This window comes from Rattus norvegicus, chromosome 2, assembly GCF_036323735.1.
Source record: "Rattus norvegicus strain BN/NHsdMcwi chromosome 2, GRCr8, whole genome shotgun sequence".
Taxonomy (NCBI): Eukaryota; Metazoa; Chordata; class Mammalia; order Rodentia; family Muridae; genus Rattus; species Rattus norvegicus.
In genome coordinates, this window is record NC_086020.1 from 32212492 (window position 1) to 32284580 (window position 72089).

The window sequence follows — 72089 nt, forward strand, 5'->3', positions numbered from 1 at the left end:
TAATAGAGTGACGATTTCTATTGCTGGGAAGAGACACTACAACCATGACACATTTTATTGATTCTTTGTAAAGTTCACAGTGTGCACCCCAATCCCACTTACCTTCCCATCCCTCCATATCCACCCTCTACTCTTGCAACCTCCCCACCAAAGAAAACAGACAGGCAGGCAGACAGACAGGCAGGCAGACAGATAGGTAGACAGTGTCACCATGGGAGTGGCACTATGTCGTGGTGCGTCACATAGTATACCTTTTTGGACTATGGCGACTCTTTTTTTTTTTTAAGATTTATTCATTTATTATATATAAGTACACGGTAGCTGTCTTCAGACACACCAGAAGAGGGCATCGGATCTCTTTACAGATGGTCGTGAGCCACCATGTGGTTGCTGGGAATTGAACTCAGGACCTCTGGAAGAGCAGTCAGGTGCTCTTAACCTCTGAGCCCTCTCTCCAGCCCCTATGGCAACTCTTATAAGGAAAATGTTTAATTGGGGCTGGCCTACAGTTTCAGAGGTTCAGTCCATTATCAGCATGGCAGGAAACATGGTGTCACTCAGGCAGTCATGGTGCTGGAGAAGGAGCTGAGAGTTCTACAGCTTAATTCACAGGCAGCAGAAGAAGACTTGAGCCACACTTGGGTGTAGCTTGAGCATGAGACCTCAAAGCCTGAAGCCACAGTAACACACTTCCTCCAACCAGGTCTCACCTCCTAATAGCACCGCTCCCCGTGGTCAAGCATTCAAACACCTTCGTCTATGGGGGCCATTCCTATTCAAGCCATCACATAGGGGTTTCGCGATTTCCTTCAAAGTCTTGCCCAACGGCCTGAAGTCACCCCTTGGTGTTCACCTTACTGTCCCTTCCCAATGGCACCCAGAGACCAAGCCTTTTAATAGATGAGCCTTTGAGAGACATCTACTCCATAGCAGAGATGTAGGGAATGCTTTGTTGCTATTGGATGGAACTCACACTCAAGGGCCTTGGCTTTCGAAGCTCAAGGTGGCATTGGCTTTTGTATGTGAAGCCAAAGCTAGAGCCTGTGGGTAAATTCTTGATGGGCTTTTTCAAAAGTACATTTCTATTCAGTCAGACATGACTGGAGTTAGCAGAAGCTTCACCTGACCTTGTCCTTTGTTCTCGCTTTCATGGTAACTGCAGCTCTTGCCCCTCACTGGCAACATCAGTGAAAGAGGAGAGCAAAGATCAAGGGAGATCGGTTTCTCTGTGTCATTCTTCTGGGGCCCCACTGATGATGAGAAAGCCTGGGCTTCTGATTGGCCTGAGTCTCGAGTCTCAGTATCTTTATTTGTAAGCAATCATCCTTCTCTTCACTCAACCTGCACATACCTGCGGAAATGACGTCATTGGAACAACACAGTAAAAAGGTGACACACATTTTGCCCGTGTCACCTGTTTTGCAAAGTGTCATAAACTGTCTGCCACCTCATTTCCTGTCTCAGTTTTAGCCTTTATTTTTGCAGGCTGAGACCTTGCTCCTACTGTCTCCTAATGGAGAATGTTCAAAATGGTCTATTTCAGGAGTCAATTCCGAGACCTAAATCAGAGGAGCTGAATCCTCATTCCAATGTTATAAAGCAGCCAAGGGAAAACTGCTCCCCAAACCATCTTTAGTACAAAGACCCAGCACATCTTAAGGACTATTGACTCAAGTTGTCTAGAAAACTATGGCCGGTGGCAGCTACCTTAGAGAGAAAGGCTCTTGACCTTGGAGCTATGGTTAACATTTGTTTGGGGACAAGGGGAAATAACCACACCATTCATAATTTAAATATGCCCAACTCATGCTAAGCCTGTGGATAATCACCCCCACAGCCTGATATTTGTAACTAGCCTGTAAAATTTGGCTACTGCTCTATGGCTAAGTTTGTGAATGGTTATGGATTTCATCCTGTAACAAAAATGTTGGCCATGACTGTAAATCCCTGGGAGCTTCTGCAAGAGGCTGGCTTCTCTTTTAGCTTCCGGACTGCAGAGAGGCAGATGCCAATGGCTGAGGAGTTCTGTTCTGGGCAGGGCACCAGCATAGACCTCCCTGTTCCGCTGTCTCAAACTGGATCTTCTCCCTGCTGCTTTTCACTGTGTCTCCTCAATTCTCACCGAACACCTTGATTTAAACAGCAGCAGCAACAGCAGCAGCAGCAGCAGCAGCAGCAGCAGCAGCAGCAGCAGCAGCAGCAGCAGCAGCAGCAAAACCTCCCACAAAAACTCGGTCATGAGTAAAGTTATGATCGCTTTGAATTCCAGAACCCTTGATGGATGTAGTTGTTGGGATAAGGAACGTTCTCTTCTTGGAACAAATCTCCTGCCCTTCTTAGGGAGACGGACTCAAAGCAGCGCTGTGATGCTTCAGGGTGAGGCCTGCTGATGAAGAGATGGGCTTCAGAGAAATTTAGAGATGCCACTTAGAAGTCATTATCTGAAGTCTTGGACCGAGTGTTACCTACTGATTCACTAATCTGACTTCCTTAGGATAGAGTTCAGGTGATAGTCTATTTTTTTTTCCAGACCAGGCTAGCCTCGAACTCACAGAGATCTGCCCGCCTCTGTCAACCAAGTGCTAGGCTTAAGGGTGCCACATCACCATCTGGTCAGGATGATACTCTTGACCTATAGTTACCAGATCTTTTTTGTGTGCCTTACTATAGCAATGTTAACTAGCGTCACTGAAATTCGTGACAGCGTAATTTTATACAATCTGTCGATATATTAAAATAAACCCTAAAAATCAGAGAAGAAAATCCAAGAGAAATAATCAAGTATATTGTAAAAAAAATAAACTCGTGAGACATTTTGTTTTTGTCTTAAAAGATTTATTTTATGTTTATGAGTGTTTGCCTGCATGTATGTATGGGTACCAAGCCCGGTGTGAGAGAGCAAGAAGACAGTGTTGGATCCCCTGGAGTTGAAGGTACAGAAGGTTCCTAGTTGACATTTCGTTGCTGGGAAACAAACCAAGACCTCTGTAGGAGCACTAATTGCTCTGAGCCATTTCTTCAGTCACTTCTTGAAATGTTATTAAAATAAAAACGCCTAAAATGTTTTTGTTTGAAATTTTTTTTAACCTTTAGATGAAGATGGTTGTGTCTGGAACTGGAGAATTCGTTGATAAGAGTAGAAACAACTCAAAACAAAACAGAAGAGGGGTGGCTAGCTTCCCAAAGTTGGTGACCTTCCCCAAGAACCATGCGTCACTTTGAAACCGGATGCCGGTCCCTGAGCCTTCCAAGTTAACTGCCTTTGCTTTATATAATCAACTTGCTGATTATGGAGCTAATAATAAGTATAATTGAAAATCACTGTGGGAATGCTTTGAAGTTTGCTGGTAAATAACGTCTTGTAGAAGAATGGGAGAGCGGGGTAGCCCCTGGGGTACTTTTCAAACAGTGCTTTAAGGGCTCAGCATCCTCAGTTATGCATTTAGGTTTGCCTCAAGAAGTTCCTAGTGTTTATAAAACATAATTACCAACTCTAATTCCCATCCCTCATGAATGTCAACCAAGTAGTCATTGTTGCAACTCCTCAGTATTTCAGAGGTACTGAGTGAAGCCATTTTTTATTTCTTAAATTCATACATGACAGGGGTTGGGGATTCAGCTCAGTGGTAGAGCACTTGCCTAGCAAGCGCAAGGCCCTGGGTTCAGTCCCCAGCTCCGAAAAAAAAAAAAAAAGAAAAAAAATTTATACATGATCAGATCAAAGTACTCCAATTAGTCAGTCGCTGTTGATCCACTTTACTCCTGACTTTTGAGACTTCAGGACAGAGGGTTTTAGCAGAAGCTGCCTCGCACTGCACAAATCTGTGGGCTAATAGTCTCTGGAAATGGTGCAGAGCCACAACAGTTTCCTGGTTTGGATTAGGAGACAGAATGTTCTATCTCTGCTTGTCTCTATTATTTGCATTGTGAATGGGATTCTGTTTTTTTCTCTCTCACCTAGATGCAGTGATCAGGTAAGAGAAATCGGAGCCTGTTCCATCAAAGCCCTATTACCTACACTATGACCAGAATACAAATGCTTTTATTAAAAAAAACCCATATATATATATATGTATGTATGTATGTATGTATGTATGTATGTATGTATCTATACACACACATACCCTACTTAAAAACAAACAGAGTCTGGGATAACTTACAGATGAGAACCTGAGATTGAGTCAAGACACGAGGTACATAGAAGATGGAGTCACTGTTGCTGCTCCTCACAGAGCAGCTGGCTGCACAGCGCCCCATCCAGCGCCTCCTTTACACTCACCTAAGAAACTAAGTTTTCAATCTGCTTAAACAGAGTCAGGGAGGAGAGGATGATATGCAAAGCCACCAACGTGTTCATGGTTTCCAGGAGATTGCTAACTGAGACAAGAGGCCTCACAACCCATTGGTGGGCGGGGCGGAACCCTCACAGCCCATCAGTGGGCGGGGCACAGCCCATCGGTGGGCGGGGCAGAACAGCGGAAGTGAGCAAAATGCCAGTCTCCCTGAGCTGAGAGAAGCACTTCCTGAAGTATTCCTCCTTTATTTTCTTTTCTTCTCCTAAAAAATGGGCTGACGATAGCATGGACTGAATCTGAAAAGATGATCAAACTCTCTGGAGAGGTTCTTGTTTGTTTTCAGAGAGATAGACTCCTACCCATAAAAATGATCAAACAATAAGAAAAACAACAACAACAACAACAAGAACAAAAAGCTCAGGGCTGATTTGGACTGTTTGGCGTAGACTGAAAGCTGCTCTTTCATTGTTGACTTATTGTTTCAATCAAGTCCTCTTTCAAGCCTCAGATATTTTCTATAGACAAAGGCTTAAAAAAATCAGTTTGTACATTGAGCGCTAATTTCTCTCCCATGTGGTTGTCCTAAAAATATTTGAAACAGCTGCTAGGATGCCCTTAAGTATTTCTCTCCAGGCTGGACAAGCACAATTTTTCGTCGATATGGATGGAGGAACTCTTCTCTTAGGTCAGTGAGGAAGATGCACTCTAATGGAAGACAGTGGGGGTGGAACCAGGGCTCCCACTGGCACCCGACATGGGGGTTGTCTGGCAAAATTCGTCACTACATGTCTTCAGCCTCCCATGGCTGTTTAAGGACAGCTGAAGTCCCTATCAGTTATTTTGGGAGACCACATCAGATCACTGGCTCATTCGGAACTTGGAATCTATGAAAACCGCAAGTTTTTTCACACATGCTCCTGCTAAGCCACCGTGTGTGTACATCTATATATAGTTATTATCTGTTGAGAGCTTATTATGGGCACGGCAATGTGCTAAATACTCCGCATCTTTTGCATCTCATTTAGTTGCCACGTCAACCCAGCGAACCAGGCGTTGTCTTTAGCAGAGTCTGCCGACATGCTGGGGACGGAACCTGTAGAGACTTAGGCGAAGATGTCTGAGTCCACAGCAGGTGGTTTTGAGTGTCCGGGAATTGTGTGTATGTGTTGGTGCTGTCCTTTTGTCGCTGGCCTATCCTGCATACAGGATGTTGGGCATGCAGAGGGCCCAGCATCAGAGAGCAGGACGATTGACTGTAAACTGGGCCACGCTCATCCTTTTAGCCGGCCAAGTTCTTTCGGGAATCCTCATTCCGTTCACAAAGGATTTCGTCTAACACCATCGCTGTCCCCTTCAAATCATTACAGTGGAACCAGGCCCAGAGCAGAGCCCCTAATCCACACCAGAGAGCCTGCAGCAAGCAGTACCATGGATTACCACTGGTCACCACTTTGGTAGTTTCGAACCCTGCTACTGGGACTCAACTTTCATTCCCTTCCCCTGCCCCCTCTCCACCACCCCATTCATCATAGAAGTATCTTGCTAAAGATCATGCGTAGAATTTCTAATGCATGATTCTTATCAGTATGCCATTATTGGCAGAGAGCAATATTGGTCAGCTTGGCAGACTTGTTCATAGAACATGTGTTGGGTTTAGATGGCAATTTCCTATATTAAGGTGGAGAGGGCCAGCTGTAGCTCTCTATTCAGATATCGGTTCAGGACTCATCAAGGTCCCCAGTGGTTAGCTCACGGCATTGACTTTTCCTCTGTGAACATCCATGACCTGCTTAGTTTTTTTCTGTAGCTTTTCTACTTTTCAGAATTGACGAGAGACCAGGCATGGTGGTTGGGGCTTCCATGGGCAGGTTATTTTTGCATTTTGGAAGTTTGACTTTTTCCTTTCTTGGCAAGAAGATTTGAACATATTGGGCATATATTACCATATTTGTTGAAACTTGTCTGGGTAAAGTAACAAAAAGATTGAGAGACTGAGAGTGGAGTGGATCTGTAATACTCCATTTGATGATTTGTATTTTATTCTATTTGCTTTTTAAATTGAAATTATTGAGGAAGCTTTGCTCTGTAAGCTGGTTGTGTAGTTACATCACTGGTCATAGACCTTGCTTCTCAGTTTTGATTGGCCTGGGGAGTGGTGCTCTGTGGTGTGCAAGCGCACTTATGATGGGGAGTTTGTTTGTTTGTTTGTTTTGCAATGTTGGGGATTCAGCCCACAGTCTCATGAATGCTAGACACTCTACCATTAGCTAAAAACCCACGGTGGTGATAGAATTTTTATTTTTAAGAAATGCTATGGTAATATGAGATGTATTCCTAGCATTTTCTGGAAACAGCACATTAGGAGGTAAATATCATACATTAGTGTTAGTGAATACACACAGAGAGAATAAGAGATTTGCTTCCATTTTTTTTTTCCTGTGACAAATTCTCAGGGCATAATAGTTTCGTTCTTTTTTTTTTTTTTTTTTTACTTCTTTACATTGTTTAACTGGAATTTGAGGCAGTAATAGAAAAAAGTACTATTTAAATAAAAGGAATCTGTATCTGAAGGTGGTTTTCTTTCTTGGTTTTCCTAAGAGGTCCCTAGTGGGAGGAGACTTCTACGTCATCTTGACATTGCACAGAGCTGGGGTACCTGGCCTCTTGATGGCTTTCCTTTTGTCTCAGATTGTTCTTGGTTTACCTCTGAAGCGACGTCTTTGGAATGTTGTCTGTGACTATTCTGTTGGGCGCCATAGTTGCTACTTACGACTAGGATTTATGGTCCGCTCTTCTGATTTTGTAACATGCCAGGACTATCAAGCCACCCCCTTTGCAATGGCTCATCTCCCATAGGGTAGGATACAGACCCTTGCACTTTTGGAGATTCTCCATTCTGTACCCTGGACTACTGGTTTGCTCCAGCCTTCGCTTCAAGGTCACCTTGTCCCACTATCATGGCTTTCATGGCCAGCTCCCAATCCAATGTTCATCCAGTGAAGGGACCAATCAAACCTCTTGAGTGACCGTGCATGTTAATCTCTACTCCAAGAACCCAGTATAGAACTGCTGTGCTGTGAACCTTCCTATCAAAACTTACTCTGTGATGTATTAGCATGGTGGGAACTTAATTCAGCCATGTCATTTGGAGGTAAGATTTTTGTGAAGCAGTTAAAGGTAAATAAGACATTAAGTGTGGCTCCAGTCTGGTGGCTTTATCCAAAGAGAAGAGACCTGAAAGACTTTGCTCAATCTCTCTTCACATGTGACACCCCAAATCACCTGGGACCCTGTAGACTTCCCATCAGCAATAAGCACCCCAACAGAAGCGGTGTCCCAATTTCCTAGCCTTCAAAACCGTGAACTGACTCAACCTTTCTTTATAAGTTACTAGGTCTCTGGTGCTCAGTCATAGCAATAGAAAACAGACTAAGGCAGGAGCTAAGGGAGAGTATCCTGCCTTTGATATGTTTAATATGTCCACTCTTGCAAACCAGGAACAAGAGGCAGGAGTGAGTCTTTTCCAGAGGCCCTCTGCCTACCTCACTCCCATCGGTTTCCTTGTTGGGCTGTTCAAGGTAGGAAAAATCAGGCATTCCCTTGGTTTTCCTGATGGCATGGCTCAGTATATTTACTCTATATAAAATCCTCCTTGCTCTGTGAACCCAGCCCACAGACTCCCCATGCCAACAGACTTCGGGGAAGACAGAAAAATTTGAATAACTGGCCTCACTTTCACAGTTATTCCTCTGTTGCTTATTGTTGTGAGGTGCATATATGTTTGCACAAATGTAGTGATATAGATAAACATGGTCACAAGAAGAAAGGATTGTGTGTGTGTGTGTGTGTGTGTGTGTGTATAATTTTCACTTTCTCATTTTTGGAAACTTACCTTCATTCACTTGAGGCAGACAGGCAGAATTACTGTTAGACAGAGAAACAGAAAATTCTCTTCCCCCATCCCCTTTGTTTCCTGGAGCCTGAACCCAGGGACTTGTGCACCCCAAACAGGGACTCTATCGCTCTGTTAAGTCCTCAGCACCAGCATGTACTTTTCTTGGGATAATAACACACGTACTTTGCTCTTCTAACATTTCTGATGAGTGACTCTTGGGAAACCTACTTGGATTCTGAAGGTTCGCTCTGTCAGTGCTAATGATGAGCATTACATTAGAGAGGAAACAGCTGTGATATAAGACGGGCGAATGGACGTGGACTTAGGTGGAATTCTTAGCCTTTCGTACTCACTTGCTGGATCAGCTCCTGCCAGGTGTTCAGCCACTGCCTGCCCCTTTCCCTGCATCTGATGGGAGACGAAGGCTGCTTCCGAGGCTTACACTAGCAGAGCAAGCAGATATCAGGAAAGGAAGTAGCCACAAGTTGCCTAAGCCTTGCTTCTATTACTTTTGACCTCTTTTGCATAATACTCTGCCAGGTGACTCTAAAAATATCAAGCCTTAGCCAATGTTCCAGAAGCTTGTGACTGTAATCCAACTCCTGGATCAAGCAGAGAAAGGGAAAATATTCCTTTCGCTATACCGTTTCCCTATCGTTGACACAGTGGATGAGCAAGGCCAAGGTGGGGGAGAGAAACTCCTACACGATAAGATTTAAGTTCTCTACACAAAATATTGAAAAGATGTGCTCATATGTCTTACACTTTTTTTTTTAAAGTTGGAAACTATTAGCGTCTGTCTGTGTATGCTTCTTGTAAAGTGCTTGCCCAAATCTCTTGTCACTCTTTAACTAGATAATAACATAATTATCACATTTTATTATGTTTTTTTATTACCGATGAGTAATAGTTACTTTTATGTTTTGTGTATGATTTTTTGTGTATATAATGTATGTGTGTCTGCTTATACACACACACACACACACACACACACACACACACACACACACCCCTTTAGCCTCCTCCCTTTTCTCTCTCTCTCCCTCCTTCCCTAATTAGTCCTCCTAACCCCCACGGCTTCCTTTTGGAAACTGACCCATTATTTAATCTGATTTTGAACACTTTTTTTGTCATTGTTTTTTCAAATATTTTTCTGACCCAGCAACATCTCTCAGTCCGGGGCAGATCCATTTCTGCAGCTGTTCACACTCTTCCTGGGCCTTTCGCCTGTGGAACCTGACCCGACTCTGCGCGGCCATTAATAACTCTTTAGGACTTTCTTTCACTTAGCCACACTTTCCTGCTTCAACTGCTTCTCTGTAGACCCATAGGAAAGTCTGATTTGTCTAAGGATCAGGGTTTTGGTTGTTTGTTTGCTTGTTTTACCTTCTTCTCTCGTCTATTCTTTTTTAAAACTTGGCTTTTCTTTCTACTACTACTACTACAGGAATCGGTCTTCTGTCTCCACCTAAACTAGAAAAAGAACTCATACAAATCTGCACCTTTACCTGAAGAGGTTTAGTTTATTGTAGGAGGGAGCAACTACAATGGTATGTGTCAAACAGCCACCATGCTGATGTTCCACCTCACATGACTCCAGCTTGTGTCAAGTGAGCTAAAAACTAGATAGGACAGATACTAAGATATGAAGCAGTCCATGAGAGATAAGGTTACACACACACGCACACACACACATACACACACACACACTCAGTGAGGTGCTCTTAGGGTTGCTATTGTTGTCCTGAAACACTGTAACCACACTCCTAGCCATAGTCTATCACTAAGGGAGTCAGGACAGGAACCGAAGCCAGGAACCTGGAGACAGGTGCTGAAGTAGAGGCCACGTTTATTGGTCTGCTCCTTCTGGCTTGCTCAGCTTGCTTTCTTTCTTTTTTTTTTTTTTTTTTTTTTTCGGAGCTGGGGACCGAACTCAGGGCCTTGCGCTTGCTAGGCAAGTGCTCTACCACTGAGCTAAATCCCCAACGCTCAGCTTGCTTTCTTATAGAACCCAGGACCACCAGACCAAGAGTGGTATTAAGGACAGTGAGCAGAACCTTCCCACATCAATCACCAGTTTTAAAAATGCCCTGCAGGCTTGTCTACAGCCTGGTCTTATGGAGACATTCTATCAATTGAGGTTTTCTCTCTCAGATGACTCCAGCTTGTGTCAAGTGAGCTAAAAACTAGATAGGACAGATACTAAGATATGAAGCAGTCCATGAGAGATAAGGTTACACACACACGCACACACACACATACACACACACACACACACACACACACACACACACACACCCTGATGGTACTGAAGATGCAGTTTGCATGACTAGTATAAGGAAAATGTAGAAATGATTGTGATTTAGGCCTGAGATGGTAGTAGTGTGTTCTGATGAGGAAATGCCGTATGAGGTAAAGAGTAAATGGTGTCTGTTGAGATGGATAGTTAGAAATGATGTTATAGGCACAGCTCCCATTCAGCGTGGTAGAGACAGCCTTGGGCCACTGTCATTTCCTTGGACCACACGGTTACCTAAGGGTAATGTGTTTTTCCTCAGTACCTGTGGGAGATTGAGTCTAGCGCTCTGCATAGATGACCCCTGAGGATCCTCAGCTCCCCCGTGTGAAGTGGGGCAGTGCTGGTAGATAACCAGTGCATGTTCTCCCGATACTGTGAAAGACTTCTAGAATGTTTATAATCTCCAATACAGTGTAGTATGTAGGATACAAATAATATTATACTGGGAATTAGTAGGGAATGATAGCAAGAAAAAAATCAGATGCGTTCAGTATACATCTGATTTTTTTTTTAAATAGTTTTACTCCATAGTTGCCTGGATCCCCATTGGAGCTCATGAACACACTGAACAGTTGTTTATCATAGAGCTTGGGATTACACACTGGGCACTTCTCAAAGCTTTCAGAGTGTATTAGCTCCCCTCATTTTTTTAACGTCTCCGGTGGAATTTTTTTATTATTATTATTTAATATTAAGGCAGATGGGACAAAGAACCACGGAGCCATTTCTCTAGGGTCACTCATAAAGGGGAAATCCCCAAGACTTGATCCCAGTCCCCGAGAACTAGTGCTGGGAACCATCTCGTGCTTTTGTGCTCTGGACCGTCTCGTGATCTCTTTAGGATGTGCCCTTAAATCTATGACCTCATTGGCCGCATTGCCACCCTCAGCTCCTTAGATACCCTTCCTAGTGAATATCAAAGAAGCTGTGCACGTGAAGCTGTAGCTCTAATAGAAGAAAACGTGGGGGCGAGGCACACCAGGACGTGGACCTGACCGTGGTTTTAAAGACACGATCTTCAAAAAGGAGGCAGCAAGGGGTTGGGGATTTAGCTCAGTGGTAGAGCGCTTGCCTAGGAAGCGCAAGGCCCTGGGTTCGGTCCCCAGCTCTGAAAAAAAGAAAAAGGAAAAAAAAAAGCAGGCAGCAAAACGGAAAAGGGTAAATAAAATTGTGGTAAACTAAAAAGCTGCACACAGTGCAACCAAGGGACTCAGTGGACAGAAAACTTTAAAGATTTATTTATTTATTATATATGAGTACACTATAGCTGTCTTCAGAACACCAGAAGAGGGCATCGGATCTCTTTACAGATGGTTGTGAGCCACCATGTGGTTGCTGGGAATTGAACTCAGGACCTCTGGAAGAGCAGTCGGTGCTCTTAACCGCTGAGCCATCTCTCCAGCCCGACAGAAAACTTTAAGTGAGAGAACTCATACATGCAACAGGAGGTTAATATTCAGAGTATAAAAAGAAATTCAACAACTCAACAGCCAGAAAAAAAATTAGCCTGGCTAAAAAACGGGTAAACGAACTTGTATTAGTTACTTTCCGCTGAGCCGTGACCAAATGCCTGTCAAGAGAAGGTTAAAGAAGGCGGAGTTTATATTGGTTCGTGGCTTGAGAGGACAGCCAATCATCATGGAGAGGATAGCCAGTCATGGAGGAGAGACTGGAGGCAGCTGGTCACACTGCATCCCCAGTCAGGAAGCAGAGAGGAATGGACTCTGGTGTTCAGAGCTTTCTCCTTTTTTTATGAAGTCTCTAACCCACAGCACGTGTGGAGATGTGGTTGTCAGTTTGACTACGTCTGGAATCCACTAAAGCTCAAGCAGGAGAATGCTATGAGGGCTTTCTTGGTTGGATCGGTTGAGGTGGGGCAGACAGACCTCAGACTTGGGCCCCACCTTCTGCTGGTAGCCACATTAAAGGCCATAGAAGAAGGAGAGCTTTTCCTCCTGCCTGCTTACCTCCACTCTTGGCTCGTGAGCTCATCCACCCTATTGCTGAGGTGTTCCCTTGCTGTTACAACCTACTTCTCCGGGATTCCGATGTAGACTGGAGAGCCACCCTCTACGGGATATATATCATATATTCATTCTTTCGGTTCCCTTCTTGTTAGACTTTCCCATCCCAATTATCCCAATCTAGAAACTCAATCCCACACTTGCTCAGAGGTTTGTCTCTTAGGTGTTTCTAGATTCTGTCAGACTGGCAGTTGGAATCACTCATCACAAACGCAAACAAACGCTTTCCAAAACAAGACATGCAAATGGATGTCAGCTACATGAAAGAGAACAACAGCTCTGATCTTCGTGGCAGTGAAGATTAACCATAGCAAGCCAGCCCTTCATTCCTGTGAGAATGGTAGTTACCACAAGATGGATGACAGGGAGAAAGGAAAACACTTGGACACTGTTGGTGGGAAAAGGAATTAGCACACTTGTTATGGGAGTCAGTGTGGGGATTTCCTTAATAAACTAAAATAGACCTGTCTTATGATCCAGCAATTTCACTACTAGGTGTCTTTCAAAAGGTAGTGAAGCATGGATAAGGAGGTACACAGACACACAATACAATGCTACTCACCCTTTAAAAATAAGGGAACCCTAACATTTATGTGCACATGAACAAACTCAGAGACCATGATAGGAAGTGAAATAAACCTGGCAGTGGAAACCACTGGATCTCACTTACATGTGGAATCCAATTAAGGCTGACTTTTTAGAACAGAAGGTAGATCGGTAATTACCGGTTACTAGGGGCTGGTTGAGGAGAAGACAGCCAAGTGAGACAGAGCTATTGTCCCACGTGATAACAGTGATAATAACAATGTGCTGTGGTCTTGAAAAATCACTAAGGAAGGCCTTTGAATGCCCTCCTGATTGCTAAGTCTTTGTGGGCATTTCATATCCTATCAGCTCCGTGTAGCCATTCCGCAGTGTAGACATACTACAGAATATCACATTATATATGATAAATGTACACATTTGTAAAATATATAATTTTACCTGCCCATTAAATAATTTTTTTAAGAAGTGCAATTCTTCGTAATAAAGGATTTGTGCTCAGACTTGAATGTTCATACTCATAATTGGATTGTTGTAAAGAATCTTAGGGGCTGGAGAGAGAGCTCATCGGTTAAAACCAGTCACTGCTCTTCTGAGGATCTGAAGTTCAGGTCCAAACATTCATGTTGGGCAACTCACAACCATGTGTAACTTTAGCTCAAGGCACGCGCGCGCGCGCGTACACACACACACACACACACACACACACACACACACACACAATTAAAGTAATAGAAATAAATGATTTTAATAAATTTTTCTTATTTATTTATTTATTTATTTATTTATTTATTTATTTATTTATTTATTTATTTATTTATTTTTGAGTCAGGGTTTTTCCGTGTAACAGTCCCCTGTCTGAAACTTGCCGTGCAGATCAGTCTAGCCTAGAACTCAGAGATCACTTGCCTTTGCCTCCGGAATTCAGAGGTTAAAGGTATATATCCCACCACACCGGGCTTCTTTTTCTTCCCCTTCTCCTTCTTTCTTCTTTTTACAAATGAGTTCTTAAAGCGGGCATTTTAAAAAAAAGATGGAGACTCCGTCTTGACATGTAAATGAACATTCTGAGCAGTGACTTGGCCACTGCACGGTAGCGTGCTCAGTGAAAGTCACGTGCAGGAGTCAGCTGTCCCGACGAGTCACGTGACTGTCTGCCGAAGTCAGCTGTCCGGACGACTCACGTGGCTGTCTAAAGCACAGGTGAGGAACACCTGCTGTCTGCTCCAGGTGCTGCTCTGCAGTCTTCCCGCTTCTGGGTTGCACAGCATGGCGCCTCCTCCCCTGGGAGGAAGTTTGAATGTTACCTACTTTCTTGGGGGCCACATAGGGGCTGCAGGGACCCCTCTTTCCCCACTTTGCCTCTGCTCTGTGGAGAGACTCTTGAAAATAATTTATTACCTCTCAAGATGTGAGCTCCCTTGAGGGAGGTGTGAGATAGCTCGAGGGGAAAGGCAGGCCCAAACAGGCAGGCTCTTCTCCAAGTTTGTAGGGATGATCCACATTCCTAGATAGGGTGGGTGTGGGGGTGGGACACAGGAGATACCACAGACCCAGGGTGTCCCAGGAGAATACAGTTCTATCCCATCTCTTTGGGGGGGGGGGCATTGTAGTTTGGTTCAAAAGACAGTATTGTGTGTGTAACTCAAAGTCAATACAGTCAACATGAGACATGAGCTGTGTGGCTGATTTGTAGTTAGCTTTGTCCGCACCTCAGAAATTGAGTCTCTCAGAGTATTCTTGTGAGCCAGCGCTAGTGAACTCTCTCAGATTTCCTTGCTTAAATGATTAACGAACTCGTCCTTTGATCACTTACAGCACATCAGTGTGAGAATCTGAAAGCGAAGGCCGTTTTATTTTGTGGGAATGTGCAGGCAGGACTTGGACGGAAGAATGTTGGACTCTCCTGAGCTCCTTGGAGGCCTTTGTAGACAAAACACTAGCAGAGTGTCTGACAGCGTCCCTGACAGAAACTCCCTGACAGAAACTCTCTGACAGAAACTCTCTGCCTGGGTCCAGGCTGCATCTTTAACCACCTTTGAGTCTGTCTGGGGTCAGGGGTCACGTCACCGACCTGACAAAGAATTCGGTTTACGTCTTGGATGAATGGTGGAAGATCAATGCTGCAGTCTTGAGCAGACTTGAACTTGTTTCTCTCTATTTTAACTTCCTTGTTTAGTAAAAAAGACCTGAAAGTTTATTGACTTAAAACTGACCAAGCCCATGAAGTTAGGTACAATTAATTTGGTGAGCTAATGACCAATGTACGATGCTTTACCATGAAGACTTACTTACAGCCTGCACAGCTCAAACCCTTGGGCTCAGACACTTCTCATTAGTGAAGTGTCCGTGTCAGCTATATATTGGGGTTAGTGGTTTTTCACGGTTCTGGGAACTGAACTAGAAAAGAGAGTATTTTGTTCTAATGACTTTGAAGAAGACTCAATGGGTTGCATCACAGAAAAGATTTTCTTTTGCTGTGGATACTTTTTTTTTTGGTTGTTGTTACAAAAGAACTATTTCAGGCTTAAATGTATCCGCTGGCCATTTAGTCTACTGAGACGCACCACATATTTAATGTTCTGCCTTATTGCATGCTGAAAGAAATGAGTGCATAACAAAATGCTTTGAAAAAATGCTTAATTTCTCAACTGTTGATTTAATGTGTTACGGTTCAATAAGGTGATGAATTGCTCGGGTCTGCTATGCCTGGAAACCGTAAAAATTATCCACACTGGTATGTTGCATCTGTGAATATTAAGTTTGTCAACGTAATTTATGACTAGGCAGGTAATATACTGGTAATTTGCATACTAATTGCTGTGGTGGAAGCCAGATGACTTTAATTCAGTAAGTTAGTCTGCCTAAGCAGAAGCCAGCGATTGCCTCTCTGTGCTGGGGAGAAACAGGCTTGTTTAGGATTAGAGAAAATGGTGGCCGTCTGGAAGCCCACAGAACTGCCAGGGCCCCCTGCTGGTAGCCAGGCGACATGGTGACACAGAGGACACCTTGCTGAAGAACGGCACGTGAGAGATTGCCCTTTCTGGCTGAGACCAGCAGATTTCCCAGCCAACTAAAATTCGGAAAACAGAAGACTGAAGTCAATGAAGTTCACTTCGAGCAAGCACAACACTTGTCTGTGTGCTCAGTATCAGAAATCTGAAGACAGGAAACGAGCTGATTTCTGCCTGCTGTAAAGAGAGCTATCAATACAAGTCTTTCGAAACCAGATATATTCTCTCTCTCTCTCTCTCTCTCTCTCTCTCTCTCTCTCTCTCTCTCCCTCTCCCTCTCCCTCTCCCTCTCCCTCTCTCTCTCTCTCTCTCTCTCTCTCTCTCTCTCTCTCTCTCTCGTGCAAATGGAAGAAAAGCTAATCTCTGAGGGCTGAAATTTCAGAGGAATGAAAGCTTCCCTTACTGTGTAGGACATGTGCAGGGTAAACCTGTATTCTTCAGGGGAGTGAGTTTTTTTTTTTTAAGGGCATCTATCCTTTGAGCAGTAACCCCACTTCAAGGAACGCATGTCACAGAGAGGGAAGTGTACCCTATGATACCACACGTTCACTTCTATTCGACCACATTCCATGTATAAAAACATGGTCATTTCAAATGACTTAACCAAACACGAGGCTGTTAATTGTAACATTTTGAGAAGAAGATAGTTTGTAAAGGCGGAGGTGCAGCAGGGGGCGGGGCTGACTAAGTAAACACACGTGTGTAGTGCAGAAAGCTTAAAAAATATCCTAGGCGTAGAGACGATGCACAATTTTCGTGTAGAGGATCATGCCAGGCATTGGGAGTGGTGTGGGCTGGGCCAGTCTATGAGTCAGCACTTGGGAGTCTGAAGCAGGAGGATTGCCATGAGTTTGTGGTCAGCTTTGGCTACAAAGCGAGAGGCTATCTTAAAAATAAATATAAACATGGGTGATGAAATAAACAGATCACATTGTATAGCCGTGCATAAATGCTATTTTTGTTCTGTCTAGAAGGCGACTATAGGAAAAGTGGGGAAGATTATATTCTAATGTTTAACCGTGTCTACCTTTTTAGGCGGTGGCTCTGTCAGCTCTAGGAGAGGGGGTTTTGGTTGACTTTCCGTGTCAGAATTTGACATGACGCACCCACCCCGAAGACTATGATAATATAGCACAAAAGCATTGGGAAATTTATCTTATTAAAAAGAATACTTGAGGTTTGGGGTTGAAGTTCAATGGTAGAGAACTGTCTAGTGCGTGCAAATCCTGGGTTCCACTCCCAGAGAATAAATAAATGCATAAATTGTACAATGAGTACTTTGTGGACTAAACTGTTAACCGTTACTTTTTTTTGGCATACCAAGCTTTAACATTTGAGACATGTTTTTATAACGTAGGATTCACTCAGGCTTGGTGTGGTGTCCCAGTCGGAGTTTCTCTTGCTGTGATGAAACCCCATGACCAAAAGCAACTTGGGGAGGAGAGGGTTTCTTCAGTTTGAGCTCCCACAGCACTGTTCCTCGTTAAGGAAGTCAAGACAGGAACTCAAGCAGGGCGGGAACCTGGAGGCAGGAGGGCGGTGGAGAGTGTTGCTTACTGGCTTGTTCCTTCTGGCTTTCTGTAGAACCCAGGATCACCAGCCCATGCGTGACACCATTCCTATAAGGACTGGGCCCACACCCTAGGTCACTACTTAGGAAAATGCCCTAGAGCCAGGTGTTTATTTCCCATTTGGGTTTCTTCTCTTAGATGACTGTAGCTTGTATCAAGTTGGCATAAAATTAGCCAGTACAAACCCGGTGGTAAAAACTAACATAAACCTTGAGGGAATTAGCTATAGGTCAGTGCTTCTCAGCCTTCCTAATGTTGCAACCCTTTAACACAGTTCCTCTTGTGGTGACCCCAGCCATAAAATCATTTTTGTTGCTATTTCATAACTGTGATTTTACTGCTTTTATGAATTGTAATTAAATATTTTTGAGATAGAGGTTCGTCAAAGGGGTAGCAACACACAGATTGAGAACCATTGCTATAGGTGAATCAGAGGCGTATATCATGCCAGCTACTTATTATGATCATGGTATTAATCAATTCAGAATAGAACCCATGAGGGCTTGAGGAAAACGCAGCGGGTGGTGGCTGGGGATATGACTCTTCCATAAAGTGCTTGCCTAGCATGTGGGGGCCTGAGCTCAAACCCCAGCACTAAAAACAAAACAAACAAAAATTTAACAACAAAACCCACATCTGATTGTGTCAGTTTAAAATATTTAAGTTCCTTCCACCTTGGTCAATTTCAGATTAGCAATGTTTTGAGAAAAATGTTCTGATTACTTGGGAGGGTGGGGTGCACACAGCACAGTGGTGGGAGGGTGGGGTGCACAGTAGTGGGAGGGTGGGGTGCACAGTGGTGGGAGGGTGGGGCGCACACGGTACAGTGCTGAGTCTGTTGAACCAGGTCTCCGCCACCCACATTAGGAGGGACATCTTCATCACTCCACAGAATTCCTGGCATGGACCTTTCTAGGGAATTCAGTCTTTCCCTGCCCTAGACTCCCACAACTTCTACTGTTAATTGGTTTTTAAACTTGAGCTCAATGAAACCATAGTGGAGCTACTCATTTGTTTGTAGATTTTCTTCGACTTGGTCTTTCTGAATTTTGTCCAGCTTGGTTGCAAAAGATATCATTTAAATACCCCCTCCCAACACACACACACACACACACACACACACACACACACACACGCACGCACGCACGCACTCACGCACACGCACACGTACACGTACACGCACACACCCCAAAATAACATTTTGGAGCTGGGAAGATCGCTCGGTCAATCAAGTGCTTGAGTGACAAGCATAACTATCAGAGTTTGATCCCTGGAACCCAGGTGAAAACACTGGATGTGGTCGTCACATAACTGTCATCCCTGGGGAGATGGAGACCAGTAGGTCCTTGGGATTTTCTGACCAGCAAACCTAACTACTCAGGTAAATCTTAATAGAGATCCTGTCTCAAAAGGCAAATGGCTCCTTGGGAGTCACACACGTGGTTGACCTCTGACCTTTATAGGTGTACGTAACCTTCATACACATGCATCCATATAAACAGGTACAAAGCATTGTTTTCCTAAAATAAATGTTCTGTGTCTTTGGGTTGACCTTTGGTCTGTTATTAGAACAGAGGATGCACTTTTAAGCCCACCTTCTGTCTTTATTTCTGCTTGTTGATCTGCATATAAGGTTGCCATACCGGCACAAGTGGGGGGGGGTAAGAGAAGGCAGATTCTATTGCCCTCAATACTTCCCAGGTTCATGTCTCACATCATCAGAATGAGAATTGAGCGTGAAATAAATCTATCTTCAGAATCTGCGCTTGTCTTCATCGTGCTTGCGTGCGTGCGTGTGAGTGAGCGTGTGTGTTGCATGGATATTGGAAATCCCTGAACATAGTTACATCAAAGCCTGGCCACAGATATGGAGTGTGCATCTGCTAGTCTCAAACTGAAAAAGCCTGGCTCTGCACTGCCAGCACTAAGTGCTTTCCGTGGTAACGACCCCCCCCCCCCCAAGGGTAGCATTAGATAGGAGAGCAGGGATGCAGCCCTGTGATAAGCCAGCAGAGCCCCAGGCTGACTACAGGAGCTCCAGATACACCGAAGGCCACATCCCAGGGGCACTGTTCACTGCTGCTTACTGTAACTGTGAATCACTCCAACACTCGACATTTTAGGGTATTTTTAGTCATTTCCTTAAGGTTCTCCAAAACAGTTATTTCCAACTGCCTTAGAACTGCTATTGTTTAAAAACAAAACAAAACAAAACAAACAAACAAACAAACAAAAAAACCCCAAAAAACCTGGAGGGCAGCAGTGGCATGTGGAATCAGTGAGCACCTCTAATTATCCGTTCCTATCAGGCCTTCGTCTCCTCTTCTGATTGGTACTTAAGTGTCTTTAGGGGCTAGGTACGAAATGGGAATAGGCTTCGGGAAAGAACTACTGAGCATTTAAGTTGGTTTGTTAAATTTTTTAAATTATTATTATTATTATTATTATTATTATTATTATTATTATTATTATTGAGGCAGGGTCTTGCTATGTAGCCCAGCTTGGCCTTCAGCTCTCCACCTCTGTGCTTAACTTCCGGTTTGCCTGGTATTACAGGCACTCACCACCATGCCCAGGAGGTCGGTTGTTAGTGTGAGCATAGCTAAGTTTGGGGCTGATATGAATTACTGCAGGTTCTGCATATGCTTCTCCTGCAGAGCCAGGCTGTAGTCTGCAATTCCTGGATTTGAGAACTGATCTTAAGGCTGCCCTAGGTACCACAGAGAGCAGGCATGAGTTTCTGCTCTCAAGTCTTCCAGCCTTGGCCTCTCTGCTCTGTCTCCCTGCTCTGGGATGAAAGTTGTCTGAGCCAGGGCAGGAGCCTGAGCTAGGCCACCATTCACTGCTGCAGTGCGCAGAGATTCAGGTAGGGAGGGCCAAGTACCCTGTGGCGGTTTGAATGAAAATGGTCCCCAGAGGTCCCCAGGGAGTGGCATGATTTGGGGATGTGGCCTCGTTAGAGTGGTTTTAGTGGTTTTAGTTGGAGGAGGTGGGTCACTAAGGGGTTTGAGGTCTTATAAACTCAAGCCAGGCCTAATGGCTCATTGCCTCTTCCGGCTGCCCGTCGATTTGGATGTAGAATTCTCAACTCCTTCTCCAGCACCATGTCTGCCTGCATGCCGGCATGCTTCCCACCACGACGATAATGGCGTAAACCTCTGAACAGTAAGCCAGCCCCAGTTCCTTTCTAAGAGTTGCCTTCGTCACGGTGTCTCCTCAGAGCAATAGAAACCTTAACGGGGGACACACAGCATCACTGCATCTGGCTGAGGGCATCAGCGTGCCTCCCCCTAGGTGGTTTTCTGGTCCATGTGGTGAGCCTTGGAAGGACCATTTCTGGTAATGAAGGCTACCTTTGGTTTCACGAGGAGTCTGTTGAATCTTCTGTCACCTGTGACGTGTGTCCGTCTAGGAAGCTCCCCCCATCAGCATCCGTTTTTCACCCAGGGCCATCCATGCATGGAGATGCTCCTCTTGACCGTCATTGGCTCTCCTCATACCTTGTTCCTTTAGGTAGCTCTACGTAGCCTTTGCTCATCCTGTCCCACCCTGATATCATCTGGGGGTTCTCACCAGGCAACGCTCTGAAGGGAAGATGGGGGTGGGGGTGGGGGTGGGGGGCGCTCGGCTGGGACTTGGATAGCAGGTGGGTGATTCCTGCTCTTCCGAGGGAAGTCCTTTTCCACCCCGGCACCTGTAATCCACTTTTCTAAGTTCTGGGCAGTGCCTTCTCTCTGTGTGGCCAAGGCAGTTCTGCTTTACCCCAGGGCTGAGTGAGTTGTGGGGGAGTGGCCCCTTGCATTGCAGGGTGTTGGTCTCCCTACCCAGAGTATGTTATCTCCTCCCCCTTGTCCAGCCCACGTCGGGCACAGGACAGCTCTCAAGTGAACATGGGGCTTCAAAGCATTGATGGAGGGTGGGGGGAATGAAGAGTCTCCCTCCACCAATATTCTCAGTCACTCGGATATCCAGAGTCAGCCAGAACACAAAGAGAGACTGTGCCTTCCAAATGCAAATCAGGGAGTGCCGTGAGAAAGGGCCCAGCTGGGCCAAACTTCCACAGCCCGAGGCACTTGCTGGAAGAGCCTGAGAAAGGAGAAGGCTTTATCATTGTCACCTTCTAGCTCCTCAGCTCCACCTGTGCTGGATGAGCTTGCAGCAATGTACTGAAGCAGATTCTTGAGGCTGCCTCCTGTCTGGGGATATGGACGTAAGAATCCATGTGAGGAAAGATGACAGTATTCTCGTAGGTAAGCTTGGCCCTACCAGAGCTGACCATCATGAATCCCAGGGTTCCCTAGGAGCTAGTATATTGCAGTCTGGTGGAGAGCTTTAGCCTTCTTAGGAAGACCCACCCAGAGCTCAGCTCCATCCACCGCCTTGCTGGAGACCAGAGAGAACCTGCTGGGTCCAGCTCCATGCCCTCCCCTTTCAGATTGTCCTCTGGGACTGGGCTTGTCTTGCGTTTGTGTCTGGGAACTGGAGCAGGATCCAGGACTAAGGACAGATGATATTTTCCAGGGCTTGTCCTTGGGACTTGGCAGAATTGAGCTTGCTGGGCAGCTCATCTCTTTCATTCTTGAAGGGCAAAGTAGAGGTTTTCATACCTTGGGCTGTGACCATCTCCTGTCACTAAGATTTCATCTAGGCTAGAACTGCACAGGTGCCAACTGTGCTAACTGTGACAACTGCTCCCGGGGACACCCTGCACCAGGCTTAGTTTTTATTGGATTTTATAGAACACACACACACACACACACACACACACACACACACACACACACTTGCACACGCACACAGATACATTTCACTGAAAGGAAGAGGTGGGAAGAAGAAACAGAGAGGTTGCCAATGCTGGGAGATGGAAAATGGTTCTAGGCAAGCCATGGGAGCTTGTTTAAGCATCAGGCACTGAGAGCAAAATGAAATTCTTCTCAGTTCCAGGTTGCAGGGTCTCCATAAGCACTCAGGGGCACGTGACTAACAGAAACTGGCCACACCAAATTAGTTCCTAAATGCACACCCTGAAATACAGGCATACAATTTAATACTGGTGGTTTGCCTAGCCCGGTGACGAGTGAGCTTTATTGGGGAAGATGGTCTAATTTCTATTCAGCTTGCTTTTGCAGTCTCCCCAGCCAGCCAAGACTTGACACATCTCTATCTTCTGTCCTCTCTGAGGAAAGGAATCATTTCCAAAGCTTGGCAGGGCCCTGAGGAATTACTACCACTGAGGGCTGTGGAACACGGATGAATCCCCTCATTTCTATTCCACGTGCACTTGCTTGCATCTGAGCTCCGCAGGTGCACGGTTTTTTATTTAAGAAAAAAGCAAAACAAAAAACCCTAGCAAGGGAAGTGGAATTAGACCCTGGAACAATATGTTCCCTAAAACTGAATGAATCATCTTCCATAATGAGCGGAGTTGGCCTGAGCAGCAAACACTGAACAGCTCTGTTGATCAATTATTCAGAGGCTACCAAGGACACTCATTAGCATGTCGAAGCCTGATTGGCTCTTCCTGATTATTCAGGGTCCATCGGAAGGATGTGGAGTTGCTCGGCATTCGGACTGCACAGTGGCGTGCATTTCCTTGGAAAAGGAGCAATTTAGAGAAGAGCACTTTCACCAAAGCTCTCTTCTTGACTGGGAACCCGGGGCCGTGGGATGTGGAGTCTTTTGTAAGTCGTAGGAAGCAGAAGTTGGGCGCGCGCTGGGAGCCGCCGCTCTGGGAGTCCTTAGTACTTGTCTAGGCAACAAGTGTCCTTTGTGTCATTCCTGGGGGCTGGTTAGAAGCACACTGCAGTGCTGAGGATGTGCCTGAGTGTGGAGTGTTCACCTAGTACGCACACTGTCCTGGGTTCTATCCCCAGTACCCCAAACCTCTCTAGCGCCCCCGCCCCAAGAAGTTCAGACTTTTGGCTTCACCTGGACCCACTGAACAAAGCCTACCTCTTCTCAAAGTTCAAAGGCACAGCCTGAATGCTGTGAACTTATGATCACAATTCCCATAGAGAGCAGGCAAAGATAACACAAATTACAAGAGCGTTCATCACTCAAAGCGGTGTCGAAGTCCATCCCGAGCGCTAGACAAGAGAAGGGGCCATGAGGAACCCGAGCGCTAGACAAGAGAAGGGGCCATGAGGACCCCCACCCCCACTATAATCCACAGTGGGAGCTTCGATAGGTGATGATTTTCCAGGAGAGAAAGACAACTGGGTCTCCACACTCTATCCCAGCATCGCACAGCTCTCTTTATCTGAGGTGAGAGGCTCCTGGCTGCCACTCATTGGGGACCCTCAAAAAAACCACTTCCTTCGCTGCCTCCTGGTCTAGGTAAACATACACCAGTCTCTCCTTTGCCGAAAACTTCTTCTTCTTCTTCTTTTTTTTGGAGCTGGGGACCGAACCCAGGGCCTTGCGCTTCCTAGGCAAGCGCTCTACCGCTGAGCTAAATCCCCAACCCCATGCTGATGGGGTAAGGTGCAGACTCGGTGACTGGCCCAGTCCTTTTGACCACACTCTCTCCCGCCATCCTCCAGCTTGTCTTTTTCCACCCAGAGCTCTAGCGGAGTCCAGGAATTCCCTCATAAGCCTTTGGTTTATGCCATCTGCGTTCTCAGAAGCTGTCCCCTCTACTTCGCCAGCTTTTTCTTCACGTTCCTGCTCTGGGAGTCCATCCTACGTGAAGCCTTTTGTGGACTCTTTCTGCACTTCTAAATATATCAAATTCAGTCGGACTCCATTTTACATAGCAGATTCCACTACTGTAAGTTGCTTAATGAAAAGTCCGCCTGCAATGAAGCTGTCACTGAACTTGGTAATTGTGACTTTCCGGTTTTGCAAGAAGGTAGTGTATTCATCTGGGTCCTCAGACTGCACATTCAAAACTTTTGGTGTTGTAACTATTTTATTTTATTTTATTATTTTATTTTATTTTATTTTATTTTATTTTAAATACAGGGTTTCTTTGTGTAGTCTTGGTTGTTCTGGAACTCGTTCTGTGGACCAGGCTGGCTTCGAGCTCACAGAGATTCATCTGCCTCTGCCTCCTGAGTGCTGGGATTAAAGGTGTGGCCACCTTGCCTGGCTTCGATATTGGACTTTAGTTTGTTAAAAATCTTGAGGGCAGGGGTTGGGGATTTGGCTCAGTGGCAGAGCGCTTGCCTAGGAAGCGCAAGGCCCTGGGTTCGGTCCCCAGCTCCGGAAAAAAAAAAAAATCTTGAGGGCGCGGGGTGTGCGTGACATGGTGATAGACCTGTGGTCTTTTGGGTCTGGCTAAAAGTGAGTGAGGTTCTGTGTGCTAAAACCCAAAGGGTTAGTGGAGCTTAAACCAGGAACCCTGGGTGTGCTGCTAAGGAGGTGAACTCTGGGAAATCACCAGTGTTGGTCTCAGTAGGGAGGTGGTGTGGCAAGAGCTCGTGTGGATAGTTGATAGTTACAAGGGAGTCCTAGAGAAACGCCGGAATGCAGGAAGACAGTCAGACAAGAGAAACTGCACTCAGCAAAAAGTCAGAAATTGCAGCAGAGTCAGGGGAAGAGGAGTTGGGGTGGGGTGGTCAGCAGGTCAGGGAATCAAGGCTCACAGCCCAGAAGGCTCCTTAAAATGCACTTGCCCAGGGCCCATATCGTTCTGAGTGTTAGAGCTCAGGGCCCTAGCTGCCCGAGGATTACTGGCTTCAGCAGAGCAGAAATCCGTGAAACTGGCTCCCTGGGGTGGAGGGGGTGCCGAGGGGGATAGGGAAGAAGGTAGGTTCTGATTACTTCAATTTCTGGTTAATTCAGTTTCTGAAGACTCGTCCTTTTTTTTTTTTTTTTTTTTTTTTTTCAACATGAAATTGTTTTTGTTTGTTTGTTTTTTTTACTTTGTTTTGTTTTTTGCTTTGTTTTGTTTTTACAATGACTACTTTCCTATTGGAAGGCAGGAAAAAAACATATTAGGTTTACTTTTGGGTGGAACAGCACATAGGTGGAGAGGGTGAGTTTTCTAACCTACAATGACATCTTGAGAGTCACTTAACTGTCTTAGGTCATAGACACCAACCTGAAAGAGAGATGTCTTCCTAATGCAGTTGAGGGGCATTCATGTGGGGTGCCGTGGTGTACAGTGGGGTACAATGGAGTACAGTGGGACACCGTGGGGGTACAGTGGGGCACGTGGTATACAGTGGGGTACAGTGGGACACTGTGGGGTACTGTGGGGTACAATGAGGCAAGTGGTATACAGTGGGGTACAGTGGGGTACAGTGGGACACAGTGGGGTACAGTCAGGCAGCCACTGCAGAAACTGTCTAGTCATTTACAGATTACCCAAGTGTTCGATATACCCAATAGGACCCAAACTGCGTGCAGATAGAAGCTTGTCCATGAGTGAAATGTATTCATGCCATTTAACTGTGGGCACGACACAATGCAGTGCACCAACTGGATAAAAAGTATGCCGTGGTCACCTGAAGGGATATTGTTTAGCAGCAGAGAAGAAAAGCTTTGGCATGGTGAAACTTGAAAACCTAGAGAAATAAAACAGACGAAATCGTACACAAATGGCCAAACCCTAGAGGACACTGTGGCTATGAAATGCAACAGATCAATCCATATAGTCGGGGACGCGAGAAGGAACGGGGAGTGACTGTTAATGGTCCAAGGTCTCTTTCAGGGAAAGTAGAGAGTACAGATGGCTGCACAACACCAGGGAAAACTAAAAACTGCAGACGCATACCCCTTTGAAATGGTTGAGATGGTGGATTTTATATCAATTAAATTTAATATAATGAATCCAACATAAATGAGTTTAATGTAAGGGTTTTAAGTATTTCTTAGAGTTTTAAGATGGTATGTTGATTCCTTTTTGGTACACAGTCAGTGTTCCATGCGGTGAACCAAACTAAAGAGAAATATTCCTTCCACAGACACACAGGGAGATGGTTGGAGCATGTGACATCTGCAGGGCCCTAAGATAGGATAGCTGTAAGCCACTGTTGAACTTCGAATGTGCATATGCTGGGGCAGGCTTCACCTCGGCTCTCCAGGGGGACAAAGGACATGCACATACACAGGCCTCTATTTGCGATTTTATTGATATAAGCAATGTACCTCACAATCCCCAAGTAGAAATAAATATTTAATACTCTTTACTGTAAATTTCATATTGCCCATTGATTCTCGAACAATGCTTTCATTGACTTTCACGGGACCGCGGTCTCTGCAGCCAAGCTAGACTAGGGTTGCAACTGGAGTATCATTTAACAAGTTGAGTGGCATGTCAATCATCTCTTTCCCAATAAATGTATTGTCTTTGTTTTAATATGTAACCTACTCTATTGTCCTAGTAAGTTGTTCCTTAACTGTGTGAAATAATAACCTGAAATCAGGTCCTTTGTCAAGGCTGTGAGCAATTTCTCTGTGAAATTAAAGCATGGTTCTTAATTATAGAGGAATGTTATTGCGCACACGTGTGTGTGTGTTGTGTGTGTGTGTGTGTGTGTGTGTGTGTGTGTGTGTACACGTGTACCTGTGAATCAGGGTAAGCATCTATTCACAGGGTAATGGCTACAGAATGACAGGCTTTAAGTCTGATATTCATTGTGGTCATTTTGTGTATCACCACCTTACATCTAGACAGCCAACGATATGATCAACTAAGCCTCAGGTTTCAGTGTTTGCTGGGTATACGGCTGATTTTAGTTTCCAGCCTAGGATGGCTGAATGTAGAGTGGGAAGTGAGGTCCCGTGTCTCAACCTCTAGTAACATCTGCACATCTCAAGAGTGGCAGTCACCAGTGAACCAAGGAGTATGAAGGACAGGGACACATTGATGAGCTCTGAAGAGTTATTAGCCTTGTCCTTAACAAAATGTGTTTAATCGTAGCTTCGTACAGTCTGACTTTAGTAATGACGATGTTTTTGACAGCCTGCTGGTAATGCTCCTGTACATTTAACATGGGCTCTTATAAGCCAGTGCGAGCTGGTTCCAGCACACCAGTATCTCCAACTGCAGCTGTGGCTTGTCATACTTTTATTAGTTCAACACCCATCTAGAAATGCCATAAGTATACTTGCTCGGAGACGCCAACTCTTCCAATTGCGAAGTCTTTAGCTGAGCGTTCTTAACCATTATGCCAACGCCGTTTTTCTTGCAACTCTTTGAAGTGATGAAGAGGTGTAGTTGTTCACTTAAAAGAGAAGTTTTTAGAAATGTCAGACTTTTCGGAGCTCTTGATATGTTTGTGTGCTTGGAATCTTCCAGAAGAGTATACAGGGCATCAATTAGAAAGTGCTACCCCTTATTCATGGACTGTGAGCAACCGTTCACTAGGGCAGCCTCACAACCTCCCCACGCTTTTGAGGTCCCATAGTGGAGTAAAGACCCCACTCCAGCAAACCTGTTCCCTACTGTGGTCCTACACCTGCTTTCAGGTGATCTGGGTTCAATCCACGTGGCTCATGTGGCCAATGGCAGGTGGCTACTGGTTTTGTCTGCCTTATAGACTTAGGACACACCAGCTCACACAAGACCGAGGGGTTACCGTGGGACAGTTAAGTATCACCTAAACTTCCTCTTTATTCTATTTTCTCGGGTACAGCATATGCAGGGTTGTGTGGGAGGGAAGCTGGTGGTGCCCTACCATCACCATCCTGGGCCTGGTGGCTTCCAGATCCACTGCCTGCCTTACCCCTGCTTTGCTTATATCATGGGCGGTACAGAGGAAGGGACATGACACAGAAGAAGACTGCCATACGACCACACAACTGCCATTGTCAGCTTCTCTGATCTGTGGCTCCCAGGTGAGGGACTTAGGGGATGGAAGACAGGGGAAGACAGAAACCAAACCGGTGTCTCTTATCGCATCTGACAATGTGCTTTGAAGATACAGACGTCTTCTTCATTGTTCTGTTCCTATAAGCATCTTCTCCCCATGGCCCAAACTAGTGTCATGTGGTTCTGAACACTAGATCGCAGAGCCATGGCTTCTCATTTTTGTCCATTCTGCTTAGAAGTGGCAGACTCTTTCCATTGTGGCTAATCTCAGGATTAGCTCAGGATAGCCTCCATGTTTTGTTTGCCCCCCTCTTCTGTTCCCTGTGCTGTCCCCTTTCAGTGGCACCCACTGTTCAAGTGAAGTCAACTCGATCATCGCAGATGCCCTCTGCCTCAGGGCTTTGGTTCAGGACAGCCTCAGGACAGTCAGGGTTTTACAGAGAAACCCTGACTTGAAAGATGAAAAGAAGAAAAAGGAAAACGAGAATCAGAAGAGAGGCAGCCTTGTTCCTGTGAGACTAGCAGTAACTAGCAATGACCAGGTGCAGGGCTTTAAGCTTTTCTGAAGCTAATGGGCCAACTGATTCCAGCGAATCAAGTTAGCTATTCTGACTGGGCCCAAGTGAGGTTGGCATTGCCTATCGTAAGAAGGCATTCTGATTATTCAACACAGGATAGACTTTAACTGACCACAAAGCTGAAGCCAAGAGCAATGGAATGAAGTCAGCAATTGCTTCCTTTGTAGGCTTGGAGTGCAGAGGGCAAGCTTCCCGCCCAAGACTCACGCCCATCGGACAGAATGCAGGCTTCATGTCTACCTCATTAAAGGCTTCAGAGGCCAGACTCGGGCTCTTCATTCTTTTCCTGGTTTGATCAGTGGGCCCCTTCTTGCAAGACATACAGAGGGCATTCCCCAGTTGTTCATGGGTGTGAGGAAGTGGCCCTCAGGTCTTGTATTTCAGCTGAAGCAAACCAACCCTGCAGATAATGATAGAATATCGAACAATCTGCTTTCCTGAAAAACTCCCAGGAGCCTTTTATTCCTTTACCTGTCTGGCACAAGGTATCATCCCCAAATAGTTTCTTAGCATAAAATGGGGAGTGGTACATCCCCAGTGGGTTAATGGAGTCAGGCATGGAGAACAGCACCGAACCCGGTCACAAATGTCATTTATATCTTCATTATATTGGTACTCCTCAGGGAGTGTCTGTGACCCAGGCATCCTGTGAGGTGGTAGGTGCAACCCTGCCTTTCCTTCTTAAAGGAAAGGAAGTACCACATGCAAAGGCAGATCCACCAGCGGTAGATAGTCACATTACATGGCATGGACTATGGGGAGCCATGTTCCACACGTATGATAGTTTTATACAGAAAGAGGCACATTTCTAAATCATGGCAGCTGTGTGCCACATCCTGTCTATGGATCTAGTGGCACCCACAGCCATGTGTCTTTCCTTCTCCTGGCACTCTGGCATGTGGCCCTTGAAGCTCTGCTATGTGTTCAAATGATAAATACACAGTCTTGATAGTTTTCCCAACTTTGAGCTAAGTGATCTTTAATTGCAAATTTAATTCTCGTTTCCCCTCACACCATGTTAGCCTTGACACCCATTCGGTCAATCTCACCTCTTCTTCTGAACTCCATGTAAAAGACACAAATCTGTCCCAATCACATATACCTGCTCATTACCCTGAGATCCTAGAGGATCCCTGGGAGCTCCCAGAATCCTTTTGAGGAACCCCTTTCATCCCCTCAGGGTAGTCTGCAGCCATATCCAAGTGAGAGGGCTCTAGTTGCTTCAACACAGTCAGGGGATAACAAAGACTTCTTCCTAATTACAATACACTCAGTGTATGATATAGAATGATCTAGAAGTTTTTCCAACACTTTGCTAATTAGGGCTTAGCTGAACAGAAGCTTGGAGGGAGCAGGCCCTAAAGCTCTCAACACTGCTTTCAGGAGATAAAGGACACTAGATAACTTTGGAGAAGCTTGTGTTCACGGCTTAATAATGCCTAAGTCTGTGTCCCAATGTCATTGGGACAAGACCATCTGCCATCTTCTTAGTACTCTCCCCCTGAACATTGTCCTTTGGGGGATAGGAAATCTAGCTTTTCTGGTAGCCACCACCTTGAACCTTCTTCCTAAGAGCAATAGATCTCTCTGAGTTGGAAGTATTTGCTCCCCACGGAAGACAAGACATCAATGGCTCAGATGAACCCCTTACAGGACACCTTGCAATTATTCGCCTTTTTCTTCCTATCCCTTTCTCTGTCTCCTTTGCACAGGTGTGGAATAACCATGTCTGTAGACCCCTTAGAAATTCCATCTCCACCCAGTACTGCATTCCTTTGCAGCAATGGTACTTGGGCCTAGATTTGCCTTGTCTCAATAAATTCTGATCTAAAAGCACTGGAGGGAACAACTACAGTATATATTCATGAAGGCACACTGATCTCAGTGTGTTTTGCTTGTGACTATCAGTCCTAACTGCCTGGCTGGAATCCCCATGAGGATAGGTTTCCCCAGAAGGTGGTTCGATCTGGGTATGATGGTTAGAGTTGATTGTTAACTTGACACAGTCTAGAGTCAACTGGGAAGAGAATCTCAGTGAGGCATTGTCTACATTAGGTTGGCCTGTGGGCATGATTGTGAGAGATTGTTTTGTTAAGTTAGTTGATATGGGAAGATCCAGCCCAGCGTGGGTGGCACCATTCCCTTGTCAGGTTGTCTCTAAACTGTATAAAACTGAGTTAAAACAAGCATGCAAACAAGTGAGCAAGCAAACATCGACTTATTTCTGCTCGGTGAATGAGATGTGACTGGCTATTTGTTTTTCTTCCCCATGGCTTACCAGTAATGAGGGACTGTCACCTACAAGTGAAGTATGAAAAGAACTGCTTTTCCCCTTGAGTTGCTTTTTTGACAAGTTGTTCTGTCATGGCAAAAGAATTAAAACTAGAACCTAGAGTATCAGGGCAAGCAGTTGTTTAGAAATTATCCCAGGACAGAGGGAGGGGGCAGGGAAATGAGAAGGGCAGAGGAGAGACAGCAGTGGAAGCATTGATGATGCCTGTCCTGAGCTCTAACTGAGTCTCACTTGAGTCAGAAAGCCTTGGGCATTCTGTGAAGAGACTCTTCCCTATTGTCCCATTGTCTCCGTCACTGTAACTGAGTCCTCTTGTACTCATAAAGATAAATGGTTCAATTTGCCTCAGAGGTTTAGAGGTTCTGGTTGCTATCAGCAATCTCATTGCTTTGGGCCTGTGGCGTGGCCATACATCATGGCAAGAGTATGTGGCAAAGCAAGGCTTCTCACTTCCTGTTAAGAACAAATAGCAATACAGTAAAGCAATAGGAAGGGAGGGCCTTCAGGGCACCCATGCTCAGTTCTCACCACCCACGTGGTGGCTCACCACCGTCCATACCTCCAGTTCCTGGGCATCTGATGCTCTCTTCTGACCTCTACAAGCCTCATGCGTGCATGTGGTGCATATACATACATGCGGGCAAAACACTCATATATGTAAAAAATAAAATAAGTTTAAAAGTGTAACGGGATTTATTTTTTAAAGAAAACAAGGGAGGACTGAGGGTCCCACAACCACCAGTAAAAACCTCTCCCTGTCTTCGTTACTGTCCCGTCGCTATGAAGAAGTACCATGACTCCCTATAAAAGAAAGCATTTAATTGGTGGTTTGCTTATAGTCTTAGAGGGTTAGTCCATGATCATCATGGCAAAAAGCAGACAGGCACGGTGCTGGGACAGTAGCTGAGAGCTTTACATCCTGATCTTCAGGCTCTAGGCAGAGAGAAACTGGACCTGGAATAGAGTTTTGAAATCTCAAAGCCCACCCCTAGTGACCTGTCTCCTCCAAGAAGATCATATATCCTAATTCTCCCTAAACACTTCACCAACTGCCAGTTGGGGAACCAAGCACTCAAACATATGAACTTATGGGGACCATTCTCATTCAAACTACCATAACCCCAATGACAAGAACCCATCACTAGGCTCCACCTCTTAAGGGTTCTGTCTACTGCTTCCCAGGAGGCTCTCAGACAGGGTCAGGGAACAAGTCTTAACACATGGACTGCTGAGAATCATTCCAAAACCCAAGTTATTGTAAAGGACCAGACGGGCTGTGATTAGAGACCACCTGGAGACAGGAAGAGTCCGTGAGCCTCTGGCCTGCACACACCTGTCTCCTGGTCACCTTCTGAATACAGATGCCACCTTTGTGCTCTGCTGTGGGACTGTACCTTCTCATATCCTCAGCACTGAGCACTTCACAGGTCCTCAGATGAGCAGAGTGGATAAGAAGCGTAGACCCAGAATGCACTCGAGATACACTGTACCTCAGTAGGGAAAGATCGTTTAGGATCTCTAGAAACAAACTGAAAAGCCGACTCTCATTTGACCTGAGCCGGAAGTCAGAGGTCAGGAAGGGTATCAAATCCAAAGGTCAACAAAGCAGTCTCTCCAGGAAGCACCTAGGTAATCCTAAAATGTGATGTAAGTAATATCAGGTCCCACCCTCATGCATCTGGACTCAGTGGACTAGGAACCCCATCGGGCAGCCTGTTTCACTGTTGGAAATTGGTAGTTAGGTGACTCTCTACCACAGCTACAGGCACAGTAGGCCTGGCTAGGCATTGGTTTCCAAGGTCTTTGAAGTAAGTCTGGCTTTAGCAAGGTTCCTTGGCATTAGCTGGGTGACTGGGGCCATGGCTTTCTTTTGTCCCCCTACTTTCCTCACCTAAGAGCTAACCATGATGATGCTGGGGAGAGCTGGACTCTGATGCCCAGATGCTTTGGGTCAAACTTGGGCTCTTCCGTTTATAGGCTTAGCCTAGGATGGGTCCCCAAGGCCTTGGTGCCTCACCTTTCTACATGGGTTATAACAGAATTTATTTATGGTGAAGCATTTTAAAGTGATATACAGGAACGGGTTCCTTTATCTGTTAGTAGTTGTATAGTCAGTCGTTATAGGAGACGTACAACACAAAACACTTAGGTAGAGCGCCATTGCCTGACCCGGTTCAGTCAGCACAGTGGTTTTTTTTAAACTGTGGCAATATTCGTGGATTCTGTTAACTACTTGTGCACACTGCTTCTTCTCCAGACTAAATGTAAGTTCTCCTTTGCCTCACTGCCAAGCTTTGACCCCTATCTCTCATCAGCTTTTGTTAGTATGTTACAGTGGTGAATTTCCACCTGTTGTTTCAGTTCGCTGAGAATCTCGCTCTAGGTGTGGCGTTGTCCTGCTCCCACCAGCGTTTCAGACCAAGTGTGTTGTCTGTAAGTGCCCTCCAAGGTCCCTCGTCTAGGGATGGGGTGGCCCCCACAACTTTCTGATAAGGGGAGCAAAACCACTCAAGAGTAAAAACATTATGTCCTTGAGAACGCCTAGAAGGTAAACTCTTTCTACCATACACTATTATTGTTTGTCCCATGGTACAAAAGTGTCTACAGTGGAAAAGAAACAGCCAGAATTTCAGCCATCAGAAGCTCGCCCATAAGTAGAATTCCAGCTGACCCCTGATTTGGTGATGTCATTTCCATCTGCTGCTATGTGAGTTTTACTTGAAAATCTTACAGGGTCAGTAGAGAGTGTTGCTCTGCCCAGGACCTTCTCTGTTGGGACCCACAGGTGACTGCTTCACTGGGACGTCTTCACTTGGTTTCTGATGATGAGAACTCAGTTTGATGATGTTTTCCATCTATCTGTCTATCATCTATCTATCCATTTATCTATCTATTATCCAATCTATCTTCTATCTATCTATCTATGACCTGTCTAACATCCATAATCTATTCATCTTTTACTACTTATTATTTTGCTGTGGCTTGTAATAAATAGATAATATATATTATATTAGTACACAATATAACAACATATTAACAAATATAATTAATATCAATATATTTGTCAATATTTATCAATAAATATATATTTAACAAACTCACTCAATCAAACCTGAATAATAGAATCATATCAGGAACCAATCACTTATGTGTAAGAATGAATTAGACTATGGTTGAATAGTAAGGTTATCAGAGAGAAGTTTCAGTTAAAAAAAGAAAAATAAAGAGGAGAAAGTCTGAAACTAAGGTAAATGTGTCAGGAGGCAGAGCCAAGCCACCAGAGTCTAACTTCTTCAAGTTTCCCCACCTCTGAGTTTGGATTAGTGGCCTCCATCTTCCCTTTGATCTCTTGGGACCTTGGACCTTTAGTTGCTATCTTAAGCTCTTGCCTCCATGATCTCTCAGGGTGACATTTTGGTCCCCTCCTGCTACCAGACAAGTTCAGTCACCGGCCTGCCCAGAATCACCACATTTGTCTCTCCCAACTGTCCCCATCCTGTTCTTAGCTGGTCTCACTAATGCACACACCTTCCACGACCATCCATGTCCTCCCAAGCCAGAGTCTCATATCCAGTTCAACTTCCTGTCCTTCCTCAGAGGTCCACCCTCACAGCGCTAACTTGTCATTAGATATTTTCATCTCGGTTTCTTGCCCCCAAAGTCAAAACACTCAACACAGAAGTCTAGTTTTCCTATCTCTTTGTCAGGCCGTGGCCTCCATTTTTGTTAATAATACAAACCTGAAACTTGGAAGTCATTGCAGTCACTTCCTGCCTTCCACAGTGGTACTGCAATCTGCAGTGGGACCTCACCGCTACATCTCATGTGTTTGTGAGCTGCTCCACACCTCTATCAAGGTTGTTAGTTAGACATTTCCCCACAAAGATCTTCTAAAATAACACCCACTTTCTTTACCACTTTTCAATTCATTGCCCTTTTGAGCCTCATTTTGAATTCTACCATCCATCTCTTTCTAAACTAGCAAATGGTTTCACCTTCTGTGACATTGTGTTGACAGCTCTTTATCAACCCAGCTCTCCTTGCCTCTCCAGCTATTATTAATACCCACGGCTTAATATTGTACCTGTTGAAATAAGCCAGTGAAACCCACCTTTCGAAGTTGGCAGGGATGTGTGTGTGTGTGTGTGTGTGTGTGTGTGTGTGTGTGTGTGTGTGAGAGAGACTTCAGGAGTTAGGGTAGGTGAATATGTTAAAATACATTGTATAGCTGTATGAAATTACTAAAGAATAAGTAAACTATTCTATTTAATAAAAACAAGAGAAAATAATAAAAGCAAAAAGTATTCATAGGAGCTGCATATAAATACTTCTAATGTATATTTGTGTCAAGTTTCATTAAAGTACTATTATTTTAACCACTTTCAATTAAATTTTTGTGGGGCATCTTACAATGCTGAAGACTGTGCTTAGGTCTGATGGAGTGCATAAGAGAAGTTTTGCATTTGACCTTTTCCTTCTAAGGACTTTCAAAGTTAATGTATGGAAAGAATTATTGCATAATTAAATGCCTAATTGTGTCAGTATGAACTGTAAGTGCCATATGAAGTCTATTTCCAGGTTGGTTTTGTAGGGCTCATAAAAGTCTACAGATATGTACACACTAATAAATTATGTATGTGTAAGTCCCTGATACTAAGTTCATAATACAAATTTGCTCTGGTAACAGTTATTTCCATTACAAGGGGGAAGGAGGCAACCTATCAGTCAGTATGTCTTCATCAGTTTGTTTCACAAAAGTGCTTATTGCATTACATATGCATCCCATCCTCCCTTCAGTCAGAAGGAAAATTGTCTTCTATAATTGAAACTTAAAAAAGGGGGGGGGGCTATTGCTCACACCCATACAGGGTTATAGATCAGGGAGAGTCAAACAGGCAAAGCCACTGGGAAAAGCCATCCACAAACTCATGTCGCCTAAATCAATGTATTTCTTAGCTTCCAGATAAAAGTTTGTGTGGGAGGATGTCACAGGTGAGGCAGGTATAAGATAGAAGGAGGCCTGTCATTGGACGAGAAGGAAGGATGGGCGTGAGAAAAGTTTGAGGGAAGAGGAGGAGACTGGAACGGAAAGGAGAGAGAGACAGGAGAGAGAGGGAGAGAAGCCGTGGCAGAACAATATGGCAGGTGATGTTAAGATTCCGCTCTGTGTATTTACAGGTCGTTATTAATGTTCTTAAGGGATGAATGTGTATTGGGCTTTGTATGTTTAGGTGGGCAATTATATCTTATCAATTGGGCCAAAGGTTATTGTGTTGTGTGTTCTTTCATGTGTAGACTTAAGTGTAATGGAGTGTGGGGCCGCCACAGAGTTGGGATGTGTGTTTCTGGCATGGAAACCTGCCATGGGAACTAGACAGGTAGAGAGATTGCTGCCAGGCTCAGAGAGAGGCCTTTGGCTGTGTGATATGGGATGGAGCAGAGCAGGTGAGAGGCTTTGCTGACTAAGAATTAAGATATTCAGCAGATATCTTGGGGCACTGAGGTGCCGGACCTAGTGGGGGATAAAAGGACCTAGTGAGGATGAAAGACAACATTACCTTTTTTATTTTTTATATTTTTACAACAACAAGTTTATATTCATCTCACTGCAGCTAATCTAGAAAACGGGATCCTGCAGGTGAGTACGGGCCCAGCTCTTTCCCCATGCGGTGTGTATCCGCTGTCTCATGGTGAGGCTTCCGATTGTCAATACCACCTTGTAGCACTCCACAGGGAGGCCACAGACACACAGGTTCCTCCCTATAGACCGGTCGAGCATGACTTGCACTTGCAAAGCGACTGGAAACCAATTTAGAGGAAGTGCAAGTGCTTTACAGTCTCTGCAAATGTCTCTGAGGTGAGGTTGTGATGCAATCTAGGTCTTACCTTTCGACTTGTATGTGGGGTTTAATTCATGCTGCAGGGCTTTCTGGAATAACTGACGCTTTAGACTAGACACCTCAGAAGTTCCTGCCCCAGCTCTGCACTTAAGTAACTGGCTGTGCCTGATAAGCCTTATGTGGTGACTCACAAACACCATTCACAAATCAGCAACAGCAGTTTTGATCCAGAAGAAACTGTGGGATCTGCCAATCGGCCCAGCAAGAAGCCTTCAGAACACCACTAGAAGTTCTTTGGTGCACTTCTGTCTACAAAGTCTTGACAAGTGATGACCATTGAAGAACACACGGCGAACCAATGCCACAGAGTGGTCAGCAAAGCCCAGTGAAGACCAGCAAAGGGTGACACTGTCTGTTGGGCTATATTTGTACCCTTTCTAGCATCATGGGTTCTCTCAAACAGCCACTGTAGCCAAACATCACATGCCGTCTTTCAAGGCAGCTTCCAGAGAAACACTACCTGTCTGTCTCCTCCCATGTGTCTGCTACAGCAAAAACATCCTCTCATAAAACAGTTTCTAGAAAAATACCATATAACACAGCTGCATCTCCAAAGAAACCAGAAATTTCCACTTCACCCATAGGTTTGTATATTTGAATGCTTGGTTATCAGGGAGTGGCACTATTTGAAAGGATTAGGAGGTGTGGCCTTGTTGGAGTGGGTGTGGTCTTGCTGGAGGAAGTGTGTCACTGGGGTTGGCTTTAGGTTTTCAAATGCTCAACCCAGGCCCCCCTCCCCGCTTCTCTCTCCCTACCCTGCACACCCCTTTCTGCTGTCTGCCTATCTGGATGTAGAACTCTTAGCTACTTCTCCAACACCACGTTTGCCTGGGTGCCTACCTCCTTAAAGCCATGGCTGCAATGCACTAAATCACCGAAACTGTAAACAAGTCCCAGTTAAATGCTTTCTCTTAGGAGAGCTGCCACGGTCAAGCTGTCTCTTCACAGCAATAGAACACCGACTAAGTTATACTTTGTAACTTCAGGGCTCCCAGGTTCCTCATTCCTTGTGAAGTCTTGCTGTGAAGAAATTCATTTCAGTGACTGAGAACTGCAGTGGCTGAGAACAGCTGCTGCTTTTGCAGAGAGGACTGGGGTTTTGTTCCCGGCTCCTAAAGCTTACAACTGTTTGTAACTCCACGAGAGACCTTGTCTTCTGCTTTCTGCAGGCACACAGACGAGCAGGCAAAACACATGACCAATTTTAAAAGTAAAAAAGAATGAATGTACATTGTACATTTTAGGACTGGTGCCATGGTTCAGTGTAGGATGATGTCATACAACTGAAGGCAGGTACAAGATAGAGTGAGGCCTGCCATTGGACAAGAAGGAAGGATGGGCGGGAGAAAAGTTTGAAGGAAGAGGAGGAGACTGGAACGGAAGGAGACTGGAGAGAGAGAACATGGAGGCGGATGTTAAGATTCCACGCTGAACCTTTATAGGTTGTTATGAATGTTCTTAAGGGATGGATGTGTACAGGGCTTAGTATGTTTAGGTGGGCAATTATATCTTATCAATTGGATCAGAGCTTATTGTGTTGTGTGTTCTTTCATGTGGCCATTTAAGTTTAAGAGAGTGTGCGGCAGCTAGAGACAATGGGCTGCCACGGTGCAGGACCTAGTGGGGCTAAAAGACAGTTTTATTTTTTATAATTTTACAACAACCGTTCAGGGTGTCAAGGTGTTTCTTGCTAAGCCTAACAATCTGTGTTCCAGCCCTGAGCCCCACATGATGAAAGCAGAGAACCGACTCATAAGTTTCTGCTGACCTCCACATATGTGGCCTGATACCACACTCACACACACACACACACTCATATACATACATACACTCACTCACACACACATACACACTCATATACATACATACACTCACTCACACATACACATACACACTCATATACATACATACACTCACTCACACACACACATACACACTCATATACATACACTCACTCACACACACACATACACACTCATATACATACATACACTCACACACACACACACTCATATACATACATACACTCACTCACACACACACACACTCATATACATACATACACTCACTCACACACACACATACACACTCATATACATACATACACTCACTCACACACACACATACACACTCATATACATACACTCACTCACACACACACATACACACTCATATACATACATACACTCACTCACACACACACATACACACTCATATACATACACTCACTCACTCACACATACACATACACACTCATATACATACATACACTCACACATACACACATACACACTCATATACATACACTCACTCACACACACACATACACACTCATATACATACATACACTCACTCACACATACACACATACACACTCATATACATACATACACTCACTCACACATACACACATACACACTCATATACATACATACACTCACTCACACATACACATACACACTCATATACATACACTCACTCACACATACACACATACACACTCATATACATACATACACTCACTCACACATACACACATACACACTCATATACATACATACACTCACTCACACATACACACATACACACTCATATACATACATACACTCACTCACACATACACACATACACACTCATATACATACACTCACTCACACATACACACATACACACTCATATACATACACTCACACATACACACATACACACATATATACATGCACGTGCACACATACATCCACATACATGCACTAAAAACTAATGAGATGTGGTAACATTTGAGGAAATGTGGAGCCCTGTAACACATAGGATACCTGAAACTCCCAGCCCAAACATGTAAAGTAGCCATTTCTATCTCTGGGCATAATTGCCTGCTGATATGCCATCTGTCCCCTGTTCATTATCACGGTAGATAGAGCCATCTGCTCCCTTATTCCAGGGCTCAGATCAGCTTTACTAGGACCCACTCTGTGAACACAATGTCTTGAAGGTTTGGAAGACTTTTCCCCACTCCATTCCACGGAGTCCTCAGAGGTTCTTCCAAACAGGTAGAACAAGTAAGACCTTATTTTTGCTTTGGGGTCGAGGGCGGAGCTCCTGAATCCAGGTACCTCCTCCTTTGTCTCTCTGTCTAGCTGCCCTGCTTCTCCCATTTCTCTTCTTGGCTTGGTGCCAGTGGTCGAACGTCCTATCCCATGGACCACTGAGACTAGCGCCTACAATCTTAGCTTGATCTCCTTCCTCTCTTCCTTAGAGCTAGCCTTTCTTTCCTGCTGTTTTTTAACCCTGCCCTTCCACACTTCCTTCTGTACCTGGGAGAAACAGAAGACCCCAGTCTTTCCTGTGACAAATGCTGACAGCTGTTAGAATTTGAATCTGAGGTCACCCAGAGGCTCATGTTTTCAACAGTGGTTCCCAGTTTGTGGCACTAGTTGAAAGCCAACAGCCTGTAGGATGTGGGGCCTGGATGCTGGCAGTGGGTTGCTAAGGGTGGGCCTTTAACCGGCCCATGTCTCCCGTTCCAGCCTGTGCCTCCTGCCATCTTTCTGTGCAATATAAACAATACATAGTAAGGATGGAGCGACTCCCGACACCAGGCTTTCCCTGCAGTGATGGACTGAGAGGTTTCCGAAACCATGAGACAAAATAAACCTTCCCCCTTTAAGTTGTTTCTGTCCAGTATTTGTCACAGGAAAGAGAAGAATGGCTAATCAATCAAATAGCACATTCGATTCTGCCTATTCCCATCCTTCACTCCACTGTTAACATCATTTATTCATTCACTCTGCCTTTTTGCAAGAGTGTGTTCTAGATACTGAGAAATGAGGGTAGATGGCAAATGCATGTGTGATTTATAGCAGATGAGGCTGCATATTTACATTTTTAAGTATTTTTCCTACTTTCTCCTACATCCCTGTACAGTCATTTCTTCAGCCTTTGGCTTCAAATTATACAAGGACAAGCCCTGTAGTTTGAAGTCATCTCTAATTGGTGAATGTAAAAAGATCTCTCCCAAAGCACATAATTGTCAATTTAGTTCTTCCCCCTACTAGCACCAAGGGTCAGGGTAGCTAAAGACGTGTAAATGCAAGTTTAATTTCAAGAGAAACAGCGGGAGAAGCTCTGGCAAACTAGATGATTTGGATTATTGAATGGTACGCGCTCATTATTCATTATTTATAAGGTGATAGGGAACCCCCACCCCCACCCCCACCCGTGCCTACTGGGTTAATGGGAAATTTTCCAGTAAAAAGCCAGCAGTGCCCATGCTCTGCGTGTGCTGTGTAAAGCCTGCGGTGAACTAGAAGGTTGGGCCTTCTTAATTCACTCGTCGGTAACCTATTAGTTCTGAAAGTTAGCAACCCTGCTTTGTTGTTGTCTTTCTAGAGCATCCCCCAGGCTAGCACACTCTCTGTAAAACATTGAGCTTATTAAGAGTTTTTGGACCTCTGATTAATGTTCACAGCCAAAGCCATGTTAGGTTAATCAGGCACTAAGTACATCTAAAATCTAAAGTGGTTGTGAGGCATCATCAGCTAACTTAGGACGCTGACAGCTCGCCTCACAAGACACAAAGCAGTAGCCATTAAGAAAGATAATCCCCTTGGCTGCTGGGAGTTCAGGTTTGGCCCCAGGTGAAGCAAATCCCCAGGTATGTCTTGTAAACGGTAAGGCAAGTCTTACTGTTTTGTTCTTTTATGAAGGGCTGGGTTCAGATCCTAGCCCTCCTGGACAGTCTAGTGGGACATCGTGTGTGAAGAAAGGCTCGTTTGTGTGAGAACACCAGCATTGTTGTCGCTGTCCTGTCGCTGTGAAGAGACGAGGTGACCAAGGTAACTTAGAAAAGAAAGCGTTTCAGCTTAGAGGAGAGTTCCTGAGTAAGGCTGTTGAGTTTAGTAGGAAAATAATGCTCTCGTATCTTTGTGGGTGCCGATCTTCATTCATAACGTTCACACATGGGATCCTCTGGAGAGGACAGGGCAGGCCATGTGAGCACAGTCTGAGGTAAGCACAGGTCTTATTGGCCCTCTAGCTTATCAGCCTGACAGTTTTCTTCATGGAGGGGGACAACTTTCTGGTCTCCCACTGATAAACGAGACTTGTCTTGCTGGCTCCTTCTTAGGATTTAGCATTAAACCCTCTCCTGTTCCAAAGAACTCATCCAAATGCCGGAGAACAAAATGGGCTATGCCAGCCACGGAGCTTACACTTAGACCACTCTCTTATCGTTTTGAAAGTGGAACCATGACACCATAGATCAAACTAGGCCTAAGAGGGCAGAAAGGAGGGAGACCGTGTGAGCAATAAGCTTTGACTCTCACAGGATCCCGTCTCCTAGATCCCAGCTTGTCTTCCATTTGGTATGAATGTCCACACTGGTCAACCGTGCAGTGTAACCCAACAGCTCAGCTTGCTTTCTCCTCATAGGACATACCCAGGAAGAAGAAACACGATTAAGAGTCAACTTTCCTCCTCAAGTCAAGGGTCTGGGGATGTTTATATTTGAAGGGGCTTCAGGGGGTCTTAATTATCGAGCACATTGAGGACTTGGCTCCTCTATGAGGTGTTATTTCTTTATCATTAAGAAATACTTATCAAATACTGCATTAGTTATCTACTGTGGGGTTAAAAGATGGGTCCCCAAACTTTACAGCCTAAAACAAAATAAGTATTTATTGTTTCACGTGATGTGAGTGACAGGAGATCAGGAGCACTTCAGCTGGAGTCAAGACATTAATGGGGACCCATGAGACAGCTGTGTGGGTAAAGGAGCTTGGCACCAAGCCTGACAGACTGAGTTTGATACCCAGAACCTGCACAGTGGAGGGAGAGAACCACAGGTTGTCCTCCGACCTTCAAGTTCACTAGTGTGTTTTGTACTTTGCAGAACCCTGCTGAACATACTGCGACTTCCTGGGAAGAATTCGTGTTCCCTGAGTTTTCAATCATTTTCCTCAAACTCTGACCTGCACCTCCTAGACACCACCAAGCTCCTTTTGGACCTTCAGGATCCCCAGGCTTGTCTGACAGTTTTCTTCTAGTACTTCTGTATACTTCCCAACCCCAAAGCCATCTCAGTATGTGAGGGTTTTGTTAGGGCAGTCCTGTTGCATGTTCAACACCAAAATCTGTATTAGTTATTTACTGTGGCACGATAAAGTACTAACAACTTAATATTGGAAGACAAGAAGTTGGTATCTCACACATTTCTGCGGGTTAAGAATTTGAGAGTAGTTGAGCTGATGTTCTCTTATTATAGTCAAACTGTCAGTGAGGGTGGTAGTCATCAGAAGGTTTGGATGGGATGGAGGACCCAGATGTTCTCTTGAGCATTGACAGGAAACCCCTGTTATAGGACTGTCCTGTAAGTCAGCTTCCCCTAGAGTGATCCAAGAGATAGCAAGACCAAATTGTAATGTCTTTTGTAACCTAGCCTCAAAGACCACAAAAATCATTTCCTTACTGTCTTACCAGTCACTTAGACCTACCCTATTCTATGGGGAAGGGCTGACACGGTATCATGGCCACTAGGTGGTGAATTATGGGGCCACCTAGAGGCTGACTATCATAAGATTTTACAGGAGCCGCTTGGGCACAATTGGGAGCAGAAGCTGAGATCTCTTTGCAAAGGAACTCACAATCTAACTCCGGCAATGAGTCATATCGGTAAAGAAGGTGAGAAACTGGGGCTGGAGAGATGGCTCAGTGGTTAGGAGCACTGACTGCTCTACCAGAGGACTTGAGTTCAAATCCCAGCAACCACATGGTGGTTCACAACCATCTGTAATGGGATCTGATGCCCTCTCGTCTGGTATGTCTGAACTTATAATAAATAAATAAATAAATAAATAAATAAATAAATAAATAAATAATAAATGTACTTATAATAAATAAATAAATAAATAAGAATGTGAGAAACTGAAAACTAACAGTAGGACATTGAGTGTAATGAGTAAAATTCATTTTATCAGAGTCCATTTAGGTCTTTATACATAATTATACATAATTTATAATTATATGATAAGAATATCATATAATTATATTTTTTCCTTATTCTTGAGAATTTTCTCACACGCATACACCATTTCTCACATGAAACACGATCATATCACACCAGTATCTTTCTATATTCCCCATGTCCTCCCATACTTCCCTTTCCTAACTTCATTTTCTCTTCTCTTCCTCCCCTTCCCTCACTGGATTCAGTTAGCACTATCTATTTGGGCACGCGAGTGGGGCGGTCCACCGGGAATAGAACACCTATCAGTGACCACGCCCTCAAAAAGCCGGTTCTCCTTCCCCCAGTAGCTATCAATTTCCAGAAGCTAGCCTCCTCAGTAAGGGGTGGGGCCTAGAGAGCACCACCACCATCCCACCCGACCCCGATCGGCGCCTGAATTCTGGCTGTGCAGAGAGCCACATCTGCGGTGAGTTTATGAGTGTGACAGCCATCTCGAATCCAGAAGACAACATTTCACATCGCTCCTCCACTCCCATCCTTCAATTCCTACATTTCCAGGTCAAGTGGTTGAGGTGCATATTTTACGTACTAAAGCTGACGGAAGCTCCAAGTTTTCCCAGAATCCCTCAGCCTCTACCTATTACAGGGCATGGCTGCCACACCCTACTCTCCGTCCTGAACTTTACAGCCCAGAGGCTGGGTTTCCCCTCCCCCAGAAGCTTCTCCCTGTATAATTCAGACATTTTGTGCTCTCTCTCTCTCTCTCTCTCTCTCTCTCTCTCTCTCTCTCCTCTCTCTCTCTCTCCCTTCATTCCTCTCCCTCTTTCTCCCCTCCCCCTCCCTTTCTCTTTTCCCCTCTCCCTTCCCCCGCTGCATTTTCTCTCTCCCTGCCTGAGCACACCTTTCTGGGACACCTCTCCTTTGCCCTGGGCAACTTCCCTGGCCTCATTCATCCGGACCCTGAAGTCACCTGAGAAGGGCTTCTTCTGTTTGAGTATATAGAGTCTCTTTATTCACTCTCATGTCACCAGCTGAGAATACCTTTTTTCACTTTCTACCTGCTCTTCCTGTCTCCTGAGCCTCTGAGGAGCAGGGGTTAGTAAAGACAGAGCCTGTAAAAAACGTCTAGCCTAGGGCTGAGCCACCAGCCATGCCGCTCTGCATTGGTGGCCACCACTGTAAAAGACATCGTCTCTGTCCACAGTGGATCAAATTTGAGTATTTACATTTTCTATACATTTGATATTAGAAGACCATGGCGGGTGGGGAATTGAGAGAAGCACAGACTAAAGACTTGGGGAATAGAGCAGGCAGAGAGATGGGCTTAACTTGAGCAACTGGCTAAAAGAGTCTTTTGTAAGTTTAAGGGAAAGTTGGGTGTTTTTCTGGGCAGGAGAAGCTGGAAAGAGGAGGGGGTGGGAAACAGAAACAGAGAAGAGAGTTTGTGGCTGATGGAAAAGTGTCTGGGACAAATTCTCAAGTGTGACGGAAAGACCCTGAAAAGAAAAGAGTATTTCCACCTTTGAAATGTGGTCTGAGGTGAATAGTAAAGAAGGGTGCCTTGTTAGGTCACACCAATGATTGTGATCATTCCTTGGATGGGGGATGGAGAAGTGGGGGAGAGCTAGAGGAGAGAGCAACGTGGAAGGGATTTTGGCAGGACTCTGACAGGGAGTGACCCAAATACCTCTGGATGCTAAGAGCTAGCCGAGTTCTGGGTCGGTAGGAGCAGCATGCCTGGGGACATGATGTCCTCTGGCATGGCTCAGCAGGCCGGGAGCAGGAGGACAGGAAACCGATGGAATGTAACAGCTGCACACACAAATGTCCGCAGCTGGAGCTCTCAGGAGACTCTGTCCATCTGATTCCCATTCTCACTGAATGTTCCAGTTATATGATATCATGTCTTTCCTTTGAAGATCGTCAGGAGCTTCGGGCCAAGAAGAAATGGCATCATTTGTCACTGAAACGGAGACAATATGGAAAGGTCTAAATCTTTAACAGGAGGCTGGGAGATTCGCTTAGGCAGTCCAGTGCTGGCCTTGCAAGTTCAAGGACCCGGACTCAACTCTCAGAACTCACATAAAAGAACTGGGTGTGGTTGCAAGCGTTTTTTTAAAAATTCGCAGCCGTGGGGAGGGGGAGGTACCCAGGGCTTGCTGGCCACCCTACCCTACGCGGTGAGCTCCAGGGAGAGACTGTCATAAAAACTAAGGGATGAACTCTAGAGAGGTGGGTTGGCAGTAATTGCTGCCCTTTCTAGAGGACCAGGTTCAGTTACACGTAAGTCACGTGGTGGCTTACAACCATTGGTAGCTCCAGTTTCAAAAGATCGGATGCTGTTTTGTTTACCCCTGTGGCCACCAGCACATGAGGTGCACAAACATACCCACAGACATAAAATAGTCACACTGAAGAGAAAAAAAATCACATTTTATCTGGGAAGTGGTGGCACATGACTATAATACAGGTGCTCAGGAGACCGAGGGAGAAAGATCTCAAGGCTACCCTGGTCTGCAGAATGAGTTTCAGGACAGCCATGGCCTGTCTTGTAAAACAACGAGCAAACAAAATCAAACTTTAAAGATATCAAAAATTAAAGTGGACAACACCTGAGGAGCAGCACCTGAGGTTGGTCTCCACACACAGGACCATGGTTCCACAAACACACACACTCACAAGTGCACGCGTACCAAAGACGTGCAATTTAACAGTTAGCTACTGACTAGCGTGGCTTCAGATCACAGTGTATATAGATGGTTATCAGTGCCCACTTTGTACTCCAGTCAGTGAAACGAAACACTGATTCTCATGGTCTTCTGTAGGGGGCGGATCTTATCACAAACTGTCTGGTGTCAATCATACTCTATGACAAACATGCTCAAGACATTGAACTAGACTGGGTTTTAAAAGACCGGGACTCTATTCCAGCTTTGTCAACCTCTATGTGTCCCCCGCAAGTTATCTTATCCTCCCTTGGCCATAACTGCTTGTAAAATGGGAAACTATGGAATCTCTCACAGCCCCAACATTGTTGCATGGTTCTGCAGTTTCCAGCTCGCCTTTAACAAAGATTTTTTTCTCTGTGAGTGCTGTCTGAGTGGGACACGATGGGTCATGTTCAGATAACCACTCACAAACACACCTGCCAGTTTCCTCAAGAGAAGGTGGGAGCGGCTAGAGGACCCTGACTGGCTTTCTCCTTTAAAGGCCTTTGAATGTGCTCCATGTGGTTTCCCTTTAGGCTCATTGGGGGTGGGTGGGTAGGGGGTGGGGGTGGGGGTGGGGGTGGGGGTGGGGGTGGGGAGCAATTGGGGCAGGGCTTCTCTATCAACTTTTCCTTTGAACCCAAGGAATGTCATTTCCTTCTTTTCTCACAGGACCCCCCAACTAGTTCTTTAGTTGTGAGGCAAATTGTTCATCTCAATGATTCCTGATTTTGCTCTACCAATAATTCTTTGCTAAGTAGACTGATCCCAAATCAGAGCAGACCCTCCTTCTGGAGACTGCCTTCTCACTGAATGATCAGCATTTCCTGTACAGAGCAGGTGCTCCTTGTACTCTTGTTTTACTGATCTGAGCATTTCCTCTGTCAAGCGCAAATCCCCATTTGTCCTCTTTCAATAGTTGGTCTTGGGGAAGGCGGACAATTAAAATGAAAATGATTGACCCTCATAGGGGAAGGATAATTCGGTCAGCCACATCCACACTAATAACAGTGCTTCGTGGCATCTATACGACACTACCGTTTCGAGGTGTTCTCACACATATCGTTTCCTTTCATAATCACTGTGTGTCCTCCTCCACCCTCCTCTCACATCCCCCTTGAAATAAAGGCCAAGAGGGACGCAGAAGGGACAGAGAAGGCAGGCAGCTGGGAGGAGGGAGAAGCTCATCTTGGCAGCTTACAGATTGGCACGACACACCCAGAAGTTTGGATATCCTCGCCTGAAAAACTGGCTCTGGACACCTCCTCTTTAGGTTAGTGGAAAGATGGTCTCTTTGAAGGACCAGACTGTCTCCATTTTAGGCTTAAGAGCCATCTTATGCTAAAGACAAAATAGGTTCATTCCATTTGAGATCGAATCTCTGTTTTCTCGAGGACTGGGCTAGAACCCACGGCAGTCATGTCTTTGCTCAGGAGGTTGTTGACTAACTTGTTTTTGGTTGTGTTCTGCTCCTATAATTCTGCCTATTTCTTTTCCTGTCAAATCCCTCATTTGGAATTTCCTCCCTCCCCCTGAGCTATATAAAAACCTGGTCTTCTTCACATCTGGGGTGACTCTCTAAAATTCCATCTAAGGGTGAGATAGCCACACAGTCCTGGGTGCACCTCTAAAACAAAACCCGCTTCAATTAGGCCATATTGGATTTGGTCTTTCTCATCTCAATTTTTCAGGTCTAACAGTTTCTCATGTTCCTGTGGCCAGCTTGCCACGTTCTCTAGGCAGTGTTACCATCCTGCTCACTCCCTAGACCCCATTCCTGATCCTGTTAGCCTGGAGGCTCCATGCACTGTAAATCATGGGCTTGCCAGCCTGCCTTTCTGGTGACTCAGTGTCAGCAGACCTCAGCCAGGTGTGGTGAGTTTCCATGGTCAGTGGGGGTGGTTTTCCTGTGCATGTTTTCTTATGCATCACATTCACCTTTAATAGGTCCCTCTGGACCTTACGGCTCTGGCTCTCAGTCTCTCTCATTCTCTCTGTCTCCTGGTCCCTCCCATCCCCCCACGTCCCCAATAAACCTCTTATGTTAGATCTGTTGCATGGTGTGATCTCTTAGCCTTGGCCCCAACCTGCCAAGGCACCCCCCCCCCCCCGCCCCACTCCTCCCCATCCCAAGGCCTTATCCTAATACTATGGTTCAATCTTTCCGGTTCCTTTTAGTGGGCAGACCTGAACCCACCCAGTTTTTTCCTGGCTTTTTAGATGGAATGGAAAATCAGCAGGAAAAACACGTGAGTGCTTTCAGCGAGCCTGAAAGTAAAAGGCCTTGGAGAAAGGAGTTCAGCAAAGGAGGGGGCCGATCACCACCCTAGGAAGATTTCCAAGACTGGAAGAGTAGCCGCCTCTGGAGGTCATCCGAAGCAGAGGCAGGCCTGGGAAACTGTCCAGAGGACCCGGAAGGAAAATGTAAAGCTGTGAGAAATGGACCAGGGAGAGGTGAGACCAAAGTGAGGCCTTAAGATAAGTCCTATCAAGTCTAAACCCAAACAGACAATCCCAGGTCTGTAAGCCATGAATGTTTGGAAGCTGACAACAGGACAGTGGCAGGCTGTCCTATCCCATGGGAAGGAAAGCTGTCAAGGAAGCCTATTTGGGACTCAGGGATTGGGGAAAAGCTAACTGTTGAAGACACTTATAATCCACTAAGCCTCCCCAGGAACCCACAGCTTATTGTTTTGATGGATCTTTAACCCTTCTAACGGATGCATCCCTTACTATCCAGAAAATTCTCTTTCTATTAAAAACAAAACAACAAAAGCCCAACTCTTTTCATGGTTAAGCTTTCTCTTTGGGGGCCTCAGATTTGCTGCTCTTTTCTTTAAAGCACTCCACTGGGTCTAGTAGGTTCTAGCCCTTTTCTCATATTGATGGAGGTTTTAGACATATTTACTGTGAAATACCTTGAGGCTGACAGTCTCATTACTGTTCCTCCCCTCTCATTCTCTGAGGTTCTCCAGGCAAGCTCTCGAACCTATCTTTCTCCCCAAACAGCTCCTGTTGAACTCACAGGTCTCCTGGCTCAATACTGCAGGCTGTCTTGAAGCTCCTACTTCTTTAGCCAATCCAGACCACTCTCTAAACTCCGACGTCTAACTGTCTAGTCTGTCATCTGAGTGTTAGTAAGGCATCGCAACAGCACATCCAAACGGAGACCTGAATCTTTCCCCCACAGACTTATCCCCTAATGTCCTCTCCAATGTAGTTGATGAAAACTGTCTACCTGTTACTCAGGCGAATAGCTTTAGAGCCTTGTTCTTTCACAGACATACACACACACCACACACCACAAACACACGTATTACATACATATACTACACATGCATATACACCATACATACAAACACACACACATATATATTCTACACACACTCACATACACACACACACCACACACACACGCATATATATATATCACACATAAACACGTACGTATCACATATACACACACATACCACAGCCACACATATAAACACACACATGTACACACCACATGCATACAACCACTACACACATATACACCACATATGTACACTCACACACATATATACACATCCATTATATACTCACATACATATACATATCCCACACACAAACACATATATACACACCACACACACATACACATACATATACACAAAGACAGCACACACTCATGCACACATACATATACCACACATATACACATACACACACCACACATATCCACCACACACATACACATCACACACAAGCACACACACACACCACACGCACACTCACACACACATACACATATACATACACACCACACACATGTACACATACATAGACAGTACACACTCATACACACATATACACATATCCACATATATACACACATATACACACACTACACACACACAAACACTCCTACCACACACAAACACACACACACACAAACACTCCTACCACACACAAACACACACACACACAAACACTCCTACCACACACAAACACACACACATACCTTACGAGCCGATTCAGTCACCTTAGCCAGTAAAGCAGTCCCACTGAGTGAGCGCTGCTGCTCTCCTCGGAGCTCTGAGTGCTGTTGCACACCTGGATTATCCTAACTGCCTCCTCACTGCCCTCCCTGAGTCTTCCCTCCCCTTGTGATGGTCAAGGAACATTCGTTTCAACTTTCAACTTGACTATACTGTGGTACTCAATTGTTGTGGTTAAGTATCAGCCTAGAGGTAACTATTCATCTAAAAGGATATCATTGAGATTTGAATTAGTAGACTTTTGAGTAAAACAGATTTCCTCACAGAACATGGTCGATAGCCAACCAGATTACTGCCAAAGACTAGAAGGTGCTGAAGAAGGAATTGGGCCATGAGCCTGACACAAAGATTCCAGCCCCGGAACTCATGGATGCATCTCCTAACTGAGTCTCTAGCTTGCCGTCTCACAGTACGTGTTTTACCTCAGCAGCACCCGTAACTGAGTGAGACACTTCTTTAATCTCTCTCTCTGTTCCCTCCATGTGATATCCTCTGGGTCCCTGACAAACACATCTCTCTTTTCTCTGTGGAGCAGCCAGAGGGAACTTCTGAAAGAAAATCAGCATGTCACTCCTCTGATGGAAACCTGCTTGATGACCTTGAATTTCAAACAGACCAGAAGCCACAGGATTGACAGTGGCCTGCCTGGCCATCTGTGATCTCCCAGTCCTTTTCTAGCGTCTCTTTCTGTTCTCCCGTTCAAGCTTGTTCAAGTTAAGGAGTACTGAGGAGTGAGTGGATAATAGTAGGGCAGACATGGTCGATTCAGAGACAGGAAAGCAGGCCCACATCTGGGGCCTGTTGGGAATCAGAATAAGGCACTAGAAAGTTCCGGATCAAAGCTCTTCCTCTCTCAGAGCTTCCTAAGTTTCTCTTTGCTCAGCCACTGTGGTACATTCTTTTGTCTTGGTTGCTGCCAACTCCTGACAAGACGTGGTTTAAGGGGAAAAGAGGGGATTTAGGATTCTGTAACTGATCATGGTGCAAAGGCCACGGGATCCTGAGGTGTCTGGTCACCTTGCAGCTACAGCCAAGAGGCAGGGAGTAATGAGTGTTAGTGCCTATCTCTCTTTCTCCTTTTGAAATGTGCTGGCACCCAGCCCACAGAATGCAAATTTGCAGTTAACATTAACCATCACAGATATCCTCTGCTTCTTCCTCCTGCGAATGGTTTCCAAGTAACTAGCTCATGCCCCAAGAGCCATTCAAAAACCACTTAATGAATGCCCACTATATTCCAAATATGCTCTTGGCCTTGCAGATAAGGCACTGAAGAAGCCCGAACAGAAGACTGGGGAGATGGCTTGCTAGTAATGAAGCCCTCTATTGTGTTTTATAAAAAAGAGAGAGCCAGGATATGTTTGGTAGAAGTGTTAGGTATGGTGAGGTAGAAGGGGGTGCCTTTGAGGGCCCATGCTGAGGCACCTCTTCCCCCTGAGGTACCAGCCATACACCATATAGAGTGGAATAGAGTTTATTTAGGGCATGGGAGGGGAGTTGAGGAGGGAGTAGAGACAGAGAAAGGCAGAGAGAGAGAGAGAGAGAGAGAGAGAGAGAGAGAGAGAGAGAGGAAGAAGAAGAAGAAGAAGAAGAAGAAGAAGAAGGAGGAGGAGGAGGAGGAGGAGGAGGAGGAGGAAGAAGAGGAAGAGGAGGAGGAAGGAGGAGGAAGAGGAGGAGGAGGAGGAGAGGGAGGAGGAGGAAGAGGAGGAGGAAGAAGAGGAGGAAGAGGAAGAGGAGGAGGGAGAGGGGGGAGGAGGGAGAGGAGGAGGAGAGGCCTGCTAGGAACATGCAGAGAGAGGGGGGAACGGGGAGGCGGATGGGAAGAGACAGAGAGGGTAAGAGAATAAGAGAGCAGCAGGGGCCAAGCAGCCCCTTTTATAGTAAGCCAGGCATTACTTGGCTATTGCCAGGTAAGTATGAGACAGAGTCTAGAAGGAATGCTAACTTCTATAAAACTTATGTTCTTACGTAACATGGGAGGGGGCATGCAGGAGGAAGGAAAAAGAAAAAAGCAGTCAAATATGAAAAGTGCCAGTTATGTTAAAGGGCTTTGGAGAAGATACAGCAAGGGACAGAATCAGAGAACAATGTCAATCAATGCGTGTGTGTCTGTGTGTGTGTCTGTGTGTGTATGTATGCATGCGTGTGTGTTTGCATGTCTCTGTGTGTGTGTGTGTATGTGTGTGGCAGGGATGGGGAGGGGATGAAATGATCTCTACAAAGAAAACCTGTGAAACTGAAGAGAGAGGCAGGGAGAGTCAGGCAGCAGGACAGAGGGTGGAGGGGATAAACCCTGAGAAATAGAGCTGGTTAGGAAGGCCCCAGAGGCCATTAGGGCATGGCGTTCAATCTGGGTTGGATAGATTATTAGAGGGCTTTGATCAGACTAATTACACTCTCATTCACTGTTTTGAACCCTGGGGTTAGTTTTTACTGAGTACATAATACAGAAAAGTCATATGCATTTACGGGACTGACCCACATTCCAGCCGTCTCGCTCTGGCTTCTGTGTTGCAGGTGCTCTGTAGGGAGACAAGAGCAGAAGACGGGGCTCTATTTAGATCGCAACCCCAGCTCTTGGGCAGTATGATGCGGATGGTGCTAGCCTGAGTGGAAGCCTCACGGTTCCCCACCCTACTAGCACAGTCAGCATCTATTCTTCTTTAAGGGTTTTCAGAATCGACAGGGTGAAAGCATGAAAGCATGGCCAAAACATCATCAAAGTCTTATTTTAGTAACTCTCCAGGTGGCTGGCGGGCCATCTGTGAGCAGACTATCATTGGACACGATCACCTAAACTCATTTATCACCCACCATCCCACCCTGGGGGACTTAGCCAGCCCTTGCTCTAAAAAGGGAAACTCAATTTCAACAAAATTTGTTCAGTGAGTTATTTAATTAGAAAGGCGCCTTTGCGTGTTTCACAGAATTAAAAGAAAAGTCTCTGCTCTGAAGTCAGTTGATAAGTCCTTGCAGAGCGCTGCAGTCATTCTGTTGATATGAGACAGACCACGCTTGCCCGGCTGGGGTGCCTGAGAGAGACAGCGCTATATGGTACGAACCTCTCACGGGCTTGACCACTTATCTAGTTGGTGCAAAAGGCCCTGAGGTCATTTTCAAAACTTTCCTCATCTTATCTGAAGGAGATAAAGGAAATGAATTGAAACATTGGAAGACTTATTAAGATAGTTTGAGGGTTCTGGTTAAGGAGAGAAGGGGAGAGAGAGAGAGAGAGAGAGAGAGAGAGAGAGAGAGAGAGAGAGAGAGAGAGAGAGACAGAGAGAGAGAGACAGAGAGAGAGAGAGAGAGAGAGAGAGAGAGAGAGAGAGAGAGAGAACCTCAAGGGATGCAATTTAGAAGGAAGGGTCCCTGGGCCTCTTCACTCATTGAGTGCACAGTAGGGCCACCTGGGGACAGAACAGGAGGAGGGAGTTGCTTTCCCTGGACCACACAGTTTTGTGTCTCTTCTTGGGGATGGTGAAACTGGACTACTCAGAGAACAGACAGAACAAAAGCACCAGGCTCGCTCTGGAATCCAGATACCCCAGAAGTTTGATTCCCGAGGTGACCTTCAAATTCCTCAGAGTTTGGAGTTCTGAGGAAGGGAATGGCGGCTTGAGGAAGGATGGTGTCTCTGGCTTCCCTGGAAACACGCCAACAGTGCGTCTCTGTGGTGGAAGATGCCTACTGCCCTGCTCCATCGAATCCATTGTTCCATTTGAGAAGAAAGACCAGAGAGTTCTCCACACAGTGCTGTTTCTCACACATGTATCTACTGACAGTTGGTACCTGGGAGGCCATGACAGGTTTTCACCGGCTTTTTATTTTACTCATTACAATGAGCTAAGACAAAGAGAGGCATAGTCTCCCTCACTGGCAATGGGCAGAGACCCCTTGCTGTGGTGTTATTCTTCTATCAGTCCGGGACAGAGCAGATGGCGGTCCTTTGATGCCTGGCTTGACGGAGAAAACTATCTTATGCCTAGGACTCATGCAAATCAAATCATCAGATCAAATCAAATTCAGGCACCACACCATGGGAGAAGGAAGACAGAGAGAGACAGAGACCCGAGGACGGCCATGCCACCCACAGACCTATCCTCCAGTGCACGGCACAGGTAGGCCATAGCTACCTGTTGCCACCATGCCACACAACATGGATGGAGAATTGCCACCCAGACACCCACCAAAAGTGTGGCCAGCCGGCAGTGGGAACTGTCACAAGTTCCGAGGACGCGGTGGTCAGACGGAAGGGGAAGAGCAGTGAGTGGAAGCAGCTTGAACATTGCCAAGGCAGATGGAACTAGAGCCTCAAGGGTGGAGAGGAGGAGCCACCTGTGAGTGGGGAACCCTGCCACCATGGTGAGGTCCCAGTCCGAATGGCCACTGAGGGCCCAATCTGAGCCTGCAGTTATACAGCAGGGAGTGGTGTAGATGTCTGCGGCTCATATTACCACGAGAGAACACGGGATGTCCCTGGTTGGGGCAGCTGCTAAGGAACACATGAATGTCCAGGATCCCCCCACCCCACCCCCTCTACCTGAGGCAAGTGGTCCACAGGGTCAGAGTTGAAGGGTGGTGCTAGCCTGCTCCTCACCAGCTTCTGTGCTTGGGAAGGCTGACCCTGAACATTGCTTGAACAGCACAGCTCCCCTCCCCAAGACCAGTGGCAGGGGCACAGGCGAGCCAACCTCAAGGGTGATAGCATAGAATCACTGGCCCCTCCACTCACCTGGTGTGAGGTGGCATAGGTTCAGGGGTGATGCCCTTGCTCCCTCCCCTCATTCCTCAGCTCGTGCTGCAGTTGGGACAACTGGTCTTGGGGCCATGAAACCAGGTGAACTGTCCCAGTCTCTCACAGGCTGCAGCGCTTGAGAGAGTGGGACCCATGCTGGGTAAAGCAGTGGAGGCATGGGCACAGGCGAGCCAGGAGCAGGAGAGCAGGAGAACTGACCACTCCCCCTGCGGATGGCAGCAGGGGCGCTCTAGCCAGAGCAGGGTTGGAGAGCTAGGTCTGGTGGTGCAGATAAGGGAGAGCCAGCATACTGACCAGCTCTATCACCCAGGCACAGACTCAGGGTTCTGAAGTGGCCCACCCCAAATCTATATCATCTGTGAGCGGTAGGGATGCACGAAAGGTCAGTCCTGTGGTTCCAAAGCTGCAGGATCTCCATGACACAGGGCAACAACAGGGTATCTAAGAGGAGCCCCAGTGAGGATCCAGAATTGATAGTGTAGCAGAAGCCGGAGATCTGGAACCAGACCAACGACTCATTGCAATGAACATTGCAAGTGACAATGTGTGGACAGAGGGATGTACTGTGGGACACGCTGACACACTACAGCTTCCATGATGAGATGTTTGCTATGCTTTGTTGGCTTGCTTCTGTGTTTTATTTTGAAGGGAGGTTGCAAAGACAAAAGGTGGATGTGAGGGGATGGGGAGATGAGTGGGACTGGAGTGCATGATGTGGAGCACAAAGAATCAATCAAAGGATTTTAAAAATACATATTCTTATATATTTATCGGAATCAGTAATGCTCATAGAATATAGGTCATAAAGGTACTTCACATTGCTGACCTGAACCACAAGCATAACTAAAACAAACAACAAACATTGCTTAGCTTGGTACTGAATAAAGGCTAGGAAGATAGAGACAGACTGTGGCATCCGGGGACTGGCTCTGGTGTTGGTCTGTGGTAGAAAGGCTACCTAGTCTTTGTCTCTGGTCTCCACAAAGGCTTGCCCGAGATACCAGTGATGCTCTAGGGGAAGCTTGAATGTGTGTGTGTAAGGGGATAGCTAGCTGAGCTGAAGGGACACCGTACAGTGACATGTCCCTAGTGGACGTCTCAAATATAAAGGTCTAAGATAATATGACAGGAGCTTTGGAGACAACAGGACGATGTGACCACAACTGACTTGGGCCAACAAGTGGGAGGGAGAGTTGCAGGTTAAATTCACATGCTAGACACCTCAATCCTGGCGTCCTCTTTTGTGGTGTCTAATAAGGCAGAACATAAGAGGAAGAGAGAAGCTTGGTTCTCTCCGAAGGGGCCTGCAGAGGGTTAGAAGGCAGCAGTTTACATGGGAAACACCTAGGGTGCTTCAGACATGGCCATGAGGCTTGACATCAAATTATTGATGGGGGGGTAAGAGAATGAAGGAGTCGGGGGAGACCATTTTCTTGAAGACATGACCTAAACACCTCTTATTCTACTCAGGAGGCCTTGTTCTGGAAGGACTGCCTCTGTTGGAAGGAACTAGAATATCTCACACAGATATGGCTCTTCAGAGACCCTTCCAGTACTGTGTCTCTAGGGAGGCTCTGCTTGGAAAGATTGGGAGCAAACAGGTCAGAGGAACATGTAGAGAAAACCAGAAATGTCCGAAGGGTGTGGGTGCTGGAGGGAAGGCTGAGACCGGGTTCTGTTTGTTCCTGGAGCCCAGCCAAGTGGGCAGTATTATCTATTTAGAGACCAGGAATCCACATACAATGAGCTCCTATTCCTCATACACAGGATTCGAAGTAGTAACAAAACCTTCCTGGATCCAATGTTTCTCCATGCCCGGTGCCATGGTTCTCTCTGTTTAAGGTGTACACCTGTGGGATGATGTCACAGGTGAGGCAGGTACAGGATAGAAGGAGGCCTGTCATTGGAAGGAAGGATGGGCGGGAGGAGAGTTTGAAGGAAGAGGAGGAGACTGGAACAGAAGGAGGGAGAGACAGGAAGGACAGAGGGCAGTCACGGTGGAGAGAAAATGGAAGCTGACGTTAAAATTCCGCTCTGTGTATTCACAGGTTGTTATTAATGTCCTTAAGGGATGGATGGTACTGGGCTCTGTATGTTTAGGTGGGCAATTATATCTTATCAATTGGGTCAAAGATCATTGTGTGTTCTTTCATGTGTAGATTTAAGTGTAAGGGAGTGTGGGGCAGCTAGTCTGGACTGCCACAGAATTGGAAGGTGTGCTTCTGGCAAGATATCTACCAGATATCTTGGGGCACTACAGTTCCGGACCTTAGAGTGGGAAAAAAGACAGTTTTATTTTTTATATTTTTACAGCAACATGCACCAAAGACCCAAGTGCATACAATCTGTGCACATGTGTACACACACACACACATGCATGCAAGTATATGCTCAAGTGTGCACACACTGTCTGCATACATACACACACATGCCTACATGCACACATACAGTCACATGTAAATACATGCCACACATGTACATTGTAACTGCTCAACTTTATACACCAGGAGGGGACGTCTCCATGCTTTGGTATCCCAAGGATGTTCAGAAAGGGCAGTACCTCTGGAGAAAAGGCGGGGTTTCCCATCACTGTGGCAAGGGGAGTGACCCAGGGGGTAGGTTGGGGGGCTTTCCTGAGCATGGGAAGATGGGAGGGAGGCAGATGGATTGCAGCATGAGGCAGCAGATGGGATTTCTGCCCGGTCAGCAGACCAGTTACTCTTTCCTCCTCGGAACCACCTCATGTCGGGTTCAACTTTCACCATAGAACTTGGGGCTCTCCAGTTCAGATCTCAAAGAGACAGCCTCAGGTCAGAAACACAGACACTTAAAGCAGATCTCTTCTCAACATCCATTGCACCCAAGTGTCAAGAATCGCTTTAAATGGCTGTCTTCGTTTGCCCTTTAACCTCTTTTAGGAAGAATTGCAGTCATGCTGCAGGGTGGACTCCAGAGAAAACCCAGTCCGCACGGCCTAACACTTTGCAAATCTCCTTCCTCTTCCCCAGGTTGTACCACGTACCTTACGTGTCCTCAGTGGCAGGTGCAGACTGGCCCAGAGCCTTCAGATTCCCACAACTGATGTGTACACTTTCTTTTCCACGAAAACTCAAAGTTTACCTGTTTGCTGTTTCGAGTCCTGACAATAAAAGCGACCATTGTTAGAGGATAAAACACAAAACCAAGTGCATGTTAATCTCCAAACAAGTTTTCTGACCTTTATTCCCATAGGCATACGCGGTCATGCCCTGTGTTGTGAAGCAGAATAGAAACATGAGAGAATTCTACCTGCTAAATCAGTGGTTCTCAACCTGTGGGTCGTGACCCTTTGGGGGGTTGAACGACCCTCTCACAAGGATCAAATATCAGATATGCTGCATGTTAGATAGTCACATTATGATACTCACATAGCAGCAGCCAAATAGAGTTACGAGGCAAATGTAAAAATAATTTTATGGTTGGGGGTCGCTACAACATGAGGAACTGCATTAGGAAGGCCAAGAACCACTGTACTAGGTTCTCTCTGGGAGATGATAATCTTTTTCATGGCAAACTCACAAATGTCACAACACTGTTACCCGCTCAACTTACAATAATTATTTCTACATTTATTCACTGTCTTCTCTTCCCTTTCCGTAGCAGATTGGAGGAAGTCACTTGAAGCAAGTCAAAACTACAGCAAGAATTATATATTTATATATTTTATGCTATTCGATGATAAGTGATAATACTTTTCATTATTGTAAATTCCCCCAGGGAGTATAACATTGCAGCAGTTAAAATTAGTAGAGTCTACCAGTAAGGAAATTTGCTTAGCTTGGTTTAACGTAAAATTTACCAGGCTTTTTGATAGCATCTTCCCCTGCCGTACTACTGTCATGAGATGTAGTTAGGGATAAACATGACCATGGATACCGAAGACTCCTGGAGTGGACACAGGTGTGGATGCATTTTAATCTGTATTAATTGGCATTAAGGAAAGACAATGGTTCTAAGTGAACATATACGTGGGATGATGTCACAGGTGAGGCAGGTACAGGATAGAAGGAGGCCTGTCATTGGACGAGAAGGAAGGATGGGCTGGAGAAAAGTTTGAAGGAAGAGGAGAAGACGGGAATGGAGGAGGAGGAGGAGAGAGAGTAGCCGGGGACAACATGGCAGCTGGCGTTAAGATTCCGCGCTGTAACTTTACAGGTTGTTACGAATGTTTTTAAGGGATGGATGTGTATTGGGCTTTGTATGTTTAAGTGGGCAATTATATCTTATCAATTGGGCCAAAGGTTATTGTGTTGTGTGTTCTTTCATGTGTAGATTTAAGTGTAATGGAGTGTGGGGCGGCTGGTCTGGGCCGCCACGGAGTCGGGATGTGTGTTTCTGGCATGGAAACCTGCCTTGGGAACTAGATAGGTAGAGAGATTGCTGACGGCTCAGAGAGAGGCCTTCGGCAGCGTGATATGGGATGGAGCAGAGCAGGTGAGACACTTTGCTGACTGAGAATTAAGATATCCAGCAGACATCTTGGAGCACTGAGGTGCTGGATCTAGAGCGGGACAAAAGACAGCATTTTATTTTTTATATTTTTACAACACATATAGTCAAAGACCCCAAGGTTGGAGGCTGGAGAGTATCTCCCCAAGAGTGAGAGCTGAAGGGGAGTGGCAACTAGCTGCTGTGTGAGGCTGAGCTGGAGTGAAGGGCCTTCCTTTCTCACGGAAGTCTATCCTATCTGAGTAGAAGGCTGCCTTCCTGTTGCGCCCTGGAGACTTCGTTCTCGGTGACAAATGGCCGTCCATTTTAGTCCTTACTCTCCCTGAGGTTTCCTTAGAGAGAGAAAAGGAGAGAAGAGAAATCAGAGGAGCTCTGAGAGGAAAGTGAAAAACTTCCTCCCTCCCGAGGCGAGAAGGCAGATGGGATGTAGGAGGAGGTAGCCGGAGGGCTTCAGAGGGAGATGCCGAAGATAACACCCAGTTTCTGCAACAAGCCTGGGCTATTTTTACACGGATCATACTGACTGTTCAACTGTGGTCTGGGATATAGACTGTCATTCCTCAGTGTGGTGCGGCAATGCTTGCTGGGACCCCGGAAGAACTGAACACGTCTCCAGTCGCCTGCTTTGCTAACCAAATGCTGACACCGTTAGCCTCCATGACTATGGCTTTCAGGGTTGACCCAGACATTGAATAAATGACCAGCAACAGCCGTGTGTGTGTGTGTGTGTGTGTGTGTGTGTGTGTGTGTGTGTGTACATTTATTTACTTTGGAGTTTTGAGGTAGGGCCTTACTCTGTAGCCCAGACCTGCCTCAGACTCAAATTTGTCCTCCTTCCCCAGCCTCGAGCGCACAGGGTGTAGGTATGAACGGCCACACTAGCTCAACACAGAAACATTAATGTATGCTACAGAAGAAAAATGCTGGCTTTGGAGATTGCATAGGAGTCTGGGAATGTAGTAGAGAGGGAGGGAGGAAGCAAGGAGGGAGGGAGGCAGAGAGGGACAGAGAGGGAGAGGGAGAGGGAGATGGAGAGGGAGGGGGGAAGGAGAGGGAAAGGGAGAGGGAGAGGAACAGGGACAGGGACAGGGACAGGGAGAGAAGAACACAAAATACACCCCAGAGGACAGCCTGGCTACATTACCCTGAAAAGACAAGGTCTCCAAAGGTTGAAACTAGTGATGGAGGCCGGGGAATCTAGGAGACCCTGGGCTTGGAAGAGACCGTATGTGCTTCCATGCCTCCTGAGCAACTTGAGATTTCAACTGGCCCCAGTGGTGCCTATTCTCACCCTGGGGATTCCGCTACAGCAGTAAGAGCCAGGCTAAACAGACAGGAGCCGAGTGTGAACAGGGCCAAGGGGTGGGTGGCCAGGAGCAGCTCTCAGTAACGGGCTCCCCGGTCTTATTCTGCTCTCTGGAGCAGTAGCGCTGTAAAGCTTGTGGCTATGAGTAGTGCAAGCACCGTGGGGCGGGCGGGAGCTCTTTTTGGATTTTCCTTGGAGAAGCATTACCCGTCTGTAGCGGAAGTCTGGAGAACTCTCTGTGATTTGACCATCCCTTAGCACTATCTTCAGGACATAGGTGCCAGATTCACAGTCACACTGACTTCTTTCTGCAGACGGGAACTGGTTTCGTAAGTTCCTGAAGAACGCCAAGCTATATCTAGCTGCCAGAAGCCCTACAGTACAGTTTGAGCTCATTTCTAAATATATATGGACTGCATTCTGGAGTCTGGGGAGCTGGAGTTTCCTTTGGAACGGATGGGGAGAGCTCCCGCTCTTGGCTCAATGACTGAGGTGAGGTGGGCCCAAAGATGGCTTCCCAGAATGATTTCTTGAGAAGAGGAACTCAGGAGTCTTCGCTTCAGTTCACCTCTGCTCCCCTTCCACCCCCAGGAGCTGGAACACAGCCACTCATTTGTTTTTCTCTTGGCTACAGTGCACTGTGTTCATCTTGTTTAAATGAAGTAATGAATTTTGAGTCTTTTCTTCTTCTTTTTTTTTTTTAAAATGCTTTTGAAATGAAACAAAGCCTTGGTTTTTGAGCTCACAATACCATCTTGACTGGAACCCATGCTGTACTGGCTGGTTTTGTGTGTCAACTTGACACAAGCTGGAGTTATCACGGAGAAAGGGGCCTCAGTTGTGGAAACACCTCCATGAGACCCAGCTGTAAGGCATTTTCTCAACTAGTGGTTAAGGTGGGAGGACCCAGCCCATTGTGGTTGGTGCCATCTCTGGGCTGATGGTCTTGGGTTCTATAAGAGAGCAAGCTGAACAAGCCAGGGGAAGCAAGCCAGTAAGCAACATACCTCTATGGCCTCTGCATCAGCTCCTGCTTCCTGACCTGCTTGAGTTCCAGTCCTGACTTCCTTTGGTGATGAACAGCAATGTGGAAGTGTAAGCTGAATAAACCCTTTCCTCCCCAACCTGCTTCTTGGTCATGATGTCTGTGCAGGAATAGAAATCCTGACTAAGATTTATGCCAACACTTCCTAAAATCCATGACTGCCACTGGAAGTTCCTAAATGGAAGTCTTATGAGAGCTTTATAAGAAGAATAAGTGAGCGAGGGGAGGGAAATGGAGAAGGTGGATATTGATCACCATTGACCAGACCAAGAGAATCTGAAACCACGGAGCCACAGAGGCCCAGCACCTTGATGGACGTGCGATTTGTAATGCACCACTCCAAAGTCATGTGCTGAAACTTAATCCAAAACGTATTGTGGATGGTATTGTTTAGAGGGATGGTCTTGGAGAGGTAACGGGAGCTGGATGAAGTCAGGAGGGTGGCGTTGATGGTTTTACAAAAAGACAAAGAGAGAGCTGAACTAGCAAACTTGTTCAGTCTCACCATGCCATCAACCGCCAGAAGGCTCCCATCTCAGGAGGAGGCATGGACTTCCTGGTCTGCAGGGCTGTGATCCAAATCTCTATTCATCCTGAGATGAATAGCTTCGGAGGGTGGGCTGTAGGTAGGCCTATCTGAAAATCAACAGTTGTCCAGCAAAAAGGAAACAGAACGGGAGACCCCATGACCGATAGAGAACAGGTGAAAGTCTCCAAGTACTTCAGAAGCCAGCACAGTGAAACAAAAACGAGCTTAGACATTCTTAGACTGAGAGGAGGGGGAGAAACCTGGCCTTAAAGGATCAAATCCTACTTCCACCCCCCTGTTAAGCATGCCTAATCAACTAACAAAACCTAAGACTATAGTGGGGCTCAGTGAAATATACGGAATGATATGAAACACAGAAACAAACAAGCTCCTTTAGTTGCTCTTGAAAGCTACTGGAAGTGAGCAGAGTTCTAGAGAGAAGACGTCATGAGCTGCCTCTCTCTACAACAGTTCATGCTATAGGCATGAACACAGAGGAGGTCAAGGTGAGGTCACATGCCTCACCTCCGTCTCACTGACTCACTTACGAATCGGTCCACAGCATGGCGTTAGGGCAGCCACAAAGGGGAACAAGGGGAACGTGTTTTCTCCTCCCCTCTACATAACATGCTCATGACCAAAGCCTTTTGTGGGAGCCCGCTTCTTCTGCCTTCCTTCTCAGGTAGGGAATGTCCTGGCTCTGGGAATCTAGGGAAATCAAAACAAGGCGTTCTGGCTAGAATGGAAACTGTGGGGCTTTCCTGAGCCTAAACCTGTTCACGTAGCATGCCACATTTCAGAGGCCACCACGTAGCCAGCTCGACAAAGGAGAGAGGCAAGTGTCTTCAAGCACAGGCTGGATGCCTGGGTGGGTTATGTTGACTGGAGAAAGGCAGGCTTATTTAGCGCAGCCACAAAGAGGACACTCTGGGATACTGTTCTGGCTTTCAGAGTAGACAGGGCAGAGGCTAGCTTCATCCCTATGTACTGGGATGCGGATGAAGTCTTGGTCTGGAAAGACAGCCAGTGTGAGCTGAATGGACTACGGAGGAGAAACTGAGAGTCTAGAGAGCCTCTCTCAGCAAAGGCTGGCCCTCTTTATTCTCTCCAACAAAAAGGATTGACAAGATTCTTTGTGAAGTCCTTCAGCTCTAAAAGCAGTGTGCAGAGGTGGGGAGGGGAGGGGCACAAAGGGCACAGGCTGTGGTTTAATTGGAAGCCAAGGGAACAATTCAAGTTTGAAATCAAAATGATAAAATGGTAGAGGAGAAAAAGATGCAGCCTGTCTCCCCTTAAAGAGATCAAGAGATTTTTTTTTATATCTGTCTACATCAAAGTTTTCTGTCTCTTTCTTTAAGGAAGGAAAAATCACTGCGTGTTTAACTCCCAGCCCTTTGTGGTGACCCCCGCACTTCAGCGGCCTCTATGTAGCTACTGGCTTTCACATTTAAGGTGGGAAAGTTTCCTTCGGTGATCTTGAAAGTACTGCGAGGTCTTAGTAATGGACACAAGGCAGGAAATCGCAGAGGCCGTGACTGACGGACGTGCTTATATCTTTTGTGCTATTCAGTTTTACCTGCCTCCCCTTTCCTTGCAGAGAGGAGAAAAATTAGTTTTAGAGCCAAGATAGTAAACGAATTCAGCATTTGCTCAGACTTGTTGAGAAGGAGCTCCGCGATCCTGGGAGAACAATTGCTGGAACTTAAAGAGCATGCGCACGTTGGAGAGGTAGCGGGCAGAGAAGACAGGCTGGACAAAGGGAAGCAGAAGTAATGAAATAACTATACACTGTGATAAGGCCTAGAGATAGACCAGGAACGGAGGTAGTGGACACGTGACCTAACGCTGTGTGCCTCTGGGTATCCATCCGGGGACTTTGCTAAGGCAGACGCTCTGCTAAGAGCAGAGACTCCATTTCAGGCAGAGGGCAAGGGCCCGCTCGGGCAACCAGTGACACAGACCGCCAGATTCCGAGAGTGGCTGAGACAGATGCTGTGTTCTACCCACCAGAGTACATCTGTGAGACTTAGCTGAGCTCTCAGCCTTTCCCTAAGTTCACATGACCGAGTCTCTTTTTTTTTTTTTTTTTTTTTTGGTTTTTTTTTTTTTTTTTTTTTTTTTTTTTGGTTCTTTTTTTTTTTTTTTTTTTTTTTTTTGGAGCTGGGGACCGAACCCAGGGCCTTGCGCTTCCTAGGTAAGCGCTCTACCACTGAGCTAAATCCCCAGCCCGACCCAGTCTCTTTAAGGTGAGGCCTGACCTTTGGGCACCGGCCCCAGCAGAGGTAGAGTGGGTGCATTATCTGTTGGAGTGGTAAACACTAGTCACAAATATTTACTTGCAAGGTTTGGGACCAAAAAACCTACCCCTCCTTTTGTGGTTATTGTGACCCTCCCATCAATGAGATCAAAGAACAGACATGGGGAATGATGATTAATAGTTCACCTACCTACCACAACCGGGCAAGGAAGTGTGTGCTGCTCCCTCAGTTTCCAGTTAAAGCACAGTTCTGTGCCTGTGTGCCTCTTTTCCACCCGGGATCTTCCTCAGTTCCACCCCAGCTTGGTTCCTGGCTCCACGTTAATTGGACCAAAAACTGTGCCTCTCGGAAAGGAGTTTTTTTTTTTTGTAAACTTTTCAGTGCCCTTATACTTCCAGTTTATATTATATTACAAATGGCAATTTGAGGTAAGATCTTGTGGTTTTCATTCATGGAGTAGCAGCACAGTGTGTCCATGGTTCCCATGGCGACCACCGTATAACCTTACAACGTGGGCGGTCTGTTTATTGTGCACAAATCCACGTTCAGATGTTCTTTCCCGACTTTCGCATTGTTCCATTGTGTTTTATGTGTCGGGCAGGTGGGGCCTATTGAGTCCCTTCTGCTTTTTGTCCCCCCCCCCCGTAATAATTGACAAGAGATTAATGGAGCTGTGAAAGGAAAATAAACACCCAGGATCTTCCTAGCTGTCCCTTTCACTGCAGTGTTTGTCATCAGACACGTCACAGCACTGAGTGAACCGAACACTTGAAATAGGCAGAATTTTAAAATTGTTATTTCCCCCCTTGTCTCAGAAAGACTGAATAACCGAGCAAGGTGTCTCAGCCTTCGAGAGCCCCTCACTCCCTCCTTCATTTCCCCTTTCCCCTTTAAGATTTCTCTGCTCTCTCTCTCTCTCTCTCTCTCTCTCTCTCTCTCTCTCTCTCTCTCTGTCTGTCTCTATCTGTCTCTCTCTCTCTCTGTGTCTCTATCTGTCTCTCTCTCTCTGTGTCTCTATCTGTCTCTGTCTCTCTCTCTGTGTCTCTCTGTCTCTGTCTCTCTCTGTCTGTCTCTCTCTGTCTCTGTCTCTGTCTCTCTCTGTCTTTCTCTCTGTCTCTCTCTCTCTTTGTCTCTCTCCCTCTTTGTCTCTCTGTGTGTGTGTGTGTGAAAGAGAGAGAGAGAGAGAGAGAGAGAGAGAGAGAGAGAGAGATATGGGTGGGTATCTGAAAAGGCCAGAAAGGGGGATCAAGTCCCTAGAGCCAGAGTTATAGACAGAAGTTACAGACCATGGGAGCTGGGAACAGAACTTGCCCCTGGAAAAGCAGCAAGTCCCTCACCCCTCCCATTTCTATTTAAATTCAATCCTAATAGACGACGATGACTTTGTGGGAATTCAAATGACTTTCAAATCTAGAAGGTGAAACGTCTGAAAAGGCTTATTTGCAGCCCCAGTTTGCAAAATTGTCAATTCAGAAGTTAATATTTGTGTACGGTTATGAGAGGCAGGGAATACATTACCCTCTCCCATCCTCGTTTGATATTACATTTTCGATTTTTTAACTCTGTGCTTAAGGTTTTTGGCGTTAGAAGCAAAAACCTCGACGGGATTTCAGGAGACAGCTCTCATGCGAAATGAATTGGGAGGCTGTTAAAAATGCTCACACCCGGACACGCTCAAGATCAATTTGATGACTTTCTCCCCTTTATTCAAATGTGCAGCCGAGGCTGAGACCACAGGTCTAGCCTCAGACACCTCTGGGTATTGAGCCATAAGACACCCAGATGGTGACTCAGCTGGGAACAGGAACTTGACTCAAACAAGAAGTGAGAATCAGCAGGTGGTCCAAAGGTCGCCTGTAAGGTCTAGAGCAGGGAGAGGCTGTGACTTGGGGCTGGAAGGATGGGATAGGGAGCTTAAAGGGAAAGCAGGGTACAGGAACAGCCACACTGTTCTGTTCCCAGAAACAGGAATAAAGGCTGTTTCTCCCTAGGGTGGGCAGAGCCTTCAAATCAGACAACGTCCTGAGTGAAGCAGGCAGCATGGAGAGAAATTGGGAGAACGTGAGAGTGCCCAGAGCCAGTGAGGAAGTTACAGGCGTGGGAGAGGGAACCAATAGGTGTCCCAGGTTGATCTGGGGACATAAGAATAAGTAGAGCAGCAGGACCCAGGGAGTTACCCTGAAGGTCTGGGGCAGGCAGCACAAACTGGCTTCTGCCAGCTTCTGTGGCAGGTATAACTTGGGAAGCCTCCATGCTGGATTCCTGGACCTACCAGGGTTCTTGGTCCCTCCACAAACTGCTATTGTGTTAAACCAACAGAAGTAAATGGTTTACCATTAAGCGTTCTGAAGGACCTTCATTCTCTCCCTCCTTCCTTCCTTAACTGCCCCCCACCTCCTTTTCCCTGAGAGAATTTCATGTAACCCAGGCTAGCTTCGAGTTCACTGCGTAGCTGAGGATGGACCTTGAACTTCTGCTCCTCTAGCCTTCCCACTCTGAGCACTGGGATTATAGGTACTAACTGCTCCGACCAGCTTTATGCCTCACTCACTGGTGATTGAATCCTGGGGCTTCAAGAGCTCTACCCAAGCACTGTCCTAACTGAGCTACATGGGATAAGAGACACTGTACTTAGTTAATAGAAATTGTGGAGAATCGGAAACATTCAGACCTTTCCAAGGTCAGCCAGACACAAAACCAACAGAAATGGGGCCAAGGTCAACATTTATGGATTGGAAGCCATGTCGTTTATGGTATGGATCTAACAATGTACGCTACACAGCAGCCTGCGCTTGGCCCTTCATAGGTCAGCTGAGGGAAATGACCTGGATTCAAGATTGCCTCAAATTTGTTAGCCAGTGACTGTGTTTTATTGAAGTCATCCATAAAAGTGGATGTTCTGAGGGGGATACGTCAGCATTTTTGCACTTAGGTGTCATGTAATAGCTAAGAGAAAATTAAACAACTCCTGTTCAAGGTTAAACCTACAGAAAAGTCCGTTTCCTTCTCTTACCTCAGCCAACCTCAGGGTTCGCTGTGTACGTGAAAAACAGGTGCACATGTGAGTGACCAGGATGGAGGAAATCAGAGATCAAGATTGGCTCCTTTTCACCCTCCAGGGAGCCCTGAACCTGCATGTAGAACCCGATAGGCTGCCATTAGGGTGGCTCTGTACAACACACCAAACCTAGTTCTCCTTGGGTCATCCTCCAACTTCAAAGCCTTATAGGACCCTAGAAGTCTCATTTGCCCATGAGAAAACCACCTGGCAAGGATTTTCTTGAGGTCACAGCAATGGCTGAGCAGGGCTCTGAGTTAAAAATGTTGGAAACTGGGCTGGAGAGATGACTCAATGGTTAAGAGCACTGACTTGGTCTTCCAGAGGTACTGAGTTCAAATCCCAGCAACCACATGGTGGCTCATAACCGTCTGTGTGTCTGAAGCCAGCTACAGTGTAGTTATATATAATAAATAAATACATCTTTTAAAAAATGTTGGAAACTAGAAGCATGCTCTACAATAAAACAAAACAAAACAAAACAACAAAACAAAACCCTCAAGCTTCAGGAGAAAGGAGCTCAGGGCTCTTCCTGTGCCTTCTCAGGAAACGTGTGCTTAGAAGGAGAGAAATTGTTCTCTGGAAACTGTGCATTCAGGCAGGGCAACAGAGGCACAAGGACTCTAGGGGGATGAGGGTTAGAATAACTCTTGAGGACACTAAATATAACCACAGGTAGAGAAGCAGACTCCTCAGTCCCTGAATGGATGGCTGTTGGCCCTGATTAAAAAAAAAAAAATCCCCGTGTCTTGCCTTACAAATAGAAGAGGTGTGAAGACAGCCTCACCTTTGCAGGTGATATTCCTGCTCTCCTGCGAAGAGCAAGCATTTCTTTTGTCGTTGTTGCTTGTTTTTGAGACAAGCTCTCTTTGTGTAGCTCTGACTGTCCTGAAACTCAGTCTATAGGCCAAGCTGGCCTTGAACATACAGAAACCTGCCGGTCTCTGCCTCCCAAGTGCTTGGGACTAAAGGCGTGTGCCATCACACCAGACACAGGCAAACATTTCTAAAAAGGAATCCAAAGCAAGCTATCGCTAGACACCCCCCACCCCACCCACACGACGGTTTGCTGTTATCGGCAGCTACCTCAGTTCTTAAGGAGTGTTGGATTGTGAAAATGATTAAGGTGTTGCTGCTCAGTGTTTGCATTACATACTTCCTCTGAGTCCGCCAAAGAACAAGGATCTATTAGTGACTATTAGATAGAGCACTGACTAAGATTTAAAAGTATGGAAGACGTCTGTCTAATAAATTTGACCGTAATGAAGGTTTGTGGCTATTGAAGAGAATAACAAACAAACAAACAAACAAACAAACAAAAAACCCCACAAAAAAAAACCAAGCAAACCAACCAACCAACCCCATTGAGTTGTGTCTACCTGAATTAGTTATATTTCTTTCATTGTTATGACCAAATACTTCACAGAAGTGACTCCCGACAGGAGAGGTTTATGTCAGCTCACAGTTTCAGAGGGGACTGTCCTTCATGATAGAGATGGCATTCTGGCTGGCTGGAATGACTCATCCCTATCAATGGAAGCATGAGACACAGTGTTCACGATCCACACATTCTGGTGGATCTAGAAGCTCTTTGGCAGCGGGAACCAGAAGAAGTTATGACTTTCAAGGCCCACTCCTAGTAACACGCTTGCTAGCAAGACCACAGCCCTTGGTTCCATGACTTCCCTGACAACACCAACAGCTGGGAACCAGGTACTCAACAAACCGAGCCTATGGGAGACATTTCACGTCTAAATTATAAATTTATATAAAATGAATATAATATAATCCACATACTGCTCCTTCATGAAGGCTGAAACCTTTGAATTGATTCTCCATTAGCAGATTGGAGTTCTACAATAAATCCTGTTGGTAGTGAGTGAGGCACTCATGATTTTTTTTTCAAGAGAATCAATAACTTAAAAAACAGCTTTCGACCATTCAGAGCCTGCCCCACATGTGGCCCACAAACTACATAAGATGGATGAAGCAAAGAAGTGCAGGCCGACAGGAGCCGGATGTAGATCGCTCCTGAGAGACACAGCCAGAACACAGCAAATACAGAGGCGAATGCCACCAGCAAACCACTGAACTGAGAATAGGACCCCCATTGAAGGAATCAGAGAAAGAACTCGAAGAGCTTGAAGGGGCTCGAGACCCCATATGTACAACAATGCCAAGCAACCAGAGCTTCCAGGGACTAAGCCACTACCCAAAGACTATACATGGACTGACCCTGGGCTCCAACCTCATAGGTATCAATGAATAGCCTAGTAAGGGCACCAGTGGAAGGGGAAGCCCTTGGTCCTGCCAGGGCTGGACCCTCAGTGAATGGGATTCTTGAGGGGAGGGTGGTAATGGGGGGAGGATGGGGAGGGGAAAACCCATTTAGAAGGGGAGGGGTTAGGGGAATGTTGGCCTGGAAAGGGAATAACATTTGAAATGTAAATAAGAAATACCCAATTTAATAGAGATGGGGGAAAAAGGAAAAAAAAAAACAGTTTTCAAGAAGGCAGAGTACAGGGTATGTGTATGTATGTGATATACGGCATACATTTCCTTCAATATTTTAAGAGCCATCTTTCTCATACCTAATTTATAATGTAGCTTTTTGTATATGTATTCAATTCAATTTAATGAGTCTTTTCAAAGCACTCAAATTAGTTTTCATAGAAACCATTATTTTTCCTGTCAATGCCCTGCGCTAATTCATTAGACACACAATTATAATAAAAGCAATACAAGTATAAACAGGCATAGTTACAACCTGGGCTGATACTTGGCAAGCTCACAACTCAAACTAGTAGTAATGAGTAGGGACATCGGGGAGTGAGCTGGCTGAGGTGTTTCTCTTTTCTGCGGGTGATTAATTTTATAGAGAGGAAAGGTAAGCTTAGAGAAACGCCTAAGTGGAGACTTAGATCTATTGCCATCCCAGCCCTCCAGAATCCAACATCCATTAAGAGCGGTGCCCTAGAAATATCACCCCTACAAGCTTTACCTACCATACACAGGTCTCCGTCCTAAATTATTGTGGAGAATCAAGGAATTCTGTTCCCTCTCCCAGTTCACCTGAGTGAGTACCTAACCCACAATCAGTTGTCCATGTCTTGGGAACATTCTAGAAACAAACACCCTGGTCTGTTGGATTCCTTTAGCACAGAATTACCCCTGAGAAATAGAGACACTCAGCAGGTTGGCGATGAGCTCTTGATGGAGAGATCATGGTGCAAGATTTGAGCAGGTAACTGAGGCCATTAGGATTTGAAGACCGGAAGTACAGTTGGAGTAGGTCAAGAACAGTCGGCATGTAGATGGAATAGTTACGCAAAGCAACACACATACCATCAGAGAGAAGAAACAAAGAATGGCAGGGTCTCCAGTCCCTTCTTTCTTCCTTCAGAGTCTTACCACTTCCTGAATTCCTGCCATTAGTATAATTTTGACTTGAGCTCGTTCGAATAGGTGAATGGCCCTTGCAATCGAGTGCCCAAATTAAATTAGGAGACAAAGTAAGATCAAGTTAGTGCACAGTAAGAACACACAAGAGCTCCAAGGCAAGAGGTCAGTGAAAATCTTGATCTGTCTACACTTCTATTTTCCAGACTTGGAAAATAGGTTCAAGTAACCTGCTCATTGTTTCTGCTCAGCAAGCACGCTTCAGACTTCATCTGTATCTCTGCATCCTTGGCTTCGGGCACTAGCAGCCCGGTATCCTATTCTCCTCTCTGTTGTCTGGACTAGGATCTTTATCTTGTCACTGATGTCC

The 72089-nt window shown here is 45.8% G+C and overlaps 2 long non-coding RNA genes across 4 annotated transcripts in view; both read left to right on the top strand.

The window, feature by feature from the left end:
- The window catches only part of LOC134485826 (uncharacterized), a 7848-nt gene extending 5032 nt beyond the window's left edge, over positions 1-2816 (top strand). For both annotated transcript variants that reach the window (XR_010064049.1, XR_010064050.1), the window contains one exon: positions 1-2816. This exon is cut by the window's left edge and continues 1638 nt beyond it. This is a non-coding gene — a long non-coding RNA (uncharacterized LOC134485826).
- A 41554-nt stretch (positions 2817-44370) lies between these two features.
- On the top strand, positions 44371-58817 carry LOC120100683 (uncharacterized). 2 transcript variants are annotated; one of them, XR_005500539.2, is made up of 3 exons: positions 44371-44598; positions 49061-49294; positions 58645-58817. It is a non-coding gene; the product is annotated as an uncharacterized LOC120100683 (long non-coding RNA). The 2 variants fall into 2 exon arrangements; XR_010064051.1 differs by lacking the exon at positions 58645-58817 and having other exon boundaries at positions 44417-44598; positions 49061-49615.
- The last annotated feature ends 13272 nt before the right edge of the window (positions 58818-72089 follow it).